This window comes from Mesocricetus auratus, unplaced genomic scaffold, assembly GCF_017639785.1.
Source record: "Mesocricetus auratus isolate SY011 unplaced genomic scaffold, BCM_Maur_2.0 Super-Scaffold_100011, whole genome shotgun sequence".
In the NCBI taxonomy this organism is placed as follows: Eukaryota; Metazoa; Chordata; class Mammalia; order Rodentia; family Cricetidae; genus Mesocricetus; species Mesocricetus auratus.
This window is the reverse complement of record NW_024429195.1, coordinates 34,047,956-34,117,934: the sequence shown is the minus strand read 5'-3', so window position 1 is coordinate 34,117,934 and position 69,979 is coordinate 34,047,956. Positions and strand designations below refer to the sequence as shown.

The 69,979-nt window shown below is 42.3% G+C and overlaps 2 protein-coding genes and 1 long non-coding RNA gene across 4 annotated transcripts; 2 read left to right on the top strand and 1 right to left on the bottom strand.

The window, feature by feature from the left end:
• Positions 1 to 34,835: 34,835 nt before the first annotated feature.
• Positions 34,836 to 50,019, top strand: Eif5a2 (eukaryotic translation initiation factor 5A2). The gene is made up of 5 exons (XM_040754586.1): positions 34,836 to 34,942; positions 35,522 to 35,722; positions 36,203 to 36,307; positions 44,972 to 45,103; positions 45,736 to 50,019. The coding sequence occupies exons 2-5, from the start codon at positions 35,558 to 35,560 to the stop codon at positions 45,793 to 45,795; spliced, it is 462 nt and encodes a 153-aa protein (XP_040610520.1). The 5' UTR covers positions 34,836 to 34,942; positions 35,522 to 35,557; the 3' UTR covers positions 45,796 to 50,019.
• LOC121143226 lies at positions 39,444 to 40,415 on the bottom strand. Its single transcript, XR_005880417.1, has 2 exons — positions 39,923 to 40,415; positions 39,444 to 39,592 (listed from the first exon to the last, which is right to left on the bottom strand). It is a non-coding gene; the product is annotated as an uncharacterized LOC121143226 (long non-coding RNA).
• Positions 50,020 to 61,007: 10,988 nt separating the features above from the next.
• Positions 61,008 to 63,246, top strand: Rpl22l1 (ribosomal protein L22 like 1). Of its 2 annotated transcripts, none has more exons than XM_040754583.1 (4): positions 61,008 to 61,145; positions 62,138 to 62,230; positions 62,375 to 62,496; positions 63,026 to 63,246. In XM_040754583.1, the coding sequence occupies exons 1-4, from the start codon at positions 61,137 to 61,139 to the stop codon at positions 63,168 to 63,170; spliced, it is 369 nt and encodes a 122-aa protein (XP_040610517.1). In that variant the 5' UTR covers positions 61,008 to 61,136; the 3' UTR covers positions 63,171 to 63,246. The 2 variants fall into 2 exon arrangements, with proteins under 2 accessions (XP_040610517.1, XP_040610519.1); XM_040754585.1 differs by having other exon boundaries at positions 61,087 to 61,145; positions 62,141 to 62,230.
• The last annotated feature ends 6,733 nt before the right edge of the window (positions 63,247 to 69,979 follow it).

The window sequence follows — 69,979 nt, the reverse complement described above, 5'->3', positions numbered from 1 at the left end:
ACCCCAACGACGGCGAGCCCAGCTTCAGGTGAGATTGGGTCTCAGGCGGGGACCGCCCACCCAGCCCCCACCCCCCCTCCATCTTCGGGCCCACTCCCGGCTTCCAGAAGAGCCGCCCACACAGGAAGGAGATCAGCCCCTCCAAGACCCCAACCCAGCGAGCCCAGCTTCAGGGAGCCCAGCTTCAGGAAAGACATCAACCCCTCCAAGACCCCAACCCCAGGGAGTCCAGCTTCAGCATCCCCAGCTTCAGCTGCAGTAAGGAAGGAGACCAGTGGAGACGGAAAGACCCCACCAGCACCCACTGGAAGAAGAGATGGGAAGAAAACAGAATAAGAGATCACTCAGCAATAGAAACACCAACATGACCCCACCAGAATCCAGGGATCCAACACCAGCAAGAACTGAAAAGCACTACATAGAGGAAGAAGAGGAGACAGACCTTAAAAATTATTTCATGAAGATGATGGAGACCCTCAAAGAAGAAACGAGGAAATCGCTTAAAGAAATAGAAGAAAAAACAAACAAAAAAATCCATGAAATGGGGGAAAATTTTCAAGAAATAAACAAATCTCTCAAAGAATCTAAAGAGCACCAAGAAAAATCAACCAAGAAAATTAAGGAAACAGCTCAAACAGTTGAAGGATTGAAAGCTGAAATAGAAACGATAAAGAAAACACAGAATGAAGGGATGCTGGAAATAGAAAAGCTCGGTAAACGGTCTGGAACTACAGATGCAAGTATCACCAATAGAATACAAGAGATAGAAGAGAGAATCTCAGGTGTTGAAGACTCATTAGAGGATATAGAGTCGTCAACCAAAGAAAATCTCAAAACCAACAAATCCTTAACACAAAATATCCAGGAAATATGGGACACCGTGAAGAAGCCAAACCTGAGAATAATAGGTATAGAAGAAGGTGAAGAAATTCAACTTAAAGGTACAGAAAACATATTCAACAAAATCATAGAAGAAAACTTCCCTAACCTAAAGAAAGATATGCCTATGAAAGTACAAGAATCTTACAGAACACCAAATAGGCTTGACCAGAAAAAGAAGTCACCTCGCCATATAATAATCAAAACATCAAACCTACAGTGTAAAGAGAAAATATTAAGAGCAGCCAAAGAAAAAGGCCAAGTAACATACAAAGGCAGACCTATCCGAATTACACCTGACTTCTCAATGGAAACGATGAAAGCCAGAAGATCCTGGTCAGATGTCCTACAAACGCTAAGGGAACAAGGATGCCAACCCAGACTACTATATCCAGCAAAGCTCTCAATTACCATAGATGGAGAAAACAAAATATTCCATGACAAAGCCAGATTTAAACAATACGTATCCATGAATCCAGCTCTACAGAAAATGCTAGAAGGAAAACCTAGAGCCAAGGAAGATAACTACATTCACAAAGACACAGGCAATATATAATCATACTTTACAAAACACCAAAAGAAAAAGGGAGGAGAAACTACACAAAATAACTTCACTAACAATAAATCAAGCGCAAACAAGGATCACCAATCAATGGTCATTAATATCCCTCAATGTCAACGGCCTCAACTTGCCTATAAAAAGACACAGACTAGCAGAATGGATACGAAGACAGGACCCTTCCTTCTGCTGCATACAAGAAACACATCTCAACACCAAAGACAGACGTTATCTCAGAGTAAAGGGCTGGGAAAAGATCTTCCAATCAAACGGCCCCAAGAAACAAGCGGGCGTAGCAATCCTAATATCTAACAAATTAGACTTCAAATTAAAATCAATCAAAAGAGATGAAGAAGGGCACTTCATATTCATCAAAGGAAAAATACATCAAGATGAAGTCTCAATTTTAAACATCTACGCCCCAAATACAAAGGCACCTACATTCGTGAAAGAAACATTACTAAAGCTCAAAATGCACATAAAATCTCACACGCTAATAGTAGGAGACTTCAACACTCCGCTCTCACCGCTAGACAGGACCTCCAGACAGAAACTTAGCAAAGAAACAAAAGAATTAATAGAAGTTATGACCCAACTGGGTTTAACAGACATCTATAGAACATTCCACCCAAATACAAAGGGATATACCTTCTTCTCGGCACCACATGGAACCTTCTCTAAAATTGACCACATAATAGGAAACATAGCAAATCTCCACAGATACAAAAAAATTGGAATAACCCCCTGCATCTTATCAGACCACCATGCATTAACATTAGAATTCAACAATAACACAAATCGCAGAAACCCTACAAACTCATGGAGATTGAACAATGCACAATTGCACCATCCCTGGGTAAAGGAACAAATAAAAAAGAAATTAAAGACTTCCTCGATTTCAATGAAAATGAAGACACAACATACACAAACTTATGGGACACTTTGAAAGCAGTGCTGAGAGGAAAGTTTATAGCACTAAGTGCTTACATGAAAAAACTGGAGAACAGTCATACTAGAGAATTAATAGCACAGCTGAATGCTCTAGAACAAAAAGAAGCAAACTCCCCCAGGAGGAGCAGACGCCAGGAAATAATCAAATTGAGGGCTGAAATCAATCAAGTAGAAACCAGGAAAACACTGAGAAGAATCAATGAAACAAAGAGTTGGTTCTTTGAGAAAATCAACAAAATAGACAAACCTCTGTCCAAACTAACCAAAAGACAGAGAGAGAACATGCTAATTAACAAAATCAGGGATGAAAAAGGGGACATAACAACGGACTCTGAGGAAATCAAGAGAATCATCAGGGCATACTTTGAAAATCTGTACTCCACAAAATTTGAAAATTTAAAGGAAATGGACAATTTCCTGGATAGATATCACTTGCCAAAACTAAATCAAGAACAGATAAATAATCTAAACAGACCTATAACCCCTAATGAAATAGAAGCAGTCATCAAAAGTCTCCCAAATAAAAAAAGCCCAGGCCCAGATGGCTTCAGTGCAGAATTCTACCAGAAATTCAAAGAAGAGCTCATTCCAATACTCGTCAAAGTATTCCACACAATAGAAGCAGGAGGCTCACTGCCAAACTCTTTCTACGAGGCTACAATTACCTTGATACCCAAGCCACACAAAGACACAACTAAGAAAGAGAACTATAGACCAATTTCCCTCATGAACATTGATGCGAAAATACTCAATAAAATACTTGCAAACCGGATTCAAGAACACATCAGAAAAATCATCCACCATGATCAAGTAGGCTTCATTCCAGGAATGCAGGGATGGTTCAACATTAGAAAATCTATCAATGTAATCCACCATATTAACAATCTGCGAAAGAAAAACCACATGATCATCTCACTAGATGCTGAAAAAGCCTTTGACAAAATCCAGCACCCCTTCATGATAAAGGTCCTAGAGAGATCAGGGATAACAGGAACGTACCTGAATATAATAAAAGCAATATACAGTAAACCAACAGCTAACATCAAACTAAATGGAGAGAAACTCAAAGCAATTCCTCTAAAATCAGGAACAAGACAAGGCTGTCCACTCTCTCCATATCTCTTCAATATTGTACTTGAAGTTCTAGCTACAGCAATAAGACAACAAAAGGAGATAAAGGGGATACAAATAGGAAAAGAAGAAGTCAAACTTTCACTTTTTGCAGATGATATGATAGTTTACATAAGTGACCCAAAAACTCCGCAAGGTTACTCCTAGAGCTGATAAACACCTTCAGCAATGTGGCAGGATACAAGGTAAACTCAAAAAAATCAGTGGCCCTATTATATACAGAGGATGAAGTGACTGAGAAAGAAATCAGAGAAACATCACCTTTTACAATAGCCAAAAACAGTATCAAATATCTGGGGATAATGTTAACCAAGGAAGTGAAAGACCTGTATATCAAGAACTTTGTGTCTTTGATGAAAGAAATCAAAGAAGATACCAGAAAATGGAAAGATCTCCCATGCTCTTGGATTGGTAGGATCAACATAATAAAAATGGCAATCTTGCCAAAAGCAGTCTATAGATTCAATGCAATCCCTATCAAAATTCCATCACAATTCTTCAAGGACCTGGAAAGAACATTAATCAACTTTATATGGAAAAACAAAAGGCCCAGGATAGCCAAAACATCCCTATACAATAAAGGAACTTCAGGAGGCATCACCATACCTGACTTCAAGCTCTATTATAGAGCTATAGTCCTGAAAACAGCTTGGTATTGGCACAAAAATAGGCATGTAGACCAATGGAACTGAATCGAAAGCCCTAATTTTAACCCACACACCTATGAACACCTGATTTTTGACAAAGAAGCTAAAACTGTACAGTGGAAAAAAGAAAGCATCTTCAACAAATGGTGCTGGCATAACTGGGTACTGGTATGCAGAAGACTGCAGATAGATCCATGTTTATCGCCTTGTACAAAACTTAAGTCCAAATGGATCAAAGATCTCAACATACATCCAGCCACACTGAAACTTTTAGAAGAGAAAGTGGGAGATACTCTTCAACGAGTTGGTACAGGACACCACTTCCTAAACATAACACCAGTGGCACAGGCACTGAGATCGACAATTAACAAATGGGACCTTCTGAAACTAAAAAGCTTCTGTAAGGCAAAGGACACAGTCAAAAAGACAAAAAGGCAGGCCACAGAATGGGAAAAGATATTCACTAACCCTACATCTGACAGAGGGCTAATCTCCAAAATTTATAAAGAACTCAGGAAACAAGTCTCCAAAACACCAAAGGATCCACTAGAAAGGTGGGGTACAGAGCTAAATAGAGAATTCTCAGTAGAGGAGGCTAAAATGGCCAAGAGACACTTAAGAAAGTGCTCAACATCCTTAGCCATCAGGGAAATGCAAATCAAAACAACTCTGAGATACCATCTTACTCCTATCAGAATGGCTAGAATCAATAACACCGAAGACAATTTATGCTGGAGAGGATGTGGAGAGAGAGGAACACTCCTCCACTGCTGGTGGGAATGCCGACTCATACAGCCTCTTTGGAAATCAATATGGAGATTCCTCAGGAAAATGGGAATTAATCTACCACTAGACCCAGCAATTCCACTCTTAGGCATTTATCCAAATGAGGCAGGTTCATACAACAAGGGCATCTGCTCCACTATGTTCATAGCAGCATTGTTTGTAATAGCCAGAACCTGGAAGCAACCTAGATGCCCCTCAACTGAAGAGTGGATAGAGAAAATGTGGTACATTTACACAATGGAGTATTACTCAGCAGAAAAAAACAATGGAATCTTGAAATTCGCAGGGAAATGGATAGCACTGGAAGAAACCATCCTGAGTGAGGTAACCCAGTCGCAAAAAGACAAACATGGTATGTACTCACTCATATATGGATTTTAGATATGGATCAGGATAGTGCCAGTCTGCACTTCCACAGATAGAGAGTCTGGGAAACAGGAAAGAACCTAAAAGATATGCATATATGCATAGTACCCAAGAGAAGAGGATGGAGACAAGATCCTCTGAATGGATGGGGAACACTGTCGCGTCTGCTGCGCGGCCTGTGTCCGAGAACGTGCGGAGGGTGTCGGGGATTGACAACACAGAGACTCGTTCAACGATGTAAAGAAAACTTTAAGCAGGCCCCAAAAAGGTTCAAGAAAACTTCCTAAGAAAGGCTCCCACCAGAGAAGCTTCTGCTCTCTCCTCTCCCCTGGCTGGTTCTGCTCTGACCCCAGAAACTGATCTGGGCGTGGCAGAAGAGGTGGTTAGTCTTTGGACAAGGTCGAGGTCAGGGTGGTTTCTGCGGGCAGGCCTTTTCCAGTAACTTAATGCCCCCAGGCATTGTATTGTTTTTAGTAAACATTGTCTTACAGCTGCCTACTCCCAGGCAGAAGGGGAAGTGGGTCTCTGCTCAAGGTCTGGTGTTCCCACAATTCACCCCTTTTTATTTTTAAATGAGGCACTCCTGGCTTAGGTCAAGTAGGGTCACCCTCCCTTTCCCGTCCTTGGGGGACCTTGAACCCCTGTCTTAGGCGGGAGGGGTCTTCCCCACAGGTGGCCCGTCATCAGAGCACCCCAACTTTAAATCATCTGTAACCAACCTTCATGGCTATCGGGATTGCCATGGGCTAGGCTAAGCAATACTTGGTTACGGATCTCTTGCCTCTGGAACAAGGCACGTTTGAGCCCGGCATAAAGCCAGAATGCCTACCGCCACTGCCACCATTTCCAGGACCCCCATTGACATAGCGCCTCTCCATCACCGTACCCATCACCAGATCTGGGCCATAACATTCTACCAGCCTTCATCTGTTACAAGGGTAACATGCACGTGATTTACATTCTGTTACAAGGGTAACCCGCATGTGATTTACATTTACAATTTGATAAAGTTTACAATTGTTCCAAGATCTGCTCAGGAAAGCATTTAGAAAGTGCACTTGCACAGATACATTAGGTACAATCATTGATGTTACACATGTAGCATTATGAAAAATATGAACAATAGGCTTGTTGCACTATCCACAGAGCACCAATTTGTTCCTGTGGTAATGCAGTTTGTTGATTTAACGTCAGCTGATTATGCGACTTGAGTCAAAGTCTCCTTTTTGTCGCATTAGGACAAGTTGCACCTCTCTAGAAAAATACACTGGCCTAGTCGTGATTCCAGAAACAGGAACCATCAAGTCTGATATTTCAAGTGACCATGTCCTGTTCAATTACTGAAAAGAGGCTTTTGCCCCTCATCACAGTCCATACGAATGTCCAAATGTTTTAAATGGGTCCTTTTTTCCCCTAAAGGGAAAACTGGCAAAATGAATTCTGTTGTTTCAAGGTGTGTCAAGGGCAGACAGTTAGTCTTTCCAGTTCTCTGTTGGCTTCGGGATGAAAACTCACGGGTCCGGAAGGTTAATGTAGCAGGTCTGTTGAGAAACTGGAAATCTCGAACCGACTGTTTTCTTTCTTTCTTGGGCTCTAGATTCGATGACATCAAGGGTCAGGAACACTGATTTAGGAGATCTCACTCAAACTGGCTTAGGTAGGCTCCCATGGTCTCAGGTCCAGTTTTTCTCTGCTCCATGCCGAAGCTTTTATTCTTTTCCTACAAGAAAACACAAACATGCCCTCGACCACAAATTAGGCTCTTCTCCACTGTCTAGTGCATGGATGTCTCCATTTGACCTGAGCAATGGTTGTTCAAGTTCCATCATGCCAGAATCTGTCTGAAGCTCACTGGCATTCACATTATAAAAATTTTAAATGAGGAGTGTATTATTTGATGAGTCATGTGGGGACTGGGGACATTATTCCCCCTTTTTTATTTTCTAAAAAAAATTTTTTTGAACTGTTGAAGCTGGACCATAATAGTAGAAGGATTTGTCTACCCTCCTTGGTTAACTATCTAGATAAATTTAGATTATTTGTAGATGACCATTAAAAAGGACATATCCATTAAATATTTCCCAAAAACTTCTGAAAATCACTCAAAGTTTGTAAACTATAATGTGTCCAAATAACTTGTGAAAATTATTTGAAGTCTGTGAGCAGTCTTTCCCAATCTAACCTGTAGAGCTCTCACTAGCTGACAAGGCCTCATTTGCATCTTAAATTTTTCTGTAAAAACATTAACAGACTGGCTGGATGTTCCTTTTGTCTATATTTAAAGCAATCTAGGTAGCTTCTGAACTATTTTTGAAGGGATTTAAGTATCCTTTTAATCATATAAGCAGTTCACACACATGCATTCACAATCACATTTCATACATACCGGTGTGGCCACACAATACATTCAGAACATACATGCATCTTTCAGTCATCCTTTTTCCCTAGGTCATGATTAGTCTGTTGCAATGAAGCTTCCTTAATTGAAATCTATGTAAAAGAACAACTCCAGCCAATCCTTGAACTAAAAGGGTTAAAAAGTCCTGTATGTTCTTTATCATTCCTCCATTTGAGCTACAGTCATGGGGTACAGCTGTACCTACTCCTTGTAACTGTAGATGCAAGGTAGAGAGGCCAAGCTTTTGGCCAAAAGTTTTTAGAGATGACTCACAAAATAGAACTTAAATGTAAACAAAAATTTCCATTCTATATACCTTTCTCTTTTTCTTTTTCTTTACTTAATACCAGTACCTCTTTACTGTTACAAATTTTTTTTCCACCCATTTTTTTTTTTAAGTCAGGGTTTCTCTGTATTTTTTGAGGCTGTCAGTCCAGCCTGGCCTCGAACTCGCAGAGATACGCCTGCCTCTGCCTCCCCAAGTGCTGGGATTAAAGGCGTGTGCCACCACCGCCCAGCTTGTTACCAATTTTTTTTTCTATATTATTTGGAGGCTGTCTTGGAACTTGCTCTGTAAACCAGGCTGGCCTTGAACTCAAGAGATCTGCCTGCCTGTGTCTCCGGAGTACTGGGATTAAAGGCGTGTGCTGCCAACGCCCGGCTATTCACCCATTTTCAATCCAACTTTCAACCCAGGATGTTCCCTCATAAAGGCGTGTTGGGATTAAAGGCATATGCCGCTGGTATTAAAGGCGTGTGCCGCTGGTATTAAAGGCGTATGCCGCTGGCAATCTCTTGGATTCCCCTACTTTCTGACCCTGGTATCAGGCTTAGGAGGGGGAAACTCAGAATGTCTAGTTTCTGACTTTTTAATCTCATTGGCGGCAGCCGCTCCCAGTGTATTATTGGTGTTATAAAATTTGATGAACAGGGAGCTGGAATGACTAACTGGCATCAACATGGGGGGGAATACTCACCAACGCCCATATTTCTCTTACCTGAGTGTTCAGCAATGGTTGGATCATCTTTATCATGGTGAGCATTCCTAGTATCCGGAGTAGTATTGGGGTCGATATGCCTGATGCACCGTTCGGGGACCCAAATAGGCTTCTCACTTCCTGGAGGGAAAACACAAACAGCCCCTCGGACCCTAGCTAATAGGGGGGTGGGTGGCTGCCATTTTCCTGTAATTAAGTCCTTCCATCTGACCCATCCCAAGGACTGGGAGGGTTTGTTCCAATGTCTCTCCATAGCAGACAAATTATTACGGTCTATGGTCAAAAAATTTAAAATGTAAAGTATGGTGGATAACTGAATATTAGGGGAGGTAACATACTCCCCCTTTTTTATTTTCTTAAAATACTGTTTGAGAGTGGCATGGGAACACGGCGAGGGGTGGGGGGGAGTGGGACCTGGGAAGAATAGAGGGGGTAAAGAGGAAGGGAGTTGGTCATGGGGGAACAGAAAGTTGAGGGGGTGGGGGTAGAATAGGGGGAAGAGGGAATCATAGGATCGAAGACAGATCAGGCACCAGAGTGACCTCCAGTGATCTAAAGGTATAACACCAATTGGCCAGCTAAGCAATAGTGGAGGGACCACCTCGAATGCCCATTCCTGATAATGAACTTGATGTCTATAACCATCCGGGAGCCTTCATCCTGTGACTGATGGAAGCAGAGGCAAACACACAATTAATCACTGAACTGAACCCAAGGAACCCAGTGACAGAGAGAGAGGAGCGATGAGCAAATTGGCAAAGAATGGGCTGTCAAAACCATCAGAGACAGCTGATCTGAACAGGGGAGTGCTCTTGGACCCCAGACCGACAGTGGGGAGGCCAGCATGGGACTGATCTGGACCCCCCAAATGTGAGTGTCAGTAAGAAAGCCTGGACAACCTATGGGGCCCTGAGCTGTGGATCAGTGTCTATCCCTGGTATACAAACTGTCTTCATGTGCCTATAGCACAAAGAGAGATGCTCTCTCAGCCTGGACTCTTAGGGGAGTGCCTGGACCCTACCAAGAGTAAAATGACAGACTCTAGATATCCCCTATGTGGAAGGATTTGGCAATAGGGTGGGAGGGGGGGGGGGAAGGGGAGTGCGGGAGGATGGGAGGGAGAGGGAACTGGGATTGACATGTAAAACAAGCTATTTAAAATTAAAATAAAAAATGATAAAAAAAAAAAAAAGCAGACACCACCACACACACTCCAAAGAAGAAACTCTTGCGCCACTGAAACTGACACTTCACCCAGCTCCATGTGCGTCCTGGGCCCTGGAGCTGTGGCTTTCTACATACACCCATGCTGCAGACACTAGAGCTACTGCTGTTATAGGCAATCCCTCCTCTAGGCCACACAACTGTTACTGCTCTGATTGTGCCCAAACTACAGGCCACGGTGCTTATATCACACCCTATGAGCATCCATGCCTAAGACACCATAGTCATTGCCACAGCAAGGCTGCCTGCCCCTGGTGCCTAGGGCCACTGTCTCTGTGTGTATCTGTGCTCCAGACTCTGGATCAATGGCTGACCACACTGGATACTCCAGTAAGTCAGACATGAACCCACTAGAGCCTCCAGAGCTGCCGTCTGTATGCACCTGTGCTTTGGACGCTGGTTCTGCCACATTCCCATGAGCACATGCTCCTAGCATGGCCTTACCAGTTCAGCAGTAAGGGAGCCTGTCTTCCGGACACTTGTACCACCACCTCCCTCCACAGCTCCTATATGCATGCCCATGCTCCAACCTTTGTTATGTGGTCACCACATAAGAACAACTCATCAGATATTGGCACAATCACTGTCAATAAGCTGGAACCAGCATCAAAAGAGACACCCCCAATCAAGACTTGCCCTATGGAAGTCCAGTGGCTTTCACTATCAAAGGTGTCCAGAGTCCCTGCTGCCATGGGCATCCTTAGGGACATTGAGGACCCATGAAACCTTCACCAATCTCAAGGGACAGAGCTGTGTAGAGTTTATGGTAGTGCTCCCTCACAAGAACCAAAGCTGCCATGTCCCATGTAGCCAACACCTTTACACTCACACATAGATGAAGGTCTCTACCATTGAAATCAGTCCACAAGGCCTGAAAGAGACATCAGATAAGGCAATAAGAGCTATGAAAAAAACAAAATATGATACCACCAAAGGAATATAGTGGTTTTACCAATAACCAACCTGAAAAACATGAAACGTAACAAATCGTTTGACAATTAATTTAAAACAACTAATTTAAGATAGCCTAACAAGTTCCTAAGGAGCAAAAGTAAACAATAAAATTTACAAAAATAATACACGCAATTTCCATCAAGGAGAAATAATTTTAAGGATTTTATTTTAATTTTTAATTGTGTGTGTGTGTGTGTGTGTGTGTGTGTGTGTGTGTGTGTGTGTACAGGTAACCATGGAGGCCAGAAGGGTCATAAGATTCCTTAGAACTGGAGCTACAGGAGACAGCAGCTCAACATGAGCGCTAGTAACCCAATCAAGTCCTCTACAGGAAGAAAAAGCACTCCTGATTGCTGGTCCATCACTCTAACCCCAGAAACATTTTTAAAGAACCAGACAGAAATCCTAGAATACAATGAAAAGCACAAAATGGAAAATGTCAGCAGAAGACTTGATTAAAGAAATGAATTAATTAATTAAATTCAAGCAACTCATCAAAGGGAGAGGGAGGAAAGGATGAATAACAATAAGGATATTTGAAAAAGCCAGTAGGAAACATATTCTATAACTTTTTATAACGTGTGTGTGTGTGTGTGTGTGTGTTAAATGAAGTTCTACCACACAGGGTGATAATGCTGCTCTCAAAAGCCATAGACTATCTAACAAAAATTCTAGGACCAGGCATGGGAAAATGGGAAATCTCCCTTCAAGTGTTTCCTCGGGAGAGTCCAGGAGAGCCCCAAACAGCACCGGCTACTGTACTGCTCTTGGTTGCCTCCTAGGATGTTGTCTTCAGTAGGGTTTCTACTGCTGTGTTGAAACACCATGACCAAGAAGCAAGTTGGGGTGGAAACCATTTACTTATTTGGCTTACACTTTCTATATTGCTGTTCATTATTGAAGGAAGTCAGGACAAGAACTCAAACAAAGCAGGAACCTGGAGGCAGGAGCTGATGCGGAGGCCATGGAGGGAGGCTGTCTACTGTATATTTTTTTTATCATTGCTTGTTCAGCCTGCTTTCTTATAAAACCCAGGACCACCAGCCCAGGGATAGCACCACCCAGAATGATCTGGGCCCTCCCCATTGATCACTAATTGAGAAAATGCCTTACAGTCGGATCTTATGAAAGCACTTCCTCAACTGAGGCTCCTTCCTCTCGGATGACTCTGGCTTGTGTCAGGTTGACACACAAGCAGCCAGCGCAAATGTGAAGGTGGACTCTATTGCTGAAGACACCACACGCTTTGGACAGAGGACTTGGCAACTGAGCTGGAGCCTCCTCCCGAGGGCCAGCTCGCATAGCATCTGAAAGTGTTATGGAAGCTGCCAAAGGAAAAGAGCAACTGCCAGTCCTGCACAGCTATAAAATCCATAACCCCACCAATGACTGGGCCAGCAAGACATCTCTCATGGTGCAAGAGTGGCACCGTTATTTGGGGGTGACACACACCTATCAAATTGGATCTGAGGCCTGCTCAATAAAATTTGGCAAATTCTGCCATAAATTAAGACCTAATAAAATGAGAAATACCTTTTGTTCATGGATGAGCAGACTCAATATTACTAAGATAACAGTTCTTAAACTGACTCTTAACACTAACTTAATATACCCAAAATGAGCTTGATGAAGAAAAGCGAAGTTGAGAAAAAAGTCATGCCTGGTACTGTAATCATGGCTAACAAGGTCATAGACCCTAGAGGAGAACTATTGCCATTTTCACAAACCAGTATAACTGTAGCTCTCATTCCTTATCAAAGAAGCTTCTTTCTGCAGCAAATGGAGGATCCTGCAGAAATCTACAACTAGTCAAACGCACAAAATAAGTGACTGTGGGATGCCCAGTCCCAAGCAGTACATGTACAAAGTAGCCCCTCCATATAAGGCTCAGAGAACTTCATAGAAAGATTGCAAGAGCCAACAGACAGGGCATTACTGTTAGACAGTGCTTTCTAGACATGATGGGGATACTGTATTTGTGACATCTCACCAACATAGTTACATAAACAAGACTTTCATAATGACACCATCGGTTATCATGCCAACTTGGATGGGGAAATTGCACATTACTCCACCCCTTCCTAGACAAAGGGACAGTGACTGACTGCTGAGAGAGGGGCAATCAGCCTTCTCTAGAAAAAAAAGAATGAAGAGAAATGAGGAAAACATGAGATTTATGGAATTCTACCAGGAAAGCTAACATTCATATCCTAAAATCCATAGGAAGAAATGCAGGGATACAAAGTTTATTTAAACAAATAATGAGTGATTTCCAAATCTGGAGAAAGATGGGAAAGTACAGGTGCCTGAAGCTTAAGAGTATCCAACCAGACTCAACCAAAGATGTCACCGTGGCACATTATCTACAAACTGTCAAACATCAAATAATAAAAGACTTCTTACAAACTGTACACACACCTGCAGGTGCCCATGAAAGTCAAGAGAGGGTGCCAGATGCCCTGGAGCTGAACGCTCAGGTAGTTGTTGAGTTCCTGACATGCCTGCTGAGAACCCAACTTGAGTTACCCCATAAGAGCACTACCGCGATTATACCAGCAGGCACATCTTCTCCAGCATGTGACAATTCTCCCCTAACACACTGCATGTCACTTCCTGGCATTACAAAGGTAGCCAGCAGAAAAGGAAACTTTGATCCCATTTGTGGCTGTTTGAAAGAAAATGGCCACCAAAGGGAGTGCCACTACTAGGAGGTGTGGCTTTGTTGGAGTAGGGGTGGCCTTGGAGGAAGTGTGTCATGGTGGAGGTAGGCTTTAAGGTCTCATATATGCTCAAGCCATGCCCAGTGTCTCAGGTCACTTCTTGTTGCCTGAGATGACAATGGACTAAACCTCTGACAATATAAGCCACCCCAATTAAATGTTTTTCCTTTATAAGAGTTGCTGTGGTCACGGTGTCTCTTCACAGCAATAGAAACCCAAGACACCATTCCAAGACAGGTTTCTCCATGTACTATAGCAAAAGCATGTGATGTGTTCAATAATAGGGACTTACATTTAGTCTTGGCATTCAATTAACAGCAATGGCAATGTTCTTTAATTTTTCAGGAAGTAGCCCAACCTGGTAGCGTTTTGTTTTGTTCTGTTTTGTTTCCCAACAAAGATGGTTCCTGAAAGTCTTCTTTCCCACTAACATAAATCCTTTAACTGATATCTTATTATTCTTTCAGGTGATTTTACAAATCTCTAATGAAAATTTTTAGCAGGGTGAAATGATAGAAGAGTAATATGCAAAATTAATTAAATTTCTACTCAAAATGGCTATTCGTGCTGTATCAAGGTTGATTGAGATGTACAGACTTCAGATCTGGTTAATTTTGGTGTGTGACTTTTTATTCAAAGGTTATTTATAATAAAGTTTTAGTATAATTTTTCTATAGGGGTCTGGAGCGATGGCTCAATTTCCAGCACTCACAAGGCAGCTTACAAACATCTCAAACTCCAGTTCCAGGGAATCCAATGCCCTCTTCTCATCTCTACAGGCACTGGACATGCATATAGTATACGGACACAGATGCAGACAAAATACCCATACTTGTAAAACAAATAAACCTATTTTTTAAATTATCTGTAAACTAGGAGCAACAGTCGAGAGAAAAATTTTAAATCACTAAATATTTAGAGATAAATCTGATAAGATATCAAAACTTGTATGCTGAGTCTCCAGAATATTTCTGCCATAAAATTAAAACCTAAGTAAACTAGGAAATATCTAATGGATGGTAAGGCTCAATACTATTAATATATCAATTCTCTTTAAACTAACTTCTTATAACCAAAACAAGTAGGGTAAAGAAGAGCAAACTGAAAGGCTAATAGTAGCTGGTTTCATAACTATTTTAGGACTACAGCAATTAAATCAAAATAGTATTGGCAAAAGAAGATAGTAGTATAGATTTGGGAACATAACAGAGAGACCAGAAACAAATCTACATATGTGGCGATAACCAGTGTACAAAGGTTAAAAGTAACATAGGGGAGAAAGTAGATTCTTCTCAGTAGATGAAGAATAACTGAATATCCATCTGCCTAAATTGAATTTATATCCAAACCTTGCACAATAAACAAAAAGAAATAGAGAGGGAAGGAGGGAGGGAGAGAGGGAGGGTGGGAGGGAGGGAGGGAAGATCCATTACAGAACAAAATAGAAAATACAGTACTGAAAAACTTTTGATAAAAGTAAATGAGAAAATCTAGCTAGGCACAGTATCCCAAGTATTGCGGAGACTGAGGCACTAGGATCACAGTTTAAAGCCGAGGATACACAGAGATTGCTCAGTAGTTAAGTCCATACTGCTCTTTAAGAGCACTTTGTCAGCTCCAGGGGATTTGACGGCCTCTTCTGGCTGCCAAGGGCCCATTCATTCATGTGCTCATACATGCACACAAACACATATACACATAGATAGAAATAGAGGGTCAAAAATAAAGCTGGGTACTGGTATCGCATGCCACTCAGGAGGCAGGACTCAGGAGGCAGAGGCAGGTGGATCTCTTTGTGTGAGGCCAGCCTGGTCTACAGAGCAAGTTCTAGGACAATCAGGGCTACACAGAGAAACCCTGTCTCAAAAAGCAAAACAAAACAAAAAATCGAAACAAAAAAAAAATCTAAATAATGAGTTCAAGGACTACTTGGGCTTCATAATAAGTTCAAGGCCTGCAACCTAGTGAGACTGTATCTCAAAATAAAAAGAATAAGGGCAAGGTTTAGTGGCATTTATCCAGCAAACACAGGTCCTAGATTCATTCTTCAACAGTAGACAAAAAAAGTATATACATAAACATACAGGTATATGTATGCACACGCACATATCAAGAAATCTCTGTGATCTTGACTTAGGCAAAGAATCCTAACTCTGACACAGAGAACACAATACATATAAGAATAAATTAATAGAGAGGAGTGCTTGCCATGCAAATTTAAAGACATGAGTTTTCGTCCTGACCCATAGGACACAGTCAATGGAGGTTACCCTAGGGGAAGAAAGACAAACGAGAGACAAGAGACACAGAGAATGGGAGCGCGACAAACTGACTGATCAAGCTCCCTTTATTGAAAACTTCGCATCAGCTTATACAGGGGAACGAGGCAGGGGGTTGGGGCACAGGAATGCAGTTCATTGTTAAAGGCAGGAAGCATCACCGTGGGTTATCTTTGGTGCATAGCTTGACTGCAGGGGGTCACCTGAGAAACAGCTTTAGGCTGAGAAATAGAAACTTACTGAGACCTGGTAAATGGAAACTTACTGAGGTCAGTACTTGTGCTTTGGCCTAAAGACTCAAGGTCCCCAACAAATTTTATCCCCAGAACTCACATTTTAAAAAAAGGCATATCACCAGCTGGCTCTACCCCTTGCCTGCTGCAGCTCTCAAGAGCGTGGCCCCTGGACCACTCCTGAACAACACAGTAGAACTGGCCCTGAAGGTGTAGGTGTGGGAGAGCCAACCTTAAGGAAATGAGGTCAGGAGAGTGACCCTGCCCGCTGCTCATCACTATGAGGGGTGATCTCGCCAGGGCAGTGCTGCAGAGCGCACCCTGGTGGTGAGGACAAGGGAGAGCTGGCGGGCTGGCCAACCCTGCAATTACCCAGGCCCAGAAGGAGGGTTAGGGGCTGGCCAAACCCAATGTCCACACCATCTGTGATCTGCTGGAGTGTGTGAAGATGCTGGTCCTGCAGACCCGAAGCTGCAGGATTTACACAGCACAGGGCAACAACAGGATAACCAAGAGGAGTTCCAGTGAGGGCCCAGCATTGGTAGTGTAGCAGAAACAGAGGCCTTGATCCAGACCAATGACTCTGCAATGACCACTTGCAATAAAGATACACGGACAAAAGGGTTTATTCGTGACTTACTGTGTCACACTACAGCTTCCATAATGAGATTCCTTTCCTCTTTTTTATCTTTTTTTCTTTTTTCTCTTAAATTTTATGGGATGAGGGGCTGCAAGGACTTAAGGCAGATGCGAAGAGAAGGGAAATGAATGGGATCAAGATGCATGATGTGAAAGAAACAAGAATAAATAAGAAGAAGGTTAAAAATAGAAAATTTTAAAAATTAAAAAAGGTATAGTGGCATAGTGTTGTACACTTGAAATCCCAGGGCTGGGGAGGTGAAGATAAGCATATCTCTAGCCAGATAGTCTAGGTTAGGACAGAGAGAGATAATGTCTCAAAAAACAAGGAGAACAGGTGCTAAGGCCTGTCACCCAAGGTTAACTTCTGACATCTACCCACATGTTCACATGGGCACAAGCGTGCGTGCGCGTGCGCACGTGCACACACACACACATGCACACAAACACACATGCACACAAACACACATGCACACAAACACTTGCTGAACAAACTAATAAGTTGAACTTTGTCAAAAAAGCTTGGAGTAGAGATATACGTGAGTGGTACAGTGCTTGCCAGGCATGCCTACAGTCCCATATTCAATCTGCAGCACCATTTAAAAGGGGGTGGGGAAGAAGGATATGCTCAAAATACAATCAAGACTGAAAGGATAAGCCACAAGCTAAGAGAATTTAAAGAGCCAATCTAACCCAGGGCTCTTAGGAACAATAAGAAAACAGCTGAATAAGAAAGTATACTCGAGCAGAGCAGTGGTGGCCCACACCTTTAATCCTGGCTCTTGGGAGGCAGAGGCAGGCAGATCTCTGTGAGTTCAGGGCCAGCCTGGTCTACAGAGTGAGTTCCAGGACAGCAGGGGCAGCACAGAGAAAACCTGCCTTGAAAAAAAAGAAAGAGAATCTAAATGCAGATGTGAGCAGACACTTCAACTCTAACAGCTATCTGGAAAGAAGCAGCACCTTCATTATAGCAAGAGTACAAACAATATATCAAAAAATGCAATATATTAGTTGTGTCTCTGTGGCAAAATGCCATGACTAAAAGCAAGTTGGGGATGAAAGGGTTTACCTCAGCTTACAGTTACAGGGAAGTCAGGACAGGAATTCAAGGCAGGAACCTGGTGACAGGACCTGAAGCAGAGACCATGAAGTACTGCTTACTGGCTTGCTCATTTTGCTTTCTTAAACACCCAGGGATGTATACCTGCCCAGGAATGGCATTGCCCAGAGTGTGTTGAGCTCTTCCACATCAATCATTAAGAAAATGTCCCACACAGGCTTGCCAACATGCTAATCTGATGGGATCATGTTCCCCATTTAGATTCCCTCTTCTCAGATAATTCTAGCTTGCATCGAGTTAGACAAAAAAAAATAACAACAGAATAGTCAAAATAGCGGAGGCCTCATGGTGCAATGGAAGCATGTTTGACTCCAGAATAGCCAAAATAAAAACATGTGGTTATTACAAATGCTGATAAGAATGTAGAGCCAATGCTCATTCGTGGCTGACATGCGGGACTGCACAGACACTCTGGAAAACATCTGGACAGCTCCTTCTGAACATGGGACTCAACAATCCCAATCCCAGTTATATTTCCAAGATAAATGAAAACTAGTGTTTGTAACCAAGTTCCATACACAAATGTCTATAGCTTTATAAATAATCTCTAAAAACTGAACAGCATCCTTCAGCCAATGGGTAAACATAACACATTCAGAACACAAAATACTACTCAATAAAAGGGAACACGGAATTGATTCATGTGGCTAGATAAATAAATCTTAAATGCATTTTGCTAGATGAAAGAGCCAGACAGACTGAGAAAACTATTATAGTTTCTGACTCCATTTATATGACATTCTGGAAAACATAAGACTATAAGCAAGGAAAACAAGTCAATAGTTGCTAGAGTGTTGAAGATTACAAAGTGACAAGAAAGGGAGCTTTAGGGTGATGTGACTAAACTGGGTGGGTTATGTATTTACAAAAGCCATAAAATTGTATATCATGGAGGAAACCTTACTCTGGGCCAGCTTTTAAATTCAATCGATATTTTAGAGAATTCTAAGATATGACACAAACTATAATGAAAGAATCCAACTGAAATATAAATGCATATCTTCACCATGGCAGCTTCAGAAGACAGGAGCTGAACTAAGTAACTGCAGAAAACCATGTTTTAATGGGAGTCTATAAGGCTAAGACTAAACAGCAATTGCAATAAAAAACAGTACCATGGTTGGTATTTCTCACAGGAGTCCATGCTGGCAATTTCAAAACTACTTTACATATATATTAGAGTTAAACAAGAGAATACATTATAGATGACAGGAACACTGTGTCTTACTGTCAGAGAAAGAAGAAATCTTATATTAGCCAGAAATATGAGTATATGCTCATGTTTAATACATAGATGATTAAATGAAATAAATATGTCTAGATGTATGTGCAATGAAGAATTAGCTCAGAAGGACTATTGCTCAAACCCTTCCTATTCCAGAAGACCCACTTCCATGGCTGGTCCTTGGTTTGCTCCTGAAGTCTGAGTCTCTTCAGTGTCTGATGAGCATTTTGCATACTGGGACATTTGAATTCCTGCACTATTTTGTTGAGATGATGTGTGCAATCAATCAAGGCAATCTCTGCAATCAGTGTGATTTAGGCAAAATGCTTTCCTTTCATAGATGGGAAACTTTAGAAACCACTTTCCGTGTGAGTGTGCATGAGTGACTCCCAATCAGAACTCTGGATTTCTGGACTCAGGTAAACTTCCCTCGTGGACGGCACAGTGAATGTTACTGGGTAGTCACGGTGCATTGCAGGAGCAATCAGCTCTGCACTCTGTGGCCAGCTCCTGGGAGAAGTTCCCCACTAAATTTTCCAGGCTTCATTTCAAGATGGTTTTCCTCTTTGCTGACTTTACTTAGATTCATGAGGATGGTGACTTCAGAGTTTTATAAGTACCTCTAGCAAAGCATTGAATCTAGGTACTCTCAGAATGCTCAACACATTGGTTTAATAGCTACTTAGTTTAATAGCTCTACCTGTAGTTCTTTGCACTGCCCACTGAAAGGGTCTAAAAGTATGCCTAGGAGCAACAAGATCTTTGTATGTATACATCAGTGTGTTTGTAAATACAAACTATTTGATCATGGGGCTAAGTAGGGAAAATACAAGACAATTGGGTATGGTGTATAAGCTCAGAAATGAAGGGAGGGAGAGAGAAAGGGAGAGATATAAATAAAGGAATGAAGAGGAAGGAAATAGGAAACAGAGAGAGACCGAGACCCTATCCCATGACCAAAGTGAACAAGATAAAATACACACCAAAGGATAAAATAAATACCCTTGCATACATACTAATACAAAGAAATCAAGTAATTTGGTGGCCAGTCTTTACAGAAGAATTTAAGGCTGGAGAGATAGCTCAGTGGGTACAGGCACTTGCCACCAGGGCTAATGACCTGAGTTTGGTCCTAAGGACCCACATAGTGGAAAGAGAGAGAGGACTCCTCCAAGTTGTCCCTGACCTCCACTTGTGCTCCTGTGATACACCCCTTAACACACAAAATAAGTAATATAATAATTTAAAGCATTTCACTTAATAAACAAAGAATGGAAAATTGAAATGGAATATCACTACTCAAAAGCCACAATAACAATTTATGTTACAAGCCAACAGGTAAACCCTGTCACTAAGAAAGAGAACATGTGTACAGCACTGAACATGTACCTCAACATATTTATTATTATCTGGGTGTTTCTTCAATATATCTACCAATTATTTGATGTTTACTCCAGTAGGAGGTGGATTTCAATATCTCTTCTTCAATACATATTAGACTTTGTGGTTTTACTTCTAGTAAACAGACCATGGAAAAGGAAAATACCAGAGAATCTAAAAAGGCATTATATTAACCAATGCTCCAAGGTTAATATCTCAAAAATATCTCGCACTGATATCATGTATCCCTGGAACTACAAGAACCCATCACCCCTGTGGGACTCTTGCTTCCTGACTGGAAACTCCAGTCACAGATGTTGTTTCTCAGGTATCATGTACCTGGATTTTGTTTTGCTTTGCTTTGGTTTTGTTTGTTTGTCTGGTTGGTTGGTTTTGTTTTTAAACTTTCTTTTTATTTATTCTTTGTGTCTTTCTCATCATTCATCTTGATCCCATTCATTTCCCCAACCCTTCATATCTGCCCTCTACCCTTGAAACCTTCTTCCCAAAATAAATTAAAAAGAAAAAAAAACTCATGGAAGCTGTAGTGACACAGTGACACAGTAGGCCATGCAGTAAACGCTTTTATCCATATATCTTTACTTGCAAGTGTTCATTGCAAAGAGTCATTGGTCTGGTTCAAGACCTTTGGTTCCTGGACTATTGATGCTGGGCCCTCTCTGCAGCTCCTCTTGGTTATCCCGCTGCTGTCCTGTGTCATGGAGATCCTGCAGCTTTGGGTCTGCAAGACTGGCCCCTTTATGTGTTCCCATAGATCACAGCAGGGGCGGATGTTGAGGTAGGCCAAATCATAATCCTGGTTCTAGGCCTGGGTAGTTGCAGGGTTGGTCAGCCCGGCCAGCTCTCTCCTGTCCTCACCACCAGGGTGCGCTCTCCAGCACTGCCTGGCTAGTTCACCCCTTGCAGTGGTGAGCAGGGGCGGGGCCAGCTCTCCTGCTTTCCCGTCCTCAGGGTCAATTCTCCCACACCTACAACATCAGGGCCACCTCTTCTGGGGCGGGGCTGCTCACCTGTCCCCCATCAATGGGGTCAGCTCTGCTCTGCTGCAGCTGGTAAAACCAGAGGTGGCAGGGGCAAGCGCGGGAGGGCATCTCTCCCTGGCCCTCTCCACCTCGTGGCAGACAAGGGAGTGTGGCCTGCTATCCGATTCTCACACACTCAGGGCCGGTTCACCCGCACTCTTCCACCAACTGGTTCATCTCTACTGTGCTGCCCAGCGAGGAACAGGGCTCCATTTCCCGAATGCGGCAGCTGGTAAGTGGTAGGGGCGGGGTCAGCTCCCTCATCTATCGTGATGGCAAGGGGTAAAGAAGGGACATCTATCTCTTCCTTGTCCGCTGCCACATGACAGTAGGGGGGACAATCTCCCACACTCTCAACTTCAGGGTTGGCTCGACTGTGCTGCCCAGGAAGGGTGCAGGGCCTCCTGCTCTCCAGAGTGCAGCTGGTGAGGGCAGGGGCAGCTCTCCTGCTGTTATTACCTCAGGTCTAGCTCTCCACTCACCTCAGGCATGGGAGGAGGAGGGCATCTCTTCCCCACCCATGCCGGCATATGACAGATGAGGGGCAGGGCCAGATCTCTCATGCTCATGTCCTTGGGGCTGACTTACCTGATGGACTGCCCAGACCAGGTGCAGGGCTCACTTTCCTGAGAGTGTTGCAGCTGGGAAAGGGGTCAGATGGTAGGGCAGATGGGGGAGAACAGCTTTCCCTCACTCCCACCTCCCATTGGAGACAAGGGAGGCAGCTATGGCCCTCTCATGCCCTCAAGGTTGGCTCACCCGCGCCTGTGTCTACAGAATCATCTACACAGTGCTGCTGAGGTAAGACACAGGGCCTGTTCTCCTGAGTGCTGCAGCTGGTGAGGGGTGGGGTCAGGTCCCCCACCTGCTGCAGAAGTTTAGGGGCAAGGGGAAGAGGGCATCTTCCCCTCACACCACATGGCAGACTAGAGGGGTGCAACCTGTTCTCCCATTTTTATGCCCAAAGAGTCAGCTCACCATGTCTCTGCCAACAGGGTCAGCTCTATTGTGCTGCCCAGGTGAGGTGTAGGACCCTCTCTCCTGAGTGTTTCAGCTGGTTAGGGCAGGACCAGTTCTCCCTAGTGTTATAGCCAGTGAGGTGGTGGGGCCAACTCAGTACATCTCTGTCCTCTGGGTCCTTCCTGGTATCAGGAGTCATGGACATCATCACAGACCATGACTGCATCAGAGCCATGAACCCAGACATATGTATTTTTTGTGGGTTCTAGAACTCAAAATTAATTATCTCTCCAGCCAATTTTTTAAATTTTGTATTGAAAATATTTTTTCACATAGTATATTCTGATCACAGATTCCCTCCCTGGTCTCTTCCCAGATCTCCTCTATCTCCCCACATATTCAACTCTATACTTTCTCTCTTTCCCTAGAAAACTAACAGGGTAATAAAAACAAACAAACAAGCCATAATAAAACAAAGTAAACAGAGTTAAAAAGAGGAAACATATTCATGTAGACACACATACATGTACAACAAAAAAACACAAAATCATAATAGATAAGCAAAATACAATTTAAAAAATTGTAAGTTCCCCAAAAGCAATATGAGACAAAACATCTCCGAAAATATCATGAAGTTTGTTTTGTGTTGACCATCTATTGCTGGGCCTGGGGCCTCCCTAAGTATGGTTTGATTCCCAGCTAGACTGCCCTGAAGAAAGTTAACTTTTCTTTATGAGGGGTTGACAGAAGAAGCTTTTGGGTTAGGGATGGAGTCTTCGTCTCCCAGCACTGGGACCTCATCTGGCCTAGCCCTGCGCACCCTGCCACAGTCTCTGAGTTCATACATGCATCAGTACTGTTGTGTCTGGAAGGCATGTTTCCTGGATGTCTACCACCCCCACTACCCAGTCCAAAGTGTAAAAACTTTCCAACAACATGCTCCTTTTACTTTGTACCTTTTGTGTCATTATACATACCTCATTTACATGTACAATATACTCTAGACCCTTTAAAGCAGTTCCTCGTGTGTGGTGACCCTGACCATAAAATTATTTCTAATATAATGTCCTGTGAAAATCTGACATGCAGGAGATCTGATGCACAGGTTGAGAACCGCTGCTCCAAAATGTGGTGCAATGTGCTGTAATCTTTGCTATAATCAATCATGCCGAAGAAATCAAGAAAAAATAAAAGTCTTTCCTATTTACCTATTCGCTTGTCCTTTCAGAAGTTTCTCATCCTTCCAGCACATTTACATTTCCATCTGTTTCCTTCATTATACAATTTATAACTCTCATTGTTGTACTTACAAAAATAGCAATTAAAACTGATTTTATTATTTTATTAAAACAGCTTTAATTGGTTCTTGTTTCTGGCTACAAATCCAGTTAAACGTGTTAAAAATTATAGATTGTACTAAAAATTGCAATACACTCAACCAGACCTGTAGGCACATGCCCTTAATCCCAGAACTCTGGAGGCAGAGGCAGGTGGATCTCTGTGAGTTTGAAGTCAGCCTGGTTTACAGAGTGGGTCCCCAAGTAAAGCAAGAACTATATAGTGAGACCATCTCAAAACAAACAAAAACATTGGTTTGAGCCTGGCTTGGTGGTGCACACCTTTAATAACAGCACTAGGGTGGCAGAGTCAGGTAGATCTCTGTGAGTTCAAGGCCAGCCTGGTCTACAAAATGAGTTCTAGGACAGCCAGAGCCACACAGAGAAACTCTGTCTTGAAAAACCAAAACCAAAACAAACTAACAAAGTTCAGTACTCTCAGTTTTTGGGAGAGTGTGTCTGTATGTGTATGGGGGCTGGGGAGGAAATACAGTGCAGGTGTGTGTGTGTGTGTGTGTGTGAGAGAGAGAGAGAGAGAGAGACTAGAGGACAATTTTGAGTGTCATTCCTTATCATCCAACCTGTCTTTTGAAACAGTCTCTTACAGCCTCATACTCACCGGGTTCCCTGTGCCGGTTGCATGACCTCACAGTTTCCCATGTGTGCCCTATGTGTGCCATGAAGTGATGTGGCCATGAAGGGGCCCTCACCAGAGCTGCTGCTTGGAATTTCAGCCTCCAAACTGCTGAAGAAATCCACTTCATCTTAAGCTGCCACTGTAGTGATGAGAATCTGATCAGGGCCCCCATTAAAATTGAACCTGCGGTAATGAGGACCATGTTTGCTGTCCAGATGTCCAAATCTGCTTGGCTCCTTTCTGCATGTTCTTCCTCCTGTCCCTCAGCTGTTTCATGAATCTCATGCTCCTACATTAACCTCAATATTTCTTTGGCTTTAGAGAAAACCAGTTTTTGCTTGCAAGCAAAAAGTCCCAATTTATCTACCTGAGTTGAAATCATATATCTTGCTAATATGATTACCAAGAACTGCACAGAACACAAAATTTAGACTTAAATCTGTTTTGAGAGTGAGAGGGTCAGGAAAGGAGAAAGGGGACCATGAGAGGGGGGTGTGAGAACACAGGCCGGCACCGTTAGGCCAGCCCCCACAGCTGGAGTCTGGAGCACCTCCTCCCTTCGGCTCTCTCTAGGACAGACAGAGCAGAGGTCTGTGCTCTGACTTAACAGCTCTCAGTTTATGGCACCTAGTTCTCCTGTGCTCTTTGCCACACACACTATGTTCAACTAAAACACATGATGTGAAACTTCACCAGCCCCTAGAACTTCTTCTTGGGGTCTGCTCTGGGGATTCATTCTGAAAGGACATTTCCAGCCCTACCATATAGTCTCACCGGCTGTCTGTCTCCATCCCACACCCATTCTCTCTCTTGACAAAACGCTTCCTCCTTCTAGGCCCTTTCTCTTAATAAACTGCATCTGAGGGGACTTCTGTGTTTGCTTCCTCTCCAAATTCACAGCTACAGGGTTATTATCACCTCATTATTCTGTCGATGGAGGAGAGAGGCATGAAAGTAAGAGAGAAGTACCCAAGAGGACGAAGGGGACCAGCATGGAGCAGGCAGGGGAAATGAGGGAGGACAGAGAGAGAGGGAAGTGAAGAACAAAACGCAATGACATACATGTACAAAAACACCATGATGAAACCCATTATGTTGTATGCTAACTTTGAAAGGTTAACAAAAATAATTGTATAGAGCTACTGTATCTCTGCAGCTCACACTATGAGGCAGAACAAGTTACTACACAGTTATGAAACAGTTCAGCCAGCTGTCACTAGGGCTACTTGCTGACAAAAGAGAAAGCATTGCTTGAGAGAAAACAGTAGTTCTGGGAGGTAAAAGCATCCAGCACCAAGCCTAATGACTTGAGGTCAACTCTCAGGACCCACTTGGTAACAGGAGAGACTTGATTCTGGCTAGCTGTTCTCTGAACTACACACATACACACACACACACACACACACACACACACACAGAGAGAGAGAGAGAGAGAGAGAGAGAGAGAGAGAGAGAGAGAGAGAGAGAGAGAGAGAGAGACAGACAGGCAGACAGACAGATACACAGACACAAACAAATGAACAGAAGAGTAATTTTAAAAGACTAAGGCTTGATTTGAAGGATCAGGTTTTGTACATGTGCACTGATGGTAGTGTTAGACCTCATTTATAAACCTAAGGCACTTAATATGGAAAGAGCTTTCCAGGAAGAATGGGGGATACTTGAAAATTAGAAGATGAGGCACCTCACATCCTCTGAAAGCACCACCAACAGCACATACCTAACAGAAAAGTTTCTGCCTTGCCTGACAAAATAGTTACTCCCTGGGGAGGAAGGCAACAATTCCCTTACAATCAACCCTTCATTGTTACTGAGTCCAGAATTAGACTCCAATAAAGACTGGAAGTAAAAATGTAACTGTCACAAAAGTAATTATAGGTTATCTCGTGAGATAGATAGATAGATAGATAGATAGATAGATAGATAGACAGACAGACAGACAGACAGACAGACAGACAGACAGATACATACATACATACATACATACATACATACATACATACATACATAGACACAAAAATAGATACATAGATAGATGATAGTAGTCCTCTCTTCTCCACAGGGACTATGTGCCAAGTCCTCTAAGGAATATCTGAAACCACAGACAGGACTGAGCCCACAGTATAACTCCTTCTCCACTTGACTAAACACTCCACATACACTGTAGAGGTAAGTCTCATAGTCTGGGATGTTAACAGCAAAACTAGCATCGATTTCCTTTTCTGTCTCTACAATTTCATGACTGGGAGATTGTTCCTGCCATAGATCTTAGTAAGCACACCATGTGATTGTTTCCTTCCTTGTAATTCAGTAACTTTCCACTTCTCACTTAAAGAAACTACTTTACAACATGGGATATCCAAATTGTTGCCATCATTATTCTTGAATGTTGGGGCCATCACTGACGAAAATAAGGATCACTTGCAATTCATCAACAGTTGGTCTGATAATGAAAATGGCTCCCGACTAGATATACCAGACAAAGGATTGGTTCATGTCCTGGGCAGGAGGCTAGCAGGACAGCCTGAGATTTCATCATTCCACTCATAATGTACTACGATCTCAAACTCACCAATTACTAATTTCTGAAATTTTTATTTGATATTTTCAACCAAGGTTAGTTGTAATAACTAATAAGCAGAAAATCATTAACTGCAGTTAAGAGCATATAACCATATGTAAAAATGGAAATTGCTTGTGAGACATAGGGTACACAACCATAGAAAAAGTCATAGAATCCAACCAACTCAATTTGCAGGTGTGGGCGTATCTGTCTGTAGTTGTGCAACACACTTGTTCTTGACTGTTCTTCAAAGGCCACACTTGTTCCTGACTGTTCTTCAAAGGCCACACACTTGTTCCTGACTGTTCTTCAAAGGCCGCACACTTGTTCTTGACTGTTCTTCAAAGGCCGCACACTTGTTCTTGACTGTTCTTCAAAGGCCACACTTGTTCCTGACTGTTCTTCAAAGGCCACACACTTGTTCTTGACTGTTCTTCAAAGGCCACACTTGTTCCTGACTGTTCTTCAAAGGCCACACACTTGTTCCTGACTGTTCTTCAAAGGCTACACACTTGTTCTTGACTATTCTCCAAAGGCCCACTTGTTAAAGGCTATAATGCCAGGGTAGCAATAGTGGGAGACAGTGGAAGCTTTTATAGTGGGGCCCTCAAGGAGGTCTTTAGGTCACTGAGGATGCCCTCTTGAAGGAGAACACCCTCTTTTGTTTCTGAGCCATGACACAAGTGGTTTTGTTGTACCACACAGTCCTTCTAATCCATAGCCTCATAACAGACCTAAAAGCAATGAGGTAAATTCATTAACTGAGACCTGTAAAATTGTGGGTCAAAATACACCATTTCTCTTTATTAGTTGAGTGTATATATTATTTGTTACAGTGACAGAAAGATAATATACTGATTTAGTTAATGCTATTTAGAAACCTGTGCCATTCCATTTTTTTAAAACATCAGTAAGGAAGAAACTGGACATAATACAGAGTTAGAAAGATGACCTTTGGGACAAAGTGCCTTTTCAAGGAGTGGCTAGGAAATCTAAGCTAAAGCAATGGAATTCCATCTCCTAAAACATCAGTTCTCAACCTGTGAATCATGACCTCTTTGGGAAGTCAAATGACCCTTTTACAGGGGTCACCAAAGACCACTGGAAAACTCAAATATTTACATTATGATTCATAATAGTAAAATTATAGTTATGAAGTAGCAATGGAATAATTTTATGGTTGGGGATCACCACAACATGAAGAACTATATTAAAGGTTGGCAGCATTAGGAAGGTTGAGACCACTATTCTAAAACATCTCTTGAGATCTCTCTACTGATTCATAGGCTGCTCATTATAATGACATCAAATGAGATGGGTCTTTCTATAAAAATGAAAAAAGTTGCATAGTTTCTGTCCCTGTAGGCTTCCCTTCAAACCTGGAGTTCTTTTGTAACATTCTTGTTCTTGTTTTATGTTTAAATTTATTTTTGCTTACAACCTAAGAAATTAAACATAGTTTCCTATTCTTTCAATGTGTAGTTTGAATGGGAATGGTCCCCTAGGCTCATATGTTTGGAAACTTGCTCCCTAGCTAGTGGAATTGTTTGTGACATATTAGGACGTGTGTTGGATATGTTGTGTTACTAGGGCAGCCTTTGAGATTTCAAAAGACTCAGGTCAGTGTGCTCTCTGCCTTTTGCTTGTGCTTTGAGACGTGAATTCTCAGCCGTTGTGGCCACCATGTCTTCATTCTGCCGTCATGAACTCTAACCCTCTGAAAACATAAGCCCAAATAAACGCTTTCTCTTATAAGTTGTCTTGGCCATGGTGTTTTATCACAGCAATACAAATGTAACTAATATATTTTCCTTTGGATATTCCTTAAACATGTCAGGGCACTGTTTTAGGTTCTCTTCTTGTGTTCACTACTATACAGTCTAGTTTTATGTCAACTTGACATAAACTAAAGTCATTTGGTAAAAGGGAGCCTCAATTGCAATGCTTCCACCAGATTGGCCTGTGGGCAAACCAGTGGTACAATTTCTTGATTGATGATGAATATGAGAGGGATAAACTCACTGTGGGAAGTGTCGCCCCTGGGATGGGGGTGCTGGGCATCATAAGACACCTTGAAGATCAGGCCAGTAAGCAACACTCCTCCATGGTCTCTGCTTTGGTTACTACCTCCAGGTTACTGTCTTGAGTTCCTGCCCTGATTTCCCTTTATGTTTGAATGTGACTGGGGAATGCAAGCAGAAATAAACACTTTCTTCTCCAAGTTGCCTTTGGTTATGGAGTTTTACCAAAGTAATATAAAGTGGTACCAGGTCATGGGATGTTGCTGTGGTACACCTGATCAGGTAATTTGGGGAGAACAACGGTAGCATTTGAACTTTGAGATACAAAAGCCATCAAGTGCTCAGAGCTCAGTGGGCTGTTCTATAGGCATCTGGGAGATAAGAAGGTTGAATACAGTAGAGACAATGAGGGTCTGGTTTGTAAAATCTCAGAGGGAAGTAAAATCTCTAGCAGCACTATCTATATGATATCTTGAATTGAGAATCTGTGGCTCTAGTCAGCTAGAACTGAAGAATTTGACAAGATCAGAAACCACTAGAGTATTTTGAATGTAATTGCCCCCCATAAGCTAATAGGGAGTGGCACTATTATGAAGTGTGGCTTTGCTGGAGTAGGTATGGCCTTGTTAGAGGAAGTGTGTCACTGTGCAGGCTTTGAGGTCTCATATATGCTCAAGCCATGCCCAGTGTCTCAGTTCACTTCCTGTTGCCTTTGGATCAAAATGTAGGATTATCCCAGTACCATGCTTGCTTGCATGCTGCCATACTCCCAGCAGCCACCATGATCTCCACCATGATGATAATAGACTAAACCTTTGAAACTGTAAGCCCCACCTCAAGTAAATGTTTTCCTTTATATGAGTTGTTGTGGTCATGGTTGTTCTTTACAGCAATAGAAACCCTAACTAAGACAACCATTAATGAGAAACCTTTGTTTTGCTGGTACAATTAGAATCTGCTGGGAAATGCTTACTTAGCCCACAGAAGCTGTGGTCCAGAGGCAGCCAAAGCTGCATCTCATGTTGGCAGACAAATTTAGTAGTGTAGGAGTCTCCTAGGTGGTCCTGGTTTTGAAGCCATGAAGGAGGGTGTCATGGAGAGCAGCTGAGGCTTGGTACTGTGAGAGGCCAGGAATGGCCTTTGGTGAAGATGCAAATTCAATAGCCGTAAAAATCCAAGGATTGAAGCGGTCATCCAGAGAAGCTGAGGCTTGGCACCATGTGGCAAGGTCTGAGTTCCTGAAGAGAATCTGTGGGAGGCTACTGATGCAGTGCAGTGAACAGCCCCAACATTTTAGAGATGCCAAGCTGTGGTATCCTGCTAGGCTGAATCTAGAAGATAAGCTGTGTGTGGTGCAGAAGGCAGAGCCCAAGAAGTAACCCTGGCCCTTTGGAGCCCAGAGGTCATGCGTGGGTCCAAGATTGGGTACTGAACTTCTTATAATGGTTGATTTTTACTTTTTCTTTGATTGTGACTGTGTCCTAGTTCCTCCCTTTTGGAGTAAGGACATACTTTGGTTTTACAAGAGCCCACAGTTGAGAAAATTTGAACTTCTAAAGAGACTGAAAGAGTTTTAGAGAAACTGTAGACATTTTAGAGAAACTTAGAGCTTGGAAAAAGACATTAGGTATTTTAAGAAGACTGAACTTATAAAGTGTTTGTAATTTTAAGGACTGTGGGACCTTTAGAATTACTCATCCTTTATACTGTGCTCTTAACATGCCATCTTGGGGACAAATGAGAAAGGAATGGTTCCAGTAGAACAGTGATGTATCTTTGTGTCATGTTAAAAAGGGGTTAATTGTGCTTGCTAATTTTATGTCAGCTTGACAAAATCTAAGGTCATTTTCAAAGAGGGGCTCTCAACTGAGAAAACTGACCTATAGGCAAGCCAGTGGTGCATTTACTGGATTAATGATTAATATTGGAGGGCCCAGATAAGTGCAGGTGGTGCCACCCTTGGGCTGGTGGTCCTGAGTACCGGGAGAAAAAAACAGCCTGAGGAAGCCAGTAAACAGCACTCCTCTGCATCAGTCGCTGCTTCCAGGTCCTGCTATGACTTCCCCAGATGAAGGACTACAAGCTGGTAAGCTGAAATAAACCATTTCTTCCCCAAACTGCTTTTGATTATAGTGTTTCACCAGGCAACAGGAATACTAAGACAACTGTGCCTATGTTCCAAGACAATTCATCCACTATCATAGCTCTAACCATCACACCTTCACGTGCATGCTGGCCATTCACCAATGTAGAGCTCCATTTCAGAGACTCCATCTTCCACAAGAATGTTCAACCCACTTGCCCACAAAGTGAACTCAATCCTCCCTGAAACTTGCTTCTTCTGAATTTTCCATCTCAGAGGATAATACATTAATGTCATAAAACAATGTGTCCTCATGTAATTCTTTACACTCTGTGCCTCTCCATCTTGACCTCTAACACTCAATTATGACATTCTTTCCATTTCCCCTTATAATTCTCTTGATTGTGTCTCTTCACAGTCATAACTTTGTTCACTAAAATAAACTTTGGTTATCTTATTTATAATTAATTAATTACCACTTCTAATGGTTCTCTCCCCACAAAGGTATCTTACAGAGTTGTTTTTCTAAATTAAAAACAAAGTTATCACTTTTTATCTGTATTGTTACAGTGTTTACTACCCTTAGAACAAAGTAAAAATTCACCCATCTCTTCACAGTACATACTAAGCCATTCACAGTGCAAGGTAAAACCATGACTCCATCACTTGAGATCTTGTACTCCCATTGCATTTGGTTTAAAAGCATTTCCCAAACCCATTCTGCACTAGCTTTTTATTGTTGTGGCCAAAATACCTGACAGAAACAACTTAATGGAAGAAGCATTTATTGAGCCCCATGTGCTTGGTCAGAGCATCATGGCCTGGGAGTATGTGTCAAAAGCATCATCACTCCATTAAGGATAGGCAGCAAAGAGAAGCCAGAAAGATGCCAGGCACACCTTTAGTGATCTACTTTGTCCAACCAGGTCCCCACTTCTAAAGTTTTCAGAAAGCTCCCAAAATTGTGCCCCCAGCTGGGGATCCAAGTCCTCAGTCTACCAACCTTTTTGAAGGAACTGCATATTCAAACTTTAACAGCTTCTTTCTACTAGCTTCTATCCAAACTTCAAACCTCCAATTAGATCACCACCTCCAGAGAAGCTGTAGCTGTACTTTCCAAGCTATGATGTTCACAGACAAGTCACCAGCCACATATAGCATACAGTACACCTGAAATGTGGCTATTCTAAATTTAAATGTTAAAAGAAAAAAACACACCTGATTGTAAAGACTCGGTAATAATATAAATAAAAGAATAGATAATAGCTTAGCAATAATTTTATATTGGTTACATACTAAAGAACATCTGGATGCATTTATTAGGTCAAACTAAACATACTGATGGGATGTTAATTCTAGCTTTTTACAAACCTGTCAACCTATCTGTAAGAAACACAAAACTACACACAGATTGCCTTGTATTCCACCTTGCCAACAGCTAGGTTAAACTTTGGTCAGTGTTCTCTAGTTTCTTGTATTATTTATCTTTGGAAATTACTTCTTTTTTTGGTTTGTTCTTTTTTCCAGACAGGGTTTCTCTTGGAAATTACTTCTGACAGACTACAAGCAGCTTATGAACAAGACTGACTCTACCTGGAAATTCCAGAAGTAAGGGTGCAAAAATAAATACTCAATAAATATATAAACAATAATTTAATTAAGTACTCAACCCTCTCTACTTGGGGATTCCACATTTGTCAATTTTCATATACACACAAAAGAAAACTCAACAGTGACGTCCTAACCAATCCATGTGCTTTCTAGGTCATCTGAGAACGTGTAGAGGTTTGACCTGTCCATTGATCTGCCCATATTTTCCAAGCTAAGGTCAAGTATGACACTGTTCTCTTTTATGGTTTCAACTATCAAACTGCATGTAAGTGTTCTTTTCCATCTATTTACTAATTTTTAGCTTTGTTTTCTGTTTTGCATTTTATGCCTTCTGCTTAAAATGCCCCCAAATATTATGCTGAAAAATTCTCTGCTATTCCTATGCACAAGAATGTGTTATGTCAAATAGAGATGACAGGTGTGTAGATAAAATACCAGGTTTGAATTGTAGTGCTATTTGCCACACACCCACTGTTAAGTTGTCTTTAACAGAAATGAACATGACAGAATTTCCCATTAACAGTGAAAATGTGACTACATGAACCAAATGCTGTAACTCTCCTAGAAACAAGGGCTTGCAATGTGCTACTTCAGTGTTCTAGAGACCAAGAGAAGGCTCTATATTTGTTGAATTAAACAGTCATTTGATTCTACACACAAATCTTATGTGAATATGTGAACATAGTGGTAGACAAAGCAGTAATTTCAACTTTTAATTCTCTGACTGACTTACAAGCTACATGATTTGGGACAAATTGCTTCATTTTCCCTGTCTTTTCTCATAATTCAAAATGCACATAAAAGAATGACTGCTAATAGTTGCCAGAGTCTGGCTGGGTGTGGGGTGGGGTGGAAAACAGGGCTGATGACAAAAAAGGCATGGGGAATTTTGGAATGAGGAAAATATTTTCTATATTGATTATGAGGGTGATTATATAATTGACTTTCTTTTTCAAAATTCATGGAACTAAATGTAAACTTCATTTTATATAAATCCCAACTTTAATATTAGTTTTAAAAAGACATTAGTAGTAGATGAGACAGTACACTGCCTATGTAATTCTTAATTAAATATTAGCAGCAATAATAATAGGAAAGGTTAGGCGGCATAAGGAAAAGCAGAGGGAACTCAACAGCCTCGGGTTCTAATTGGGCTCTTTCACATATTAACAAGAGGCAGAGTTTATTTATGGAAACCATGTGCTTACTGAGCCTAAACAACACAAGCGAACTGTGTTCTGCATATATGTATACATGAATATGGTACTGGGTTGACTTACAAGAAAGCAATACCAAGTCACTGAGCGACATGAACCGGGTTGTGGAGTGAGAAGTTAATTACCTAGATTCTCTGCAAGGTAAAAGAAATGCAGCTATGATGAAACTCAAAGGGAAGCAGCCCTCTGAAGAATCCTTGTCTTTAATCCTTAACAGCAAACAACAGCCAGAACCCAAACTCTGGGGCACACCGATGCCAGGAAGATCATAGGGCATAGCAGTCTTGGCACATGGGTTAGTTCACATCCTGAAGGATTCCCCACCCCTGGGAACACTGCTGACTCGGGCCAGGCTGCACCAGCAGTTCACCACGGGGTGTGCCGGCCCACAGTGCAGAGTCATGAAATTACACTCTTCTTCGAGCTCCAAGCATGAACGCCAGCCCTAAGGAGGGCTGCAAGCTGTACCAGAGGCTTGAACCAAAGTTCGCTCGGGACACTAGGAAAACCCTCAGGACTTGAGAGTTCTGAAGACCATGATGTGACAGCATCCACGCACCTGCGCGCCAGGGCTAATAGCTAGCCTCAACGTCAGCTGGGTCCCAAACTGAAGATGAGGATGCATCGCGCCTGGTATCACCACGATGCTTCAAGCGGTCGACTGCAGCCAGCTCCGCACGCCGGAAGTGCACTAATCCGCAGCACGTGGGGTTGCCAGGGCGCGTTTCACGTGACTGGGCGGAGACTCGGGAAGCCTCTAGCCAATGGGAGACCTGAGGGCGGGGCCTGCACCGCTCCCGGGCCTATCCCGGAAGTGTGGCCCACCGCGGGGCGGGCCATGACGGGGCGGGCCGGGGCGGGGAACCGGGTGTGGGAAGCGTGGCGGCCCCGCCCCGTCTCCTGGACCAGCCGCGGCCGCCAGCGCCGCCGCAGCCGCAGGGACCGGCGGACGCAGCAGAGGCGTGCGGTGCGGGACCGAAGGTGAAGACCCGGGCCCAGCCGGCCGGGCAGGCGGGGCGGGGGCTTCAGCCAGGGACGCTGGGGTCCGGGAGAGGGGAGGAGCGGAGATGCATGGAAACCTGCCCGCGGGACCGCGGGGCGCAGGCCCTTCGCCGCTGGGCCGAGACCGGGTTGCCAGGGCGGCGCCGCTGCGGGTGCTAGGCGTGAGGGCCAGGTGCTGCCGACCGGGTGCTCCTGTCCCAGCCTTCCCTGGACCTGCGGCCTGGCTGACGCCCGGGCAGCGGGGATGGGGTGGAGGCGCCAGGCTACGAAGGTCGCCGGGCACTTCTTGCGGTGGGGTGGTGGGGATCGGATCTGCTGGCCCAGGGCTGGTGTCGCCTTCACTCCGCGGCGAGATCTTCTGCAGCTGCCTTCCCCACCTCCCACCAAGGGCTGGAAAAGTTTTTAGAGGCCTGAATGGCAAAGTACTCATCACACAGAGTGGGTGTCCAATACAAAAATAACGGGCCGGTGATGCTCGGCTTGTTACCTGCCCCTAGAATGAGACATGCCCCTACCTGTATGCCGTTTATCTAAAAAGCAAACAAACTTTTTGCATAGTTCCCTCAGAAAAACCACACATCTCCCCAGTCCACTATGGCAGACGAAATTGATTTCACTACTGGAGATGCAGGGGCTTCCAGCACTTACCCTATGCAGTGCTCAGCCCTGCGCAAAAACGGCTTCGTGGTGCTCAAAGGACGACCATGCAAAATCGTGGAGATGTCAACTTCCAAGACCGGGAAGCATGGCCATGCCAAGGTAAGCCCTTCAGGTCGTTCTTTGGCTTCAGATAAGATCATTTGTGTTCCACTATACATTATGAGGTTTCTATATTTAAAGTAGCTGTTTTTTTAATCCCTCAGTCTCTGAATGGCTATTACTCTGAATGAATGCTCTCCTTTAATTGGGTCCTTAGAATGTTTCATTAGCTGGAAACTAAAACTTTCCTGAAGCCTGGTGAGCAAAAGCATCTATCTCATTTACAGTTGATACAAACCTGCTCTTATAATTCTAAGAGACCTGGTCTTCATTTTCTGTGGACTCTTGTGATTAAAGTGCTGAGATCTGTAGGGTGTTGAGTTTTGATGCATGAAACTGTCAGGTGTTTACTGAATCTCAATGCCATGACCACTGCTACTCTCTTAAAGAAGGTGACCTTGGAAATCGGTAAAAGAACCCATTCCGTGTGATGAGCTAGTACTTGACAGATCAAATGTGTTTCCTGTACCTCTCTGTTAGGTACACCTTGTTGGAATTGATATTTTCACTGGCAAAAAATATGAAGATATTTGTCCTTCTACTCACAACATGGATGTTCCAAATATTAAGAGAAATGATTATCAAGTAAGTACTCATTTCCTTAACAATGCTGTTTCAGGTCTCTTGAATACCCTATTTAGTAGTAGTTTGACAAGACTTGAGAGTAGTTTTCTAGGGTCTTTTCCTCACCAATTAGTAGACTCCACTTAACAGATTAGAGAACTAGTGTTTTGTTTTGTTCTTGTTCATATTTGTTTAAATTTTGAAATCAGGGATCATACATCTCAGGTGAGCCTTGAACTCACTTTTCATCCAAGGATGACTTTCAATTTCTGGTCCTCTATGTGAGAGTTCTGGCATTAGAGGTTCTGCCCCGTTATGCTGTGCTGGGGATGAAACCCAGGGCCTCGTGCATGCTCTTAGCCGCACCCTACCAGTTATGCTTAGCCTCCATCCTCCTGTGTTGTCAAGGGTCTGTATTCCCCCTGTGCAATGGCTTTGCTATCAAACCTGGCCCTGAGCTCAATTCCAGCAGGAGAGAACTGACTCCTGTGTCCCAGACCTCCACTCGTGATCTGTGAAACACACATGCCACATACATACATCCACTAAATAAATAAATGTAATATATTTAAATGTAATATTCAGACCAAGTGGTACAAGATACACTTATTGTGAATAAATCTAATATTTAGGAAAATTGCTATTCTCTCTCTTATAAACTATTTCAGGTTTAGATAAGCCTGTGTTATTTCTGTTTAGTGAACAGACCTAAGACTTCTAAGACTGGAATTCATATTCCTGCTAACCAAGTTTTTATGTTAGTAAGTCAAAATCTGGTGTTCTTAAGTAGGAAAGTAACTTGAAAACCATAAATATAAAGTGCATGGCCACTGAATACAAAGGAGAAAATGAAACAGTATGTAATTGTTTTATTTATATCCACTATGACCTTTTATTAACATATATATTTTATAATATATGTGTACATACACATATATAAAATTTTCAAGCTTTAGTTTCAATTACACCTGGAGATAGGTCATGTTTGATGATAGCATTTTGTAGTTTGGAGTATTGATGTTAACCAACCTTCTGGAATGTGGAAAGTCTAGTTGATCTTAGCAAAGCCATTCTCAAAAGTCCTCCATGATTGTATCAAATGCAGAGTAAAATAAACTTTTCATCTTCTCAAAGTATAAGCTTGACCCTTGACCGTAAGCTGGTCTCTCTGTACCACACATAAGATTTAAGAAGGTGCACATCACTGCATTCACTCAGTGACTTCTTTGATGCTATCCATGTGTAAACATACTTTCTAGTTTTAATTTGTCTATACAAATTTAAAATATCTTGATAGTTATAGCAAACACCAAAGCTGGTGATGTTTTGAGTTAAGCAGATCTAGGTTTGGGTCTAGTTCTGGCAATTTCTAGATAGTCTTTTACACAGTGTGTGTTTTCTCTGAGCTCTGCTTTTCAGCCTACAAACAGGGTTGAATGAGAAGGTGTGTACCCACAAACAGCTGCTGTGTACACCAACGAGTAGTTTTGTTCTGCTTCACATTTTCTGTAGCAGAATTCTGTCTGATCATGTCATTGTTCTTAGATTACTGGCTTTAGATGTGGCACATAGTAGGCACTCAGTAAACACTAGTAAATGAATACATGTTTCCTCAGGGTGGTGGAGTGTAAGATTGACGTGTCAGATTAAGGCTAAGTGTAGGATTTGCTTTTGCCAGGGTGGATTTCTTTCCTCATCCTGTCTTATGAGTGCTTTGAATGCTCCGTATCCATTCTACTGGGTGGTATTTCCCCATGCTCCTACCTGTTGATGTGTCACCAAGCTAACACCAACAGTTCACATGATTACTGTGGTCACATTAACCAATCGTTGATTGAAGCTTAAAACTGAACATAAAGGGACTAATTTGGTGTGGATTTTATTTGGGTGTTTAGTTAGGTCCAAGCGTGTCCCTCGCCTCATGTGCAAAAATTAAGCAGAGAGATCTAACAATGCCAAGCCATACAGTAGCCTAGGGCACAGGGAGAATTAGTGATTGTGGCCCTGTCTCCATTGAACATTTTTGTTTTGTTTGTCATGCAATTTTTGCATTCTCATTTTTAATTTTCTTTGAAGTGTTCTGTGGTTGAGGGGTTTGGGTGCCTTCTCAAGCTTGAACCCAAGAGGCACTGTGAACTTCCCCCCTAGTCCTGCCCTTAGTATGTAGTCCATGTGGCAGAGTTGACAGTCAAGGCTGTTGTCAGTCAATTCCATCTAGACTCTGCTTTGGTCCTTATACTGTGTAACCTTGGTTGTCAAGTTACTCAATCTCTCCTCTCTTTTTCTTCATAAAATTGGGATGTGAGTAGCAAGCTTCTCATGGGATTATTTCACGTCTTAATGAGCACTTAGAACATGCCTGCCACAAAAGGAGGTTAGTGAACAGTTAGGACCATGCCTCACACAGGAGGAGGTCGGAGAACAGTTAGGACCATGCCTGGCACAGGAAGTGCTCAGGGTCTGCAGCTTTCCTGGTGTAAACTGGCGTCTAATGTTTATTTCTAGTCACTCAGTTAGAGCTTAGTTCTGTGAGCTTTCCAGTATGCTTACTATGCTCTGGTGGTCTTCACTCTTCTGAGTGCTGCCTTGGTTAAATCCCTGCTTCTGCTATTATCTCACTACGTGCAGTTCCTTTGCATCTGCTGAATTCAGTATTTTGAGTGCCAGTTTGGCAGCCAGCCAAAGTGGATTGTGTGCATCTTTTCATTGTGATGATTTTTTAAAAATGGGAGAAGAAATATGTTAATATTTACAGATGTAATTTGTGTATTCTTAAAATAATTTCAGGATGCAAGAAAGTGTCTCCTGACTCCCGTTCCAAGATTGGCTCAGATTAGAATTGCTAATTTCCATTAGTTTTCTCAAAAGAATTTATAATTGTCTGGGGCTCTGTGGTGGTGTAAAATAGAAAATGTTTTCAGGCCCTTTGGGGGAATTCCCAAATTGTTAGATGTAGAAATGGCTTGTTTAGGTTACCCTTTGGAATCACAGTTTTTAAAGTTTCTGTACTGCTGTACACGCTGCTATAAATTAAATGTTTTCTGCGTTTGCTGTACCTTTCTCTGTTATTTGAAGACCCCTCCTCATAGGCAAAGCTGCTTAGTACATATAAAATGTATGCCGTAGACTCTTCCATGACAGGGAATTGCCAGAATCATGACTTTCCAATCCAGATTTATTTAACAGTGTATGTGTGTGTCTGCATGTGCACACACTTGTGGAGATCAGAAAACAATTTGCAGGAGGCTGTGAGATGGCTCGTGGGTAAAGGTGCTTGCCCACAAGTCCTCATACTCTGGATGCAACCTAAAATAGTAATAATAAAGGAAATAGTGATTCCGTGATTTCCCCATGCTTTCAAATCTTTTTATCATTTTCATCTGTTCTGTGACTGCCTTGCACTCTTCATGGAGGTGGTCTTTCTCTGAGAGTGGAAAGCCTCTAAGCCAGAAGAGCCCAGCATTTTAGGGAGAAGGGGCAAATATATTGCTATAGTCTCATTAAGGATAACAGTGAAAAGAGTCATGTTAGGTTGCTAAGTCACTGTATTCTACTTACAGGAAAAATAGCAGCATATACTACATTGTAACCTGTAAAACAGTACTCTAGACCCACAAAGTGTTACCCAGGGGGTACCATGAGTGAGTGAGTCTTCAGGATCAGTCCAGTAGGCAAGCTTTTTCTAGAGGTGGAGTTCAGAACCATTGAATTCCTACGGCCGGATGTCATTGTCTCCTTATTTTGCTTGTAAATGAGCATTTTATTCAGAAATGAGACCATCTGAGGTGCTGTAACAGAGAAGAAGCATACTGTAATCTTTTAGCAGAAGTACCATAGGCAGGAAAAGCAAGTCCATGAGTAGACTAGCTGTTCCCACTGGGGAAAGGTACCAGATCAGGGACCCTGCATCATTCCTACCTGTGAGGCTCTGCCAGCCTCAGGGAGAGAAAGCCCGTGTCATTAAGCCTGTTGAGCAAGTACTAAGGCACCAATAACAAGCAGTTGAATGTCTTTCACTGGAACTACCTCTTTATCTAATTAATAGCCTCTTTTATAGCTGGCACCCACCAGTGAACATCTGCTAACATTTAGAGAGATCTATGCGTGTACCACTAAACCTCATTAACAGTTTCCCCAGCTTGGTTTTTCCAGTGTCCTTGACTTTCCAACCCAGCTCTTGACTCTTTGCCCATAGCAGTAGATATCAATGCAGTAGAAGTCTCCCCACCCCCCACCATTTGTCGCAGCCCTTTTTGCGTGGTTCCTCATATCTTTCATGGGCACTAGAAACCATTCTGAAATTCTTGCTTTTACAATCAGCTGACAAGAATTCCCTATCAAGCCATTGGTATAAGTTTATGGGGGAGAAGTAGTCAGTGAGAGAAAGTGCTGTCTGAGTCTGAGCCGCTTGTCAGATTATTGGGACCTTAGGACCCACTCATGTTACCCTCACTGGATGTGTGTACCCAGCATAAAGACTTGCTGGGTCAGATGACACCCCAGTTGATGCTCCTCTTATTTGTTTAGGTGATATAATGATAATGTTTAAGAACTCACTCTACCTGAGACAAGCAACTTCTGCGAAGTAGCTGAAGACTGCCAGGGAAAGAAGGCTGGAGTTGAAAGAAGCCTCACCTTGTGTAGTGAAGGCTGCTTGTTTGGAAATAGAATTTGAAGCCAAATTCAGGAACTGAGGCTAAGAAAGCACTCATAGTGACAATATTCCCCTGCCATCTGTTATATATTAGTGATGCGAACACAGGCAAAAGCAAAAAGCAAAACCATCCTTCCCATAACCCCGCTTTCTATGCTCTTTCTTATTCCGGGCACATCATTGGCAGGCTCTGTAGTCTCCAATGACCCCTATGTCCTTCCTATTAGCTCATCCTTTCTCAGCCCACTGTGCCTCCCCCAACATTTAGTAGCTTCAGTGATCTCTCTTCCTAGAATTCTGCATCTTTTTCCCCTGTGTACTGTTTATTTGTATCTTGTTATTTCTGTGTGTGTGCATGCATGCACACTCATGCCATGGGTGGGAATCAATTCTCTCCTTCCACCGTGTGGGTTCAAGGAATCAAACTCAAGTCAGCAGGCTTCTGCAGCCAGCGCTATCCTGCTGAGCTGCCTCACTGCTGTATTTTATTTTTATTGTGGGAATTTTCTTTTTTTTTTTTTTTTCTTTTGGTTTTTCGAGACAGGGTTTCTCTGTGGCTTTGGAGGCTGTCCTGGAACTCGCTTGGTAGTCCAGGCTGGTCTCGAACTTACAGAGATCTGCCTGCCTCTGACTCCCGAGTGCTGGGATTAAAGGCATGCGCCACCAACGCCCGGCTATTGTGGGAATTTTCTAATGTCAAAATCCCCCATGTACATCACCTGGGTTTGGTACTTACCAATATATGAAAAATCTTGTTTTTCTGTACCCTGATCCTTTGAAAAACATTTTGTTTATTATTCTGTAATTTCATACATGAATGAAATGCAATTAGAAGATATCTACTCCTCCTCCTCCTCCAACATCCCCTGGACTCTTCCCACAACTCTTCCCAACTTCACACCTTCTCTTCATCATATAGCCGTTCATCACCCACAGGAGCACGGGAAACCAAGTGGGGACCACTCTGCTGAACTCACAGATCCTCATTCCTCTGCCTCTAGAGTACTAGGATTAAAGGGTTAAAAGCATGCACCACTACACGCAGTGGAACCTTACTTTTTTCTGTAATGTTGTTAGATATGTATGCCATAGCTTCATTCCATTGATTTAAAGGAAACAAAATAATGATCCTGCATTCCTCCATTTCTTTGAAAGCCAGACTACTTCTATGGAAACTTTTCATCAGTTGTTTTGTTTTTACCTTGAGCACTAGGGCATACATCTCCTGAGTACATTCTCATGCATGTCCGGTACGTTGTCTTTGTCTTCCATATTAATTTACAGGTTGTTTTGTTACTGGCCAAAGCAGGCTTAGTCAAGCTAATTCCTGAGTCCCTTTGGACTGGGCCTAACTCGTGGTCTTGATAGTTCCTCATACTCTATTGAATAAACACTTGTGCCAGGTTCATCATGTCCAACTTCCACTCTGGACATGAAGTCACCTGTTTTCCCAACAGCCCTTGATTATTTTAGTAAGACTTTTTAGTATAGCCATATTCTAGAGCTAGTAAATCTCACATGCTGCTCCAGAGCCTAGGACACCAACTGCATGTATCACATGTGTTCTAATCCTAAAGGCTTTGAGAAAAGATAGAATGTTGCATAAAAATATACTTGAGATTTAACAGTAACAGCACTGGCTTCTTTCTTCCTTCTTTTTTTTTGGGGGGGAGAAAGAGCTATATTTAGACTATAAGGACCTTGCAGATACCAGCCTCATAGCCAAGTGGTCAGGGTTAGTGTCACTGTTAATGCAGTAGATACATTTGCCTTCTGGTGTGATTGGCACTCCAAGGACACATCATTTAGATAGTTTCTTCCAAAAATACATTACACAAATTACAAGGCAACAAGGCATATCCAGACTGAATGACATCTGTAAGCTAAGACAGTGTCAGGGTCTTAAAAGAGTGTTAGAGCTGCTCCACATTCAAAGAACAAAGCCCGCACGACAGCAGAAAACTGCAGGTGTTATCCAGGCACAGTTAAGTCACTGCCTTTGACCTGATGTGTTGCATTTTACCTCAGGAGTGGTCAGAAGGGCAAGAAGTTCTGCCTCAGGTGAGTGCCTGTCCTCAGATATTTAAGTACTGTTTGTACACCTCACACTCCTTGTTCTTCACTATTTTTCCAGCTACTTCTCAAACATTTCAGTGACCAAAAACTGTTGTGAAATATTTGTACACTGTGAAGATTTGTTGCCATCATTGGTGTAATAAATGGCTGAAGGCCGGTAGCCAGGCAGGAAAGAATAGGTGGGATTTCCAGAGAGAGAGAGAACTCTGGGAAGAAGAGAGGTGGGCAGACACTAGGAAGACATGAAACAAGTCAGAGGTCCAGTACAGAGGAGACATATCTGAGCCCCGTGATAGATGGTGGATTCATAGAAGCAGGTTAATTTGAGTTCTAAGAGCTAGTTGAGAAAAAGTCGGTTGATGATATTCATGGAGCACTTTAAAACTCCTCCTGTATGCTATGCTAGCTTATATCATAGCTCTGGTTGCAGAAGTCAGGGCCATGGCTTATCCCGTTTGCATATGTTAGCAGCTGGTAGTCCAGATGAATGGCATTTGCAAAGTGTCTTGGAATTGTAGGTACTACAATTGCTGGTGGGGACTTGCTGTTTTCCTCATTCCTCTATTAAAAGAGGTGTATCAAGGGGCTAGAGACACAGCTCAGCAGTTAAGAGCAGGCACTGTTCTGCAGGACCCGAGTTCAATTCCCAGCAACCACATTGGGAGGCCCACAACTGCCTGTGACTCTGACTCCTGCGGATCCTGGCACCTCAAGCCTCCTTAAGCTCCTGCACAGAGACAGACACAGACACAGATGCACACAATTAGAAACATAAATGTGGTTTTAAATCATTATTTCAAAAAGTATGCTTTTTTGCAGGTTAGGTCATGGTTGGGTTTGTTTTATCAAGCTGTAAGATAAGGTAATGTTAAGAGTCTGTCACCATCCCTCCCCAAGGGTCTACAGACAGTCAGTGGATGCTAGTGGAGGGAGAAACATCTCCATCAGTGGTGTAACTTCTGGTAAGCTGTGCAGGCCCCAGGAAATAACCCTCACCCACGCTTCTGTAAGCAACTCTACTGAAACTAACCAGCTCACCAAGAAATAAGGAAGACATGAAAATACAAGAGGGACTAGTTGATCAGCTGCAGTGGAGAGGCCAAGAGATGGTAACGGGGCAGGGGAGTAGAATAAGATCAAAATACAATGTAGATGGATAGATAGACAGACAGGCAGATAGATAAGATCAAAATACAATATAGACAGACAGATAGATAAGATCAAAATACAATATAGATAGATAGATAAGAACAAAATACAATATAGATAAACAGACAGATAAGATCAAAATACAATATAGATAGATAGACAGACAGACAGAAATGTTTTTTTAATCCGTTTGGTCTGAAGATCAAAAATTTCCACTTAACTTTGCTTATAACCAAATTATAAAATTCATCATTTTAATAGTGAAAAACTAAAAATAACTTTGATGTCTATTAGTAGGAAATTTTTGCTTACAGTATGTATGTTCATGTATATATGTGGTGGTTAGCGGAAAATAGTTTTGATTTGGAAAGTTTCTAAAGCATATTGTTTATAAAACTTACTGAGGTCAATCATGTTCCCTAGGAACAGCTGTCTGTATTATGTCTGAATATGCATACCTTGGAATGTAGAGAGCGGTGAGGCTAGTACAGAGAAGTGAATTGCACATCTCTTCTGGATTTGTTACATGACTGCATTTTACCTTTCTTTTTTTCTTTTTGAAACGGGGTCTCACTATTTAGTTCTGGCTGGCCTGAAGCTTGCAGTGTAGACCAGACTAGCCTTTGCCTCCTGAGTGCTAGGTAGGACTAAAGGCATTAGGCATGTTAGCATTTTTAAATTCCACAAACCTGCTAATGTTTTGCTGTGTTCTTAACCAAACAAAAGTGTGTTGCTGTTGAACTGTGTAAACATTACAACAGAAAGGACATGATCTGATCAGTGTCACCTGTAATTTCTTCTAATAGCTCATATGCATTCAGGATGGCTACCTTTCCCTGCTAACAGAGACTGGTGAGGTCCGAGAGGATCTTAAGCTGCCAGAAGGTGAACTGGGCAAAGAAATAGAAGGAAAATACAATGCAGGTGAAGATGTGCAGGTAAGACCAATGACAGACTCTCAAAACCATTTAAAACTGGCTCTGAACAGTTAGCCTAAGACTGTGTGCACAGACTGCAGCTTCCCAAGGGCCTCTCTGCCTTGCAGAGAGTCATTATCTACACACCTTGCTCTATGTGTGTTCCTTCACCATTAATAAACAATAATATATAAAAAAAAGTTTCGAAACTGTGAAATACAACTTTAAATACTGCTGAAATGTTGGAATGATCTCCAAATGGCAATTTCAATGGCCCTTCAAAGACCTCTTACCAAAGAAAGCATCGAGTCTCGGTGGAGGGTGCTTTTGTTTGTTCTCTTTCTTTGGACTGACATGGAACTCCACACTTATTTTAGATCTACCTATGAGTTTAAGGAATAGGAAGGGAGTATGAAGGGGAAAGATGGACTCCTGGTTGTGACTCAAAAGTATAACACGTAGTAACTGTTGGCAGAGTGTTTCCACTTTACTTGGAAGTTGACTGTCCGGAAGATAGGCTAACGGCACTAGATTACCCCTGTACTAACTCAGCGTAAGAGATGTCCGCAGGAATGCAGCATTTGGTGAACACAGCACATCTTTTCTGTGTATTGCTTCTGAGTAACTCTTTGCTTGCCCTTTTTCCCTTCTAGGTATCTGTCATGTGTGCCATGAGTGAAGAATGTGCTGTGGCCATAAAACCCTGCAAATAGACAGGACCATCTCCACAAGCAGGCCCCTTGGGTCGGATCTAGTTGTCCCAAAGCTATGACCTTCATACGCAACCTCATGTTTTATCTTTGTTATGTTCCTATTGTTTTGAAATTGTACTGGCTTAGTTTTGCAGGCAGGTAGTAACTTTAAAATAATATATCAAGATGCATAATTTTATAAGTATCTTTCCTATAGCATTCCTGTGGTTTTCAGTATGTGACCATAAGAAACAAGTACTCTAGCTTCAGTAGATGTCACTTGTCTGAGCAAATCAGTCCTGAACTTCAGTGGTTAACAAACCAGGGTTTTAAATCAACAATGTAGCATCTAGTGGAATGGAAGTTTCATGCATTTACTTTGAATTGTTCTTTGCTTATTTCAGACTTATTGTCTAGAATTCGCAAGTTATAAAATGGAATTGTCAAAGTTCCAGGCTCTGTATGGCAAACACAATTCCTGAAACTAAACTCATCAAAAAAATGTCGTTATTTTGGTGGTCGGGTGTTCCATGTATTACCTCCATCATGTTTTTCTTTGCCAAATTGGTGACAAACCTACATAGTGGTTTTAATACCTTTTGTGGTTGACAGAGAGGGACACTGAGCAAGTCAAAAAAGTATTAAAGAAGACACAGAGGACAGTGGCCAAAGAGGTGGTGGGACTGTAGGTTTTATTTAAGACCTTTGTAACCAGCATACAAAACAGAGTGAACTCTAGATGTATTTTTGCTTTTGGCTATGTCCCCAACCTCTGTCCCAGCAACAGAAGAACTGGCCTTACAGGGACTCCGCATGACTTCCAACCATTATTTGTGTGTGTTCATAATGTTAAGTAGATTTGTTTTGACATTAGACTAAAATTAGGAATTCTTAAGTTGCTTTGGAATTCTTGATTTGTTAAATATATGTACACTTTTCTAAAGTGGAATAGAAGTAAACCATGGAAGAAGTACTATCTTATTTGAAAATTAATTTATTTTAAATGTGTATACATTTTTTATTCTCTTGTGACTTCTGTTACTGATGCAAAATCTAACTAGGAAAGGATTCTGTGACCTGGATTCTTTTAATATGTTGTAAATGATGCCCTTTCATTTGTTTAGACTTTTGGATTGTGTGTAGATTATTATGTCCAGAATCATAGACATAGTTGTGGGTTTGTGAAGAACTCTGACAAAATCACAGTTATCTCATAGGAGCACTTCTTAGAACAAAATTCTGTAACACCCTGATTGTCTGACACTGGCTTTCAGGTCTCTTTCATGATGTCTGGACCCTCAAAGTCCTTTGTGCCTATCTAGAACAAATATATGTGACACTGAAACTATCTAGTCAGCAATTTGAAATAGCATTAAAAATTCCAGATCCCAAGATTTTAGATGCTTACTTTATATGCAGTTTTAAATTTTGTCTTGGCCTCCACAAACCAATCCAGAGAAGAAGAAAGGTACTGGAGAAGTGCCTGGAAGAGACTTTAAAGCACAAGAAGTATTGAAGTGGTAGCAGTTGACTTTAGGGTGACCTTTTAGCTTTTGTCCATGCAAAGCACAATTAGGAGTTAGGCTGAAATCTTTTCACATATCTTCTGCATCCTGCTTTAGATTTCTGGTGTTTTCATGTGTGCCTTAGTTGCACTGATCGATGTGTTACCCACAGGAATTCCAGAGTTATTTATCTCTGCTGTTTCCTGGTCATCATCTGGCCAATTAACACAGCAACAACAGTGTTTTGATTTCACATTACTTCAGGACTGGCATGCCTTTGTTCTTCCTAATGTGTCAACTATTACAGGAATCTATTTTCCTTTGCGGTGTAAGGGTGAATAGCAGTGTATCTCTAGCTCCATACCTTAAATGACAAAAGCTACTTAGGCCTAAGTATTTCATTTTAAATACTATGTGAAGTATACATACTCCAACATATAAGTATAGATTTTAAACATACAGGACTGTTTATTTTCATGTAAGTCAGTAGATATTTCTCTTAGAGCAAAATATTTCATTTAGTAAAGCTTTATAATTAAAGGGAAGCAGGGAAGATATATTTTTAACATATAACAGAAGTGCTACAGTTGACTCCTAGTATTTGTCGTACTTGTTGTAGCAAATCTCCAGTTTCACAAGCACCATGTAGAGAATGGAGACTCATGGATGTCACTGCGAATCTGAGTCTGTACACTTTACCTTCTTTCTTTCTTTGCTGTCTATACAGTATTAACAGGTTGAATGTTTTAATTCCAGAACAACAGGCTTTATTTCTACTGTGAAGATTTTGTTACACTGGTACAGTCATTTGTCTTTAGACTTGGCCTTCAAATCCTTGATGCCCTGGGGGACTGCCGGTCATTTGAAGTGGTTACCAACCAAGCTCTTGACTCTGTTCCCCTGCATAGTGCAAATTCCTGTGCCAGTGCTTTATATCAGTGACCAAAACCCTTGAGGCCAGACTGATACTTTTAGCAGAAGATACTACAATACAATGTTTAGAAAATTTGGGGGCACATGCTTTTCATTACCACAGGGTGTGAATGTGTGTATAAACACACATAGCTTTGTTCTTTTCTCAAAGTCCCTCCAACTATTAAAGTACTGTAGTCTGTAGTGCCTCAAATGTTGATTTTTTAGTAAGTTTTCCAGAATTTGATTTTATACTTTTAAGGTTTTTCAATTAGATTGTTTTTATTGAGCTGGAATTTGAATGCATTTTTCTCAGGGCTGTTAGTGCTAAGAGCTGCAGTGTTGTTCTTTTAAAGCTAGCTGCCTACAAATAGATTGCAAGTTTTCCCGAAGTCATAATACTGTAATACATAGAAGCAAAGATTCTTAGTATAACATTTAAGCTATATGGTAAGTAGTTCAGAAAAATGGGAGCATTAGTAGCAGCTGTACTGGGATCTTCCCAGTGGTCTTGCCTTGAAACCTTGTCCTTGGTGATGTATCTGTTAGCATCCTTTCGGCACAGAACCCAAAGAGGGTTTTGGAGCCAGACACTGGTGCAGTGGTTCTCAGACACATTCAAGAACAGACAGGAAATCCCTAACTCTTTTGGGTATCTTAAAATGTTTACATACTGAATTCACATTTGCTTTGAGAAAATAAGGGTCTCTAGCATAAAAGCAAATCTATCAAAGCATATTTCCATAAACTGCATATTGTGCTGATAACTTTCAAATCTTCTAATGTTTAGGTATAATATCTCATAGTTCTCAAGTCTTTTTTTCTTTTAGCATTCTGGTGAGTGATGGACAACAAAGATTTTTTTAAATCTATGGTAGAAAAATCTTAAAATTGAATCTATGAACTTAAATCTATGAAATGTGTTCTCTGAATTGGACAAACAACATTGTTATTTGATTATAGAGGGAACATTGGGACTTAGCTTTGGAGGACAGATGTTCTGTGAAAACACAGTTTGAAGTCACTGTGTAATTTAATTTGTCCATTAACTAAACACCCAAATACCAACATAACTACCCAGTGAGGTCAAGTGTCCAAAGAAAGCTGTAAACATTTGATAATATGTCTCATTCATGTGGAAGGCTCGTCTTAGGGCAGTGAATACAAGGCCATCACTTGCTAGAAATATACTTATTGCCAAGCTTTTCAATCAGTACCCTCACACTTAAAACAGGTCTGAAACTATTGACAGTTTCAAGGGAGATTAATATGAAGTTCTTGGAAACCATTTCTACATTTGGTGGGATCTGGTTGATCTTAGTTTGAAACTGTCCTTTAAAAACACTGGGCACTAAACTAGTCAGCAATGACTGAAGAGCCTATTAGAGATCATAGCTGTGCTCTTGAAGCTGATTCATTATCACGTTACTCTACACGTAAGCACTTGTTATGAAGTGACTTCAAATTGCTAGTTCCAAACCACTAGCTATATGTTATCGTGTATTTTTGCCTTCCTCCTCAGAAGAAAATAGATCAGACAACATTGTTTAATCCATTGGCACTTTGTTAGTATTTTTTTGTCTGAAACATCTTGAATGTACTCGCAGATGTTTTAGTTAGAACTTTAAAATTGTAAGATCTGGATATTATAATTGTGTGTTTTACATTTTAAGAATGAGTAAACTTTGAATGTTAACTCTCCCCCTATACTGAAAATATACTTTAAAATGCAGAATCTTATTAACTATAACATTTTGTTACCTTAAAATATATGTCTGTTAACTTCATGTTATATTAAATGAAAATAAACAAAAGTGCACAAGTCTTATATGTGTATATTCTTAAAATATTTTATACTACAAAATTGTATTCGCTTTGTATAGAACTTCTACAAGAAAGCTGTCCAAATTATTGTCTTGTGTACTAGGTCCCTACTTGTGTAGTGTACTCTTATGGCTAAGAATAATAGTCCCTGAGTTCCAGGCTAGGTATAAGCTTGTCTTCCTTTATAGTCTGAAATTCTTTGCTAGTCAGGCAGGGTGGTATGCCAGAAGTTGTGGAAGGAGGATAATCCTGAGTTCAAGGCCAACCTGGGCTATGTAGCATGACCATGACTCGGATAACAGCCATCCTGTAGATTGATACAGCTGTTGCAGTCATGAACTCAGAGCTGTGGCCGCCCACACTGCCCACACAGACCTGACCCAGTCAGCTGTCGGTCATTGGAGCAATGCTCACAGGCCATCCTTGTTACGGCTGAACTGCACTGCAGTTAGTTCCCGGTAGAGAGGAAATCACTGTCTACTCCCCACTGCTGAGCCCACTAGGCTCCTCCTACTCAGAGCTCTAACCCCACAGTTACTGTGATGGCCCTGGTCAGACAGTAAAGAAACATGACCATGAGGAAAGGCTATCGGTCATGGGACAGGAGTGAGAGTGACTGTGTTATCTATATGTGTCAAATCGTCAGAAAATTTAATTACAAACATATATATATATATATATATATATATATATATAACTAAAAAGATGGTTTTGTTCAGTTTGGGGTATTTTGAGGTTTTATGTTGTTGTTTTGTTTTTTTTTTTTTAATATGGGATCTCCTGGTGTAGCCCAGAAAAATTCATAGCATCAGCGTCTGTCAATAAAAGTGGAAGTATGAGCATGCCTGAGTTTATTCCTGAATCAAACAGCAGCCAACAAACCAGAAGGAAATAACAAAGACATAAGCAGGAACATGTGAGTTAGAGAAGTCCAAGTAGACTGATAGTTTTTTTAAAAAAAGGTGCTAGGCTGGTCTATATAGCAAGTTCCAGGCCAACCATAGCTACACATAGCAACATAATTTAAAGAAAACAGAGGGATGGTGTGACGAGTAAGCAGGTAAAAGGCACTTGCCTCCAGGCTTCCTAACCTGAGCTGGACCCAAGACCCACAGGGTGACCCACAAGTTGTCCCCTGTGTACCTTGGCATGTATGTGCAATTCCATAGATCACAGTACAAAAACATGAAGCGAGTAAATGTGGTGGTTTTACAAATCAGTGGTTTTCAGCTTCCAACAGATAGATGGGATTTCAAGAATAAGTACATTACAGAGACAATCTGCTCTGCATGCTATATAGCACTGGTCCTGTGTACTGTCTGAGGCGCTGACCACGCCTGTTTGGGCGTGGCCACAGGTGTGTACGTGGGGTGTGGGATAAAGACCTGGGGAGAGGCAGGTCTTTCTCACTGGAGGTTCTAGTTGGGTCTAGAAGAGCTGCGGACACTGTGGGAGCGCTGACCCTGGGTTATCTGTTTCTCATGAAAGTGATTTCTCCCTGATAGCATACGACATCCCTATCCCATGTATGGTAATCTTCCTCATATGTGGTCAGATCTTTCCCTACAACTGTCAATGCGACAGAGACCTTTCAAAAGACCTCCAGAAGAATGTGCACCTGCTGCTCTAAGAAATGGGACCTGATGTGTAAGCCCAGGACACACACAGCTTCGAAAAGACAGATTAGGAAAATTCAAACAGATCATAATGAAGGCACTATTTGGAGCTCTCCTGTCTACATTCATAGCATTTTTCATGGAGCAATATACATATCCATATACATGCAAGCACCTTATCTTTCCACTATAGACAGTAGTGTGGCCTTAATGTTTTTCTATTGACCACCAAGACCTATGTTTTTGCAGATGTACACTGGTTTACAGACTTTTACCATGAAAAGTAGTGAGGGTTGTTAAGAGTTCTTTTCCCCACTGTTGAGAACTGTTTTACCATAAGTGTCAAGCATACACATACGTGTCTGGGAATTCTCAAGTCACATATCTAATCACAAAGCACTGTTCTACTGTTGTAATTACAGTATCAAATGTCTTAACTTCGTAGGAAAGTCCTCCTTGGTTTTCTTCAAATACATCTCCTCTGCTCTTGTATCTTTGTGCTTCCGTGCAAACATCAATTGCTTTGTTGGGAAAGAGGGTGATAAGCATATGAAGCTGTTGCTTGAGATCACAGTACTCGACGGTTCTGGAGAACTGGCTTCTTTACTGTATTGGACTTTCAATCCATGAGCATTGTTTTTGTTCTTGTTTTACTTTTATTCTTTGTGGATTTTACATCATGCATTCTGATCCCACTTATCTCCCTGTCTCCTCTCATTCACCCTCTGCTCTTGCAACCTCCCCCCAAAACAAAACCAAATTTAAAAGAAAAAACAAAATCTTGTCATGGAAACTAGCGTGGCCCATTGAGACACAGTTTTAGTCTGTTCATCTTTACTTGTTCAATACGAGTCATTTGGTCTGGCTGGAGGCCTCTGGTTTCTGCTACACCACTGATAAGGGGTTCTCACTGGGGTTCCTCCTGGATAACCTGATGTCGTCTTGTGTCCTGGAGATCCTGCTGTTTTGGATCTGTAAGTTAGTGTCCTTCATATACTCCAACAGTTCATAGATGAGGTGATGTTGGGGAGGGCCATCTCAGAGCTCTGGTTCTGGGCCTAGGTGGTAGCTGGGTTAGTCAGGCCCCCAGCTTTCCCTTGTCCTCGTTACCTTAATGAGCTCTCCAGCACTGCTGTGGCTAGTTCACCCAATGCAGCTTAAGCAAGGAGTAGGACCTGTTCTCCTGTCTTGGACCCTCAAATCCAGGTCCCCCTTACTCATATTAACAAGGTCAGCTCTACTGTTTTGCCCAGGCAAGGTGCAGGTCTCTCTCTCTCCTGATTGGCAGGGAGGGGGTCAGCTCTCCTGCTCTCATTCCCTCAGAGCTGGCTTGCCTGTGCCCCAACAACAGGGTCAGCTCTAGTGTGCTGCCCAGGTGGGGTTCAGGGTCTGCTCTCCTGTGTGCTGGAGCTGGTGAAGGGCCACAGATCCAGACATGGTCTTCAGCAGTAGCTCTGATCTGGACGATACCATGACCTCAGTTGACAGCCATGACCACCCAAACTGGTCTGGCACCAGGAATGGCACAGCCCTTGGACAACAGTGTGATCACAGGTTGTGTCTCAGAACTGGTGGCATCATAGGCCAGGGATATTAAAACAGACATGCTCCTCGGCAGGGCCAGGCTGTCACCACGGCCCCAGATGGCTATGCCAACCACCCAGATCAGCATGTTCACCCTTGACAGTATGGCTCTTGGACACCACGTGGCCCCCAGACCACAGGTCCCTGAACCACCCTCAGTGACAAGGGGAGCCACAGACATAAACTCAGCCCCCCTTGGCTGGTGTGATATCAGGTCTGCTAGTGGTTATTTCAGATTTTCCCTGTCTGGATTCTTTGGGAATAATTTTGTTTTGTGTCTTGAATGCTCACCAGAGTGTGTACGGAGGACTCAGACTGTTCCCCTTGGGGTTGGTTGTTCTTCCTAGATCTGAGAATTCAGCGTTTTATCTGTCTTTTCCCATGATCTCTGCTACATACATCCCACTGAACCTCCCAGCGAGTGCCATTTAGAGACGGTAGGAACTCCAGCGTCCTTGTCTTGAATCTGTGCTTGTGTCTATGATTTCCTTCCTTCCTTCCTTCCTGTTTGCTTCCTGTCTCACTTCTTTCTCCCAACTTCATCTTATTACCCCTGTGTGTGTGTGTGTATCTGTGTATCTCTGTGTGTGTATCTGTGTTTATCTGTATGTGTGTGTCTGTATATCTGTGTGTGTATCTGTGTGTATCTATGTTTATCTCTGTGTGTGTCTGTGTGTGTGTCTGTGTGTACATGTATGTATATCTGTGTGTCTGTGTGTGTGTGTGTGTGTGTGTGTGTGTATCTGTGTGTGTCTGTGTGTAGTGCTACAGGTCAGAGAACAGATTTTGGGAGTCTGCTCTCTCCTGTCACCATGGGTTCTGGAACTGAACTCTGTTCAAGCAGCTTGCAAACAAGCACTTTTACCCGCTAGACCTTCTAGTCAGTCTTCCTCTGTCCCTCAATATGTTGCTAGCTAATCTCAAACTCATGAAACCAAGTGATGACTTCTACAACCTTTTTTTTTTTTTTTTTTTTTTTTTTTTGGTTTTTTCAAGACAGGGTTTCTCTGTATTGTTTTGGAGGCTGTCCTGGAACTCGATCGGTAGACCAGGCTGGCCTTGAACTCACAGAGATCCGCCTGCCTCTGCCTCCCGAGTGCTGGGATTAAAGGCATGCGCCACCAGCGCCCGGATGCTACAACCTTTTAAGTTACTGGTGTCACTCACTAGTCTAAGCTTCTTTTCTTTAATGTTTTATTACAGTTTGGTTGATTTTTTCTTCAGATCTTTTTTTAATTTTAATACTTTTTAAAACAATCTTATTTTACATACCAATCCCAATTCCCTCTCCCTCCTGCCCTCCCACTTCCCCCACCTTCTTCCCATCCCACCCCTCCATCCACTCCCCCAAAAGAGTGAGGCCTCCCTTGGGGAATCAACAATGTCTGTCATATCACTTGAGGCAGGACCAAGGTCCTCATCCCTGTATCTAGGTTGAGCTATATATCCCTCCATAGGGAATGGACCGCAAAAGACCAGTTTATGCACAAGGGATAAAATTGATTACACTGCTAGAGGCCCCACAAACTGCCCAACCACCCAAATGTCACCCACATTCAGAGGATCTAATTCAGTCTTATGCAGGTTCCCCAGCTGTCAATCTAGAGTCAGTGATCTCCCACTATCTCGGGTCAGCTGTTTCTGTGGGTTTCCCCATCATGGTCTTGACCCCTTTGCTCATATGATCGCTCCTCCCTCTCCACAACTTGACTCCAGGAGTTTAGCCCACTGCTGTATGTGGATTTCTGCATCTGCTTCCATCAGTTGCTGGATGAAGGTTCTATGACGACAGTTGGGATAGTCACCAATATGATTACAGGGGAAGGCCAGTTTAGGCACCCTTTCTTAGAGTCTTAAGTTGCCTATTTCTTAAATTTCTCTTTACCTGTGTCTAGCCTCCTGTTTAGTATAATTTTTTTTAAATTCTTTGTAATTCAACTTTTGTATTTTTAAGTACAAGAAATTCTTCTTGTGGTTTATGTTTTAAATACCGACAGTTTAACTGCCTCTGGTTCCATCATATTTTGAGATACGTTTAACTCTTAATCATACTGAAAATATTTATTTTACTACTGGATATTTTCAATATATGCAGGCTGGGTGATCTGATTTTATATGCATGGGTAATTGACCTTTATTCATAGTGGTTTGTTTTCCTGTGTATTTAGTGATTTTAAAAGCTGCCAGCTCAAATTTCTGGAAGCTTAGCTCAGGCACTTCTTCCTGACTAAATCAGAGGCACATTTCTCCACAGAGTAGTTGGACTTCTTCTTGGCATCAATCCAAGTATGAAATAACTGGAGTTTTATATTTTCAATTCTACCTTGGAAGCTAATTCAAACCTCAGATACACATGTGCATAGCTTGCCTTTTGTCTTCCAAAATGTTATTTTACTTTTCTATCAATTTAACTATATATTACAAGTCATTTTTTCTCTTCCTTTTTTAAATTTAAGTTAGAAACAAGGTTGTTTCATGTGTCAAACCCAGCTCCCTCTTCCTCCCTACCCCCCTCTCCCCACCAGGCCCCCCAGTCCCCCACCCAATCTCCACTCCGATCCCCAGGGAGGGTGAAGTCCTCCATGGAGGATCTCCAGAGTCTGTCATTTCATCCAGGGAAGGGTCTAGGCCCTCCCACAAGAGTCCAGGCTGAGAGAGCATCCCTAATTACGGGATGGGCACCCAAAGTCTAGTTGTACGCCAGAGATAAATACTACCCAAGGCCCCATAGATTACCTTGGCCTCCTCACTGACACCCACATTCAGGGGGTCCTGGGTCAGTCCCATGATTTCCACACAGCCATAAATCTGGGGTCCAAGAGCTCCCCCTTGTTCAGGTCAGCTGTTTCTGTGGGTTAAACCAGCCTAGTCTCTACCCCTTTTCTCTTCAGTTCTCCCTTTCTGCGACTGGATTCCAGGAGTTCATTTCAGTGTTTAGCTGTGGGTGTCTGCGTCTGCTTCCATCAGTCGCTGGATGAAGGTTCTGTTTCCCAGACTCTCTGGCAGTGGGATTGTATGCTGGCATTCCCCTGATTCATGTCTTAAAATCCGTATACGAGTGAGTACATACCATGTTTCTCATTTTGTGACTAAGTTACCTCATTCAGGATGGTTTCTTCTAGTGCCATCATGGGCGGATAGCTTTGCCTGCAAATTTCAAGATTCCATTGTTTTTTTCTGCTGAATAGTACTCCATTGTGTAAATGTACCACATTTTCTCTACCCACTCTTCAGTTGAGGGGCGTTCAGGTTGCTTCCAGGTTCTGGCTATTACAAATAATGCTGCTATGAACATAGTGGAACAGACATCCTTATTGTATGAATGTGCATCTTTTGGGTATATGCCTAAGAGTAGAATTGCTGGGTCTTGTGGTAGACTGAGTCCCATTTACCTCAGGAATCTCCATACTGATTTCCAAAGTGGCTGTACGATTTCTCTGGTGATGAGTATGAAGTGACTTCCTTCATCTCTTTTAATTGATTTTATTTTAAAATCTATTTGTTAGATATTAGGATTGCTACCCCCACTTGTTTCTTGGGTCCATTTGATTGAAAATCTTTTCTCAACCCTTAACTCTGAGATAATGTCTGTTTTTGAGGCTGATGTGTGTTTCTTGTATACAGCAGAAGGATGGGTTTTGTCTTCTAATCCATTCTGTTAGCCTGTGTCTTTTTATGGGCAAGTTAAAACCATTAATATTGAGGGATATTAATGACTATTGATTGCTCATTCTTGTTTGTTTTGGAATGGTTGATGGTGGTGGAATTATATGTGGATTTCCACCTCTTTCTTCTTTTGGCTTTTGGTAAGGTGGGATTAGCTATTGTCTGCGTTTTTCTGGTTGTAGCTAACTTCCTTGGACTGGAATTTTCCTTCCAGAACTTTCTGTAGGGATGGGTTAGTAGATATGTATTGTTTGAATCTGGTTTTGTCATGGAATATCTTGTTTTCTCCATCTATAGTGATTGAAAGCTTTGCTGAGTATAGCAGTCTGGGCTGGCATCCGTGGTCTCTTAGTGTTGGTAGAATATCTATCCAGGATCTTCTGGCTTTCAGAGTTTCCATGGAGAAGTCAGGTGTGATTCTGATAGGTTTTCCTTTATATGTTATTTGGCCTTTTTTCTTTACTGCTCTTAATATTCTTTTCTTTATTCTGTATGTTTGGGGTTTTTACTATTATGTGGCAAGGAGACTTCCTTTTGTGGTCCACACTATTTGGTGTTCTGTAGGCTTCTTGTACTTTCATTGGCATGTCTTTCTTTAGGTTGGGAAATTTTTCTTCTATGATTTTGTTGAATATGTTGAATATGGATTTCTTCACCTTCTTCAATACCTGTTATTCTTAGGTTTGGTCTTTTTACAGTGTCCTATATTCCCTGGATATTTTGTGTTAGGGATTTGTTGGACTTAAGATTTCCTTTGGTCAATGAATCTATTTCCCTTAGTGTATCTTCAACACCTGAGATTCTGTCTTCTATCTCTTGTATTCTGTTGGTTATGCTTGCATCTGTAGTACCTGACCATTTGCCTAGCTTTTCTATTTCCAGCATTCCTTCAGACTGTGGTTTTGTTTTTTAGTTTTTTTTTAATTGTCTCTATTTCAGCTTTCAACCCTTGCACCGTTTGAATTGTTTCTTGCAATTTTTGCTTTGTCTTTTCCTCTCTTTCTTGCATTTGTTGGATTTTTTGGTGTTTTTTCTTCCATTTCTTGCATTTTTTTGGTTTGCTTTTTCTTCCATTTCTTTAAGGGATTTTTCTCATATCCTCTTTGAGGGCCTCTATAAGTTTCATGAAGTCGTTTTTAAGGTCTTTCTCATCTGCTTTATCTGCAATGGGCTGTTCAGGTCTTGCCAGTGTAGAGTCTCTAGTCCCTGGTAGTATCATATTGGTTTTTCTGTTGCTGGGTGTGTTTTTATATTGTCTCCTTCCCATCATTTCTTCCTGTGGGTGCAGGAGGAGTCTCTTCCTCCCCTGGTGGTTATGTGACCACGGTTACTTTCCAGTGGGTGGGAGCAGGTCCAATTCCCTGGTGGCTTTCCTCTTGCGTGGATGGAGGCCGTCTCAGTATCAGTATCTCTGGCCCGTGGGTGGAGAATGGGACTTGGATGCTGGCAGTCTCTGGGTGGGCTGGCTCCTGCCAAGATGGAAGCTGCAGTGTGCAGTACCCTGGCCTCGGCTAGTTGTGCACAGATCACTGGAAGGCGGGCTGTAACAGGCCAAGCCTATCTAGCCCCGTGGGTGGAGAAAGGAACTATGGCTGCAGTCCTCAAGTCTTTGGTGGTTCTGCCTACAAGTCTTTTATATCATTATATTTTTGCTATTTTAGGTGGCCATATAATACAGTTTTATAATAACCTTAATCTACAATATCCTATGTTGATTTTTTAATACTGATCTAAGTATTCAGAATCCAATATCAAACAAATCCAAAGAATTAAGTTTATAATTCAGCCGGGTGTTGTTGGCACACGCCTTTAATCCCAGCACTCGGGAGGCAGAGACAGGCAGATCTCTGAGTTCGAGGCCAGCCTGGTCTACAGAGCAGCCTCCAAAACAATACAGAGAAACCCTGTCTCAAAAAACAAACAAAAAGCTGGGCGTTGGTGGCACACGCCTTTAATCCCAGCACTCGGGAAGCAGAGACAGGCGGATCTTTGTGAGTTCGAGACCAGCCTTGTCTATAAGAGCTAGTTCCAGGGCTGGAGAGATGGCTCAGGTTAAGAGCACTGACTGCTCTTCCAGAGGTCCTGAGTTCAATTCCCAGCAACCACATGGTGGCTCACAACCATCCGTAATGAGATCTGGTGCCCTCTCCTGGCGTGCAGACATACATACATAGAAGCAGGATGTTGTATTCATAATAGAATAAATAAAATCTTAAAAAAAAAAAAAGAGCTAGTTCCAGGACAGCCTCCAAAGCCACAGAGAAACCCTGTCTCAAAAAAAAAAAGTTTATAATTCATTAGAAATCTATCTGTATGGTATGGTACTGCGTATCTCTGATCCCAGAACTTATGAAGCAGAGGCTGGAAGATACCTGTGAGTTCAAACCCACCCTGGTCTTCATTGCTTCAATGATAGCCAGGGCTTCATAGTGAGACCATGTCTCAAAAACAAAGAATCGGGGGAGGTGTTTGCCATATGATAACTTATTTTCAAGTAGCTGGGACTGCATCATTGTTCTAAGCTTTCTTGTTTTTTTAGAGAATGAGAATGGCCTCCATAAGCTCATATATTTGAATGATGGCTCCCAGTTGGGAAGGACAGGAGATGTGTCACTGAGGGTGGCCTTTGAGGTTTCAAAAGCCCACACCATTCCCAGTTAGCCCTTTCTGCTTCATGCCTGTGGACCAAGATACACGCTTTCAGCCACTGCTCCAATGCCGTACCTGTCTGCCACCATGCTCCCTGTTCTGATGATCAGGGACTCACCCTCCAAACTATAGGTCACCAATCAACTTCCTTCTATAAACCGCTTTGGCCATGGTGTCTGCACAGCAGTAGAATAGTAAGTAAGACAATATATACTTTGTAAGAAATCCAAAGCTTGGAAAGAATTATTGATAATATTAATTCTTGCTATCTGCACAATTCTGGTAAATATTTTTTCTAATCAAGAGAAAAATGTCTAATAATTTTCACCCATTATGGCTTCTAATTAAGTATTTGGAGATTACTAGTTATTTCAAACCGCCTATTGTTTCTATGTCTTCTTCACATAATGGCTTAGCAGTTCTAAAAGTGTTTATTTTTAGGACATAGAAAGTTACCAAAGATAATAAAAACAAAAATTTTAAATGTCAATTAAAGGGTTAAGAACACCAAGATTACTTTGCTCAACAAGGGGGAAGCCACTGAGGAAGAAATGCCAACCCCTGTCCCCCCATTTCTTGTGATTCTTTTTTTTTTTTTTTTTTTTTTTTTTTGGTTTTTCGAGACAGGGTTTCTCTGTGGCTTTGGAGGCTGTCCTGGAACTAGCTCTTGTAGACCAGGCTGGCCTCGAACTCACAAAGATCCGCCTGCCTCTGCCTCCCAAGTGCTGGGATTAAAGGCGTGTGCCACCAATGCCCGGCCATTTCTTGTGATTCTTAAGACAAGGTTTTTAAAAAGCTAATGAAATTGTTTTTCTTCTAAGCCTCCAGCACCCCTAGCTCCATTCCCTACACTGTATTAACACTAAAACTAATTGCTTGTGCAGAGCACATACACAACTACTACATAATAGGGACTTTTCCAAATCCACAGCTGAAGCCCATCCAGTCTCCTGGCCACAGAGACTTATTACTGCTAAATACCAACAGGCAGGCCAGTTTTCTGGACTGGCATCAATTTACAACCATTCAAAACTCAAAAACTCTTTTTTCTATCATCATGATACCTCCACTCTAATGTACTTTGTAGACACTGGTAGTTAGGTCTCAGCAAATTGTGACGCCAATAGAAAACTTTTATGCCCATTCTGTAAACCCAAAGTATACTCAACATGGTTTTCTCAGACATCTTCTACCGTAAAAACCTAGACAAAACATAGAGCAGATTTTTCTCTGGAGGATTATAATCTCAATACAAAAGAGAGGTTCTTAAAGCAACATGAGACTCAGCCTTGCCTCGAGTTGAGAATGATGACTCCTGCACCCTTGAACTTAAACCACTAAGGCTTGCAAATCTGGGAAGTCGAGTGCAGAGTCCGTTCAACTGCCGCTGCCCGCTAGATGGCGCACGCGGGAGCCCAGTGCCAGGGCATTCGCGCCACCCCCAACAACGCCACGCCTCCGTTTCCTAGGTGACTGGACGTGCTCACCTGCCTACATCCGGTTCCGAGTTACCGCGGGCTTGCGCACTCTGCGTGTGACGTCACGCTTTGATATAAAAGCGTGCGCGCAGCGGCGGCTCGTTCTCTTCCCACGGCCTCTGGACAATATGGCGCCGGTGAGTGCACGCGCGTGCGATCGTATTCGCGGGAGCGCGGGAGCTTCTGCGTCTAGCGAGTGGGAGTGGGGCACCTCGGTAGAGAAGGCAGGGCGATGGAGTCGTCCCGGGGTCTCCGCCGAGGTGGCGGAATGCGGGGTTGCTGGACCTTCCCAGGCAGCCATGCGGCCTGCCACCCCTGGACGCGGGCCCGCCTGTAGTGTAGCCGGGTGGCAGCTCGCGAGGTCGGTCTCGCGGCTTCTTGGTTTTTCCCTGGCTCCTGATGGCCTGTCGCCACTCTGCGGCCGGAAGAGGAGAGCTAAGGTGCCCGTCCGCGCTTGTATGTCTTCACGTCATGACCTTAGCAGTATGAGAGACGTGGCTTAAACGTTTTGGAAAGCCATTGTAACCAAATACTTTTAAAACTAGGGTAGCTGAGTTAGGATTCAAACCCATCGGGATTACCTGTTCGTTCCACGGCCTTGGGTAAATCGAGTCCCATCATTTGCTCAAATGTTAGTTCCGGGTTTGTGATAATTGGAGGGCGGGGAACAGTTTACAAAGCTAACACGAGGGCGGACACTTACTAGTTAGTAATCATTTTGGTGAATGTGTTTGGATGAACTAGAACAAAGCATAATGAAACCCAGTACTATATATGCAGGCTTAAATACACTGTTTAAATGTAGACAAAGCCAGATTTTCAAAACGCTGGTTCTCTGTTCAGTTACAGTAGGAAACAGTTCTTTGGGATCAAATAATCTCACCATGTGTTCTAATGTAGTTTTATATTTGTGAGGCATTTAGTGGCAAAATGGAAAGTTTCCATGGGTCGGAAACTTGGTTTAAGCAAAATAAGTGTGCTCTTCTCATGCAGAATAGGCTCCTATTGAGTAGTTTTTCTGTGTATAACTCCACTATAGAACATAACATACTGCATTGGAAATTTTTCTTGATAATTTGGTATGTAAATTGAATAAATTGCCCTGATGCCATCATGTTTATGTTTATAGCAGAAAGACAAGAAGCCTAAGAAGTCAACCTGGAGGTTTCATTTGGACCTTACTCATCCAGTAGAAGATGGAATTTTTGATTCCGGCAATTTTGTAAGTGTCCTTCCTTCTGTAATTGTGTGATTCTTGGCATTTATCTTACTTGATATTAATCTAAACTGTACTCCTAGGGTACCTTCCCTAGTGACTGTCTAGGGTTTCCTTCCCTAGTTTTGCATTTTCTCTGTTTGAAAATAGGAACAGTTTCTACGGGAGAAGGTTAAAGTCAATGGAAAGACTGGAAATCTTGGGAATGTTGTTCACATTGAACGCTTGAAGAATAAAATCACAGTTGTTTCTGAGAAACAGTTTTCTAAAAGGTTAGTTCTTGTGTTGAGTTGTAATGGAATGCTTTACAGGATATATAAGGTGTACATTTTTCTAATCTAAACAGTTTCTCTAGTCTGTTCTAAGGATCTTGTGCAACAGAGACAGGATAAAGGGGCTCTTATTGCTGTTCTACTTGATAGTTTCAAACATAATAATGTAGCGGGGCAGCAGATTTCATGGGATGTGAATTGTACATACTGTTACCTGCCTCTGATCCTTATCTGCCTCTGACCCCAGTTAGTGCATGCTCACCTACACAGAACTGAATGTGGGTGACACTGGGTGGATTGAGCAGTTTATGAGGCTACTGGCAGTGGGACCAGGATCTATCCTTAGTGCATGAAATGGTATTTTGCAGCTCATTTCCTATGGAGAAATAACCTTGGTCTGGTCTCACCATGGGAGCAGGGGAGGGAGGGAGAACTGAGATTGATCTGTAAAATTAGAAATAAAGGAAAAAATAAAGCCTCCATAGTAAGGATTATGTATCTTAATAAAGCCATGGTTTTTGTCTCTAAGGTATTTGAAGTATCTTACCAAGAAGTACCTTAAGAAGAATAATCTCCGTGATTGGCTTCGAGTGGTTGCATCTGACAAAGAGACTTATGAACTTCGTTACTTCCAGATTAGTCAAGATGAAGATGGATCAGAGTCTGAGGACTAGTTGACCTTTGTGTGCTTGAAGAAAACAACTAAAATTGGGCTTTGTTAGCAAATAAAAATCATTGTACTCTGAAAAATAAGTGTGGTTTGTAAATATACTGAGTGTCTAGAAAAGGGTACGGTTGACTGTCTTCAGATGCCCCTATAGAAAATAGATATGTTGGGCCCTTAGTCCCTAGAAAAGGGCATTTGGAAGCTTTAAAGCAAAGTCCAGATTGGGAGACAGAGGCAGAAGAAAATTTTTCTGGTATTCAGGTGCTTAAGTGAGGTTTTGATGAAAGTAGCATTAGCAAATGACTTACACCCTGCTTTGTGGATTTGAATGGTTGGCTTTGTTAGGGGTCAAGTACTTGCCCATTTTCCAGAACTACCCTAGTGTGGCAAGACTGAATTCTCTTTGGGACCGATTTTCAGCTTTCCACAAGAGGTTCATAGGTAAGTACTTGTCTTCTGTTGGCACTGAGCGAATTGTGTAAGATGACAAATAAAGCATCTTTTAGCTTTTACTCATGAGCACCACAGTACATTGGATGGAAAATAATTCTGTGCTAAAAAGGGACTTGAATAATTTCATCCCAATAGGAAGACAATACAGGGCAAGTGAGGTAGTGAAGTGGAATAAGGGTGGTCGGGGTGTTGGTTGGATTCAACATATTTCCAGAGAAGACAGTAATATAGTGGTATAGATAGTAATTTCTTGCGTCTTCTGGAGAGTATATAGGGTCTGATTTCTGGTTCTACAACTAGCTATATGTGCCTTACAAATAAGAGTTACGTGTCAGCTTTCCTAAGAGTCTACCTTATCCTACTCAAAAGGCCCCTCTGTCACTTGATTTCAGTAATGTCCCTGCAAGTGTTTCAGTTGAGGTTGGAATGAATGTGAGGTGCTTTTGGCATGACCAACAAATGAGTAGGTTTGGAACCTTAGGGATGAATGTGAAGAGCTCTAACCCTTGGCGTGTGGGTCAGTCCTGTAACCAGTGCTTCCAGAAGTGGAGGCAGGATTAGACGTTGAGGGTCTTCTTTGGTTTCATAGAGACTGGGGCAGGGCTAGGCTGCATCAGACCCTGGCTTTTACTATTTATAGAGGTTAACATTTATCTAGTCTGTACATGTATACATCCGATGTGTGTGGAAGTCAGAGAACTTTCTGGAATCAGTTATCTACTTCTATCATGTAGGGCAGGCATTGAACTCAGACCATTAAGCTTGTTGGCAGGTACCATCATCCACACTCTTTTTTTTTTTTTTTTTTTTTTTTTTTTTTTTGGTTTTTCGAGACAGGGTTTCTTCTCTGTAGCTTTGGAGGCTGTCCTGGAACTCACTTTGTAGACCAGGCTGGCCTCGAACTCACAGAGATCCGCCTGCCTCTGCCTCCCGAGTGCTAGGATTAAAGGCATGCGCCACCAACGCCCGGCTCATCCACACTCTTTTAAACCTTGCGATAAAAGCAAGCTGACCACAGATATTTGTCACATGATTTGTATAAATTCTGCCCACTTAGTTTCTTTATACTTCCAGTGCTTTCAAGTTTGTGAAGGGATGTAGAATACATGTTTTCCCACGCTGCTTACATGTTCTCTCAGCTGTGAATTCTCTCATGGAATGATTGAATGAATGTTATACCTTATCTTTTACATACATAGGGTTTCTCTCTAGTATGGAATTTTTCCCTAGAATAATGAAGGCTTTTCTAAGGGTTCTCGCCAGTGTGAATTCTTTGATGCTGGTGTAATTCTTATTTTTGTTTTTGCGGCAGGTCTCACTATGTAGCCCTGGCTGGCCTTAAAATCAGATCCACTTGCCTCTGCTTCCCAACTGCTGAGATTAAAGACATGTGCCACTATGCCCAGCAATTTTTACTTTTTTCAGTAGGTGGTTCAGGTTAATATTCTTTGCCTATCAAAGATGTCTACTGTATTTGGCTTTGCCAGCTTTCTTAGAATCATTTCCAAAACACCTATTTATTACTTTTCTCCTCACCGTGACCAAAAATAAATGGGATTTATTTTGCCTTATGCTTCAGAGAGTTCAGTCTCAGAGTTCTTGGTTTTGTTGATTCTGGGCCAGGGGTAAAGTAGAGCAACTTGTTGATGTAAACATGGAGAAAGGTTGTTCACCTCCTTGCATACAGGAAGGGGAAGGAGAGAGAAAGACACACACACACACCAGATATAACCTTCAACTTCATGTTCTCAGTCTCTTGCTTCCTTTGGCTATGACAGATCTCCTAAAGCTTTGTGCCACCAGTTGGGGACCAAGTGTTCATACATGCTTATTGGTAACTTTTCAGATTCAAACTGTAACGGCCCACATATTTTGTCTTTCTATCAATGCTGCAAACATCCCCCTTTGAAGAAACTATTTATCTTGTAGAATTTCTTGAACTCTGGCTCTAGGTCATTGCATTTTTCTGGTGGCAGTAGCATGTGCTTTAGCCATTGTTTTTGTTTGGTTGCTTTTTTGTTTGTTTGTTTTATTATTTTAGGGGGTTATTTCGTTAAGCCAGTATTTAGGTCTAGAGAGTCAATGTTTTCTCCAGTTGGAAAATAAAAGTGCATTTGGGAACTATTTCTCTTAAACTGCCAAGCCATCTCTTCAGCCTGGTCTTCTTGCTCTTAAGCAATAGGACTGAGGTGATGAATCTGCTGTGTCTAGATATAAACTCGAAGTGTTAGCTGTTGAATTGCTCCAAAGATATTTGTATCATTGGCTCCATATGCGTGTATTAATCTATATCATCTAGTTTATAGCATATTGGTGCATGGATAGCAGTGTCCTCAAGAGGAAGATGCTTTCAAATAAACTGCCCTTTGGTTATAAACTCATCTTATAAAAGTCTAGAGGGAGAGGGCTCCGTTAAGAGCACTAGCTGCTCTTCCAGATGGACTGGAGTTCACACCTGTCTGTAACTCCTGTTCCAGGGGATCTGACATGTTCATACAGATATGCATGCAGGCAAAAACACCAATGCATGTGAAATAAAACCAAAAAAAATTTTTTAAATCTCAAGGAAGACCCAGCTTGTTAAAATACAAAATTTATAAGAGAAATATCAACTGGAATACATTTAGAACTGAAGGTTTTCTTTTCTAGCCAATATGACACATAAATGTAAATAAAATTTGGAAAAATACCTTTTACGAGGAAGCTTGAGCTTCCTTTATTTAACAGACAGCTATTAAGAGAAAGTCGGAGTTTTGAAGAGATGAATTGCAGCTGTGAGATCCTTTTCTCTTACTCTGTCTTCTGGTCCATCTCCATTGGGTCTTGCTATGGCTAACTGCCCTCTTCCTTCTGGCCCCCAGAAATGGTTCAGCAATATGAGTGGTAATGCTCTTAAAGAGGACCAGAGTTCGACTCCCAGGATCCATGTAAGGCAGCCCCTGAACAGATAGATACAAGTCCAGTTCCAGAGGATCCTTCACCTCTGACCTACGAAGTCACCTGTACTCATGCACATACTCTACCCAACCAATATACATAATTAAAAATAAAATGTCTGGAATTAAACAGTACTCCCAAACTACCTGGTAAAATAGCTCCAAACCCATGCTGTGGTGTGTTTGTGCATCCCCTCCCTAGGAAGAAAATAAATAAAATGAAGAAATGAAAACACAGTTCTTGGCCGGGCAGTGGTGGCACACGCCTTTAATCCCAGCACTCGGGAGGCAGAGGCAGGCGGATCTCTGTGAGTTCGAGACCAGCCAGGTCTACAAGAGCTAGTTCCAGGACAGCCTCCAAAGCCACAGAGAAACCCTGTCGAAAAACCAAAAAACAAAACAAAACAAAAACAAACAAACAAACAAGCCGGGCGTTGGTGGCGCACGTCTTTAATCCCAGCACTCGGGAGGCAGAGGCAGGCGGATCTCTGTGAGTTCGAGACCAGCCTGGACTACCAAGCGAGTTCCATGACAGCCTCCAAAGCCACAGAGAAACCCTGTCTCGAAAAACCAAAAAAAAAAAAAACAAAAAACAAACAAACAAAAAAAAAAAACAAAAAAACACAATTCTTGAGCAGGCTTTTGTTTTGGTTGAGGCTGCATATAACAGATCAGAGCCTAAAACAGGCAATTTGGTTGGGAGAGTGAACTCGTTTGGGGTCATTCTGGGAAACACACTGGCACAAAGATCCAAGTCCTCAGGGGAACATCTGAATATAAGGCTGTTAAAATGTCTTATGGCGTTGGGTGATTTGGCAAAGGCTTCAAGGTAGTAGGGACTTGCTCAGGCTAGGGGGGTCCAGGAAGTCCTTCTATGACAGGATGCTGTGTTATTCGGGGCTCCCCAAAGGAACAGGACAGCAGAATGAATATCTGTTCAAAGGGGGTTTGTTAGACTGGCTAACACAGTATGGTTGGAGTAGCTGCTGGCCTTTGGTCTGTGTTGGATGAAGCCCTTAGGAGCTGGTTAATAACAAATGAATCAGTAGAGACAGTGAGATTGGATGAACCTGCAGTGAGCATGGAGGTAACCATGAACAAGAAACTTCCCTTTTTTCTGTCCCTTTCTGTGTGCAGCCACCAGAAGGTGCCGACCACATCTAAATTATCTTCCACTTTAAATAATCTGATCCCAAACCCCTCACTGGAGTGCCCGCGGCTAGTACATTCCAGATCCCGTCAAGCTGACAACCAACATCGGCTGTCACAGACATCGTTCCGGTTTCACCTTGATGGGAAGATGAGCCAGGGCTGAGCTGTTGCAGTGTTGCATCGGCGAAGAAGCAGTGTTCTGGTTTTCTTGTGTCAGCATTGTTGACTTTGTGCTCAGACAAGACTCTAAATTGCTTTGTTATTGCTTCGTTGTTTCACAGTTAGAGCAGCTGTGTCTGCAGGGCACGTTTTATGAAAAAGTTTATGTTTAGCAGAATACCTTGATGTACCTGTGAATGCCAAGTTAGATCCTCCCTGCTTTTCTGTCTTCCAATGACTAAGCTTCAATAAGTTCCAAGTGACAGGAAAATAAAACGAAACAAACAACGACAATAAGTAAAGAGTAAGTTCAGGGCCAAAGTCTCCGTGGTTGGAGCAAAGTCAGGTACCCCCTCCCTAAGCTAGGAAGTAATCAATCAGCTTAATCTAATCATGGAAGTATGAGTAGTGCCCCCCACCCCCACCACGTGTGAAGTGGGAAAGTGATCTTCCCTAAGGAAACCAAGAGTCCATTCATTTTCACTCAAAAAGAAAAACAAAACCCAACTGTGGATATTAAAATTCATATGAGAAGATTAAGGCTCCACAACAGTGAGAATATTTTGAACTATTGTACAGTGGGAGAAGCCTGAGTTCAAGACTTGTTTTCCAGGTAGGTGAATCAAAACTACATGGTGATAGTAGAGACTGTAAAGCCCAATGCTATGTACAAGACTTTCAATGCATTATCCTATTTGTGTGCACCAGGCAATGTATGGATATGGGTGGGCACATGTATGTGTGAGTTCACTTACGTGTATGTACATGTGTGTGCATGTGTGTATGTACCTGTGTGCGTATCTGTGTATGTGTGTATATGTCTGTGTGTGCACGTGTGTGTGTACCTGTGTGCGTATCTGTGTATGTGTGTATATGTCTGTGTGTGCACGTGTGTGTGTGTGTGTGTGTGTGTGATGTACCTGTGTGTGAGTGTGTGTGTGCGTGCCTGTCTGTGGAGGTCAGAGGTGGAATCTGGGTGTTCTTCTCTGTTGTTTTCCACCTTAGTTTTTTCTCGAAGATTTATTCATTTATTATTTTTGTTTGCATCTCTGTGTTTGCCTGTCTGTATGTGTGTGCCTGGTGCCTGCAAAGGCCAGAAGAGGGGATTGGATCTCCAGAACTGGAGTTACAGACAGCTGTGAGTTACCATGGGTGCTGGCAACTAGACCTGGGTCTCTTGCAAGAACAGTAAGGTCTTGTAACTGGACATCTCCCCAGCCCCTCCCTTTTTCACTTTTTGAGACAAGGTCTCTCACTGATTGGAGCTCACCATTTCCGACCGACTGACTCACCAGTGAGCCTCTTCATTCCTGCCCTGATCTGCCTGTCTCCCTCTCATCCACACCTCCCACCTCCAGCCACTCTCGCCCACTCCTCACCACGCTGAGACTACAGCCATTCTCAGCCAAGCCAGGCTTTCCTGTGGGTTCTGGGCATCCAAATTCTAGCCCTAATACTTGTGCAGCAAGCCCTTTACCTACTGAGTCCTCTCTCTAGCTCCTGTTTTCCACGGATCCATCTGTCTTAGTGTTTCAGTTCTATGAAGAGACACCATGACCATGGCAGCTCTTATAAAGGAAAACAATTAATTGGGGCTGGCTTCCAGTGCAGAAGTTTAGTCCGTTATCAGCTTGGTGGGAGAGGAGCTGAGAGATCTACATCTGGATCTGTAGGCAGTATGAAGACAGAGTGGGCCACCAGGCCTGGCTTGAGCTTCTGAAAACTCAAAGCCCACCCCCAGTGACACACTTCCTCCAGCAAGGCCACTCCTCCTAATAGTGCCACTCCCTATAAGCCTATGGGGCCATTTTCATTCAGACCAGCGCACTATCATAATAATGGATTGAGACTCCTAACGGTGAAGGTGACGGAACAGCTGGAGGAAGCACTTGCCGCCAGTCTGATTCCAGTGTCTTCTACCACTTCTGGTCTCTGAGGTGTGAACAGAAGGAAACAGAGATACAGACATGGCATGAATGGAAGGGGATGGGGAACAGAGAGGAAAAGGCTGGCGAGTTAGCAGAAAGACAGCAAGAAATTGAAACAGAAATGAGAGTGTTTTTACAGGAAAATGAAATGCTGTAGGCTAAAACATCATGCAAAATACATTAGTTGG

What these genes read in the sequence shown, in the direction of transcription:
- Eif5a2 (XM_040754586.1), top strand. Translation starts at nt 35,558, where the DNA reads ATGGCAGACGAAATTGATTTCACTACTGGAGATGCAGGGGCTTCCAGC. An exon ending in GGAAGCATGGCCATGCCAAG is followed by an intron (nt 35,723 to 36,202) that starts GTAAGCCCTTCA and finishes CCTCTCTGTTAG; the next exon opens with GTACACCTTGTTGGAATTGA. An exon ending in TTAAGAGAAATGATTATCAA is followed by an intron (nt 36,308 to 44,971) that starts GTAAGTACTCAT and finishes TTCTTCTAATAG; the next exon opens with CTCATATGCATTCAGGATGG.
- Rpl22l1 (XM_040754583.1), top strand. An exon ending in TTTTTGATTCCGGCAATTTT is followed by an intron (nt 62,231 to 62,374) that starts GTAAGTGTCCTT and finishes GTTTGAAAATAG; the next exon opens with GAACAGTTTCTACGGGAGAA. An exon ending in GAGAAACAGTTTTCTAAAAG is followed by an intron (nt 62,497 to 63,025) that starts GTTAGTTCTTGT and finishes TTTGTCTCTAAG; the next exon opens with GTATTTGAAGTATCTTACCA.